The 72,089-nt window shown below is 43.6% G+C and overlaps 1 long non-coding RNA gene across 1 annotated transcript; it reads left to right on the forward strand.

Moving 5' to 3' along the window:
• The first annotated feature begins 15,945 nt into the window (after positions 1 to 15,945).
• LOC137320517 (uncharacterized) lies at positions 15,946 to 46,683 on the forward strand. Its single transcript, XR_010962566.1, has 3 exons — positions 15,946 to 16,081; positions 24,011 to 24,165; positions 44,697 to 46,683. It is a non-coding gene; the product is annotated as an uncharacterized lncRNA (long non-coding RNA).
• The last annotated feature ends 25,406 nt before the right edge of the window (positions 46,684 to 72,089 follow it).

The following is a 72,089-nucleotide window of genomic DNA, read 5'->3' on the forward strand; positions in this document are numbered from 1 at the left end:
CCAGATCATTACAACTCACTGCGTCAAAAATGTTTCCTCAAGTCACCTCTGGTTCTTTTGCCAATCACCTTAAATCTGTGTCCTCTGGTTACTGACCTTTCTGCCACTGGAAACAGTTTCTCTTTGTTTACTCTATTAAAACCGTTCATGATTTTGAACCTCTATCAAATCTCCTTTTAACCTTCTCTGCTCTAAGGAAACAACCCCAGCTTCTCCAGTCTCTTCACATAACTGAAGTTCCTCATCCCAGGTTCCATTCTAGTAAATTTCTTCTGCACCCCCTCTCAGGCCTTCAAATCCTTCCTAAAGTGTGGTGCCCAGAATTGGGCACAGTACTCCAGCTCAGGCCTACCCAATGTTTTATAAAGGTTTAGCATAACTTCTTTGCTTTTGTACTCTATGCCTCTATTAGTAAAGCCCAGGATCCCATATGCTTTTTTAACAGCCTTCTCAATTTGTCCTGCCACCTTCAAAGATTTGTGCATGTGCACCCCCAGGTCTCTCTGTTCCTGCACCCCCTTTAAAATTGTACCATTTAGTTTATATTGCCTCTCCTCATCCTACCAAAATGCATCATTTCATACATCTCTGCATTAAATTTCATCTGCCATGTGTTTATCCATTTCACCAGTCTATGTCCTCCTGAAGTCTGTTACTATCCTTCACATTGTTTACTACATTTCCAAGTTTTGTGTCACCGACAAACTTTGAAATTATACCATGTATACCCAAGTCCAGGTCATTAACATATATCAAAAAGAGCAGTGGTCCTAATACCTATAATAATACTTCCCTCCAGTCTGAAAAACAACCGTTCACCACTACTCTCTGCTTTCTGTACCTTAGCCAATTTTGTATCCATGCTGCCACTGTTCCTTTAATCCCATGGAATTTAAGTTTGTTAACAAGTCTATTGTGTGGTACTTTATCAAATTATTTTTGAAAGTCCATATACACGACATCAACCACACTATCCTTATCATTCCTCTCCGTTACTTCATTAAAGAACTCAATCAATTTAGTCAAACTCAATTTGCCTTTAACAAATCTGTGCTGGCTTTCATTTCTTAATCCATATTTTTCCAAGTGCCAATTAATTTTGTTCCGGATTATTGTCTCTAAATATTTTCCCACCACTGACGTAGGCTGACTGGCCTGTAGTTGCCAGATTTATCCCTCTCCCCTTTTTGTAACATTTGCAATCCTCCAGTCCTCTGACACCCCCATATCTAAGGACGATTGGAAGATAGTGGCCAGAGCCTATGCAATTTCCACCTTTACTTTCCTCAGCCACCTAGTATGCATTCCATCTGGACCGGGTGACTTTTCTACTTTGAGCACTGCCAACCTTTTAAGTACCCCTCTTATTCCCTTTTTTAGATCTCCTCTGTACTTTTAGTATTTAGCTTGGTTCTCTACTGTATTATGAACCTTACTTTTGACGTGAGCCTCCTTTTTTTGTTTCATTTTAATCTTTATATCTTTAGTCATCCAGGGAGCTCTAGTTTTGGATGCCTTTCCTTTCCCCCTTGTGGGAATGTGTCTATCTGAACCCAAACCAACTCCTCCTTGAAGGCCTCCCATAGTTCAATTAGTGTTTTGCCTACCAATTTTTGATTCCAATCCACCTGGGCAAAATCCCTTTTTAACTCACAGAAATTAGTCCTCCTCCAGTTAAGTATTTTCACATTTGATTGTTCCTTGTCCTTTTCCAGAATTATTCTAAACCTAATGATATTATGATCACTGTTCCTCAAATGCTCCCTCAGTGAAATATGCTCCTCTTGCCCCACTTCTTTGCCAGAATTAGATCCAGCACTGCTTCCTTCCTCATTGGGCTGGAAACACACTGTTCAAGAAGTTTCTCTTGTATATATTTCAGGAATTCCTGTCACTCTTTGCCCTTTACAATGTTACTATCCCAGTCTATATTGGGATAACTGAAGTCCCCCATTATCACTACTCTATAGTTCTTGCAACTTTCTGTAATTTGCCTGCAAATTTGCTCCTCTATCTTCTTCCCACTATTTGGGGCCTATAATATACACCCAGTAGTGTAATAGCTCTGCTGTTTTTCCTTAATTCTAACCAAATAGATTCTGTTTTTGACCCCTCAGCTACGTCATCCCTTTCCAGTGCTATAATAGTTCCTTGATCAATATTGCCACCTTCCCCCCACCTTTCTTTCCTGAATACCTTGCATCCAGGAACATTAAGTATCCCATCCTCCCCTTCTTTGAGCCAGGTCTCTGTTATTGCCACTATATCATAGTCCCATGTGAAACTTGTGCCTGCAGCTCACCAAGTAAGAAAGAATGTTTAAAAATTTAAAATTTGACTTTTTAAAAATCTCCCCCAAAAATTCAAGGACTGAAGGCATGAGGCTCCACACTTGTAATAGTTAATTTTCACTGCCAGAGAGGTTGATTGGCAGCAATTAACACTTAATCACATCGTTAAAAGGGTACTTATGCTTTTAATGACAAGACTTAACTTTCTGTGGCAAGTTTAATGGACAATTAATGGGCTAATACAGCAAGTTCCTAAAAAAAACAGGGAGGCCAAGGGCAAGATATAATTTTTGCGAAGCTAACTGCGGAGCGGTGCAACTCAGACAGCAACTTTTGGATATTCACATTTAACTGCGCAACTGCTCCTTGCCTAAAGTTGCTGTACCATTTACCCATGAATAACAGTGAGTGCCATTGGCCTTGCTGCTAGCTTGACAACAAATTCTGGCCCAATATAACAATGAAGTTGACTTCTGAAAGTTCCAGCTGGGTCAGCATTTCTCCAATCTGATGTTTGCAATTCCCACCACTCGCCCCCCACCAAGCTACGTCCACTCAAAACTGGCTCCAATAAGATTGCTATATTTTAGCTTCCTTTTCTCTTTCCCCATTTTTTCTTCCTTCTATCATTATCCCATTTTAGTACCATTAAATAGCTAACCAAGCTATAAAAATCGTACTGGTTTATGCCCCTTGATACGAGGCCTCAAATTCATAAATTTCAACAGGAGTTAAACTTTATTCTCAGGGTTCATTAGCTGGAAGCTGGCAGAAGCTAAGAGAAGTAATAGCAGGAATTTATTTAAAGCCTAATTTGAGCACTATTTCTTCAAAAGAGTGGTTATTGGAGGTATTGCTTCCAAACAATTGACTCTCAGACTCTCTCTCATTTCAACACTGAGGTAGTATTCAGTTGACCATATCCAATATTTACTAATTTAATTCTGTAAAGAAATCTACTTTTTCTGTGGCATAATATTTATTATGTGATTTAAATATTGTATTGTAATAATTCAACTATGTTAATTTAAACAAACAACAACTTATGGCATCAACAGCAACTTTAGTTGACAAGAATAAGGTACATCAAAATCACACAGTTTACTTTTACTTTAATACTCAAGTGAAGGGACCAACCAAAGTCCAAATGCAACATTTGAGAATTAAACCATGTGAAAAAAATCATAACAATAGCCAAACAGATTAACTTTCTAAGGTCTTCAGAGATGCATCGAAAATAGAAAACAAGAATCTCCCAAGGGTAGATTTATTGACAGCAATGCCAGTAGAAAATTCATTACTGCCTAAGATCCTTACTTTCACCTCATGAATCGAATATTCCCCTTTGCGCAGCAGGACAAATGTTGTTAGTTGCAGCACTAATGCATTTTCTAGTTTAATGTTAGACCAGCAGGTTTGTTGAAACATCAACACTAATTACAGTTTTGTTTCCATGTTTCTGGAGGGTCTTTACTCTGGTAAAATTGGGCCAATAATGTTTATGCTAAAGAGGGACAAAAGTAGGATGTGGCATCCTGGATAGGAAAGGGGAAAATCAGCCTTTATACACTGTGGCCTCCAATTTTGCACTCAGAAACTAAAGCAAATGACCTGCTGTCAATAACAATAACATCAAATGACTGCTAATATTAGCAGAACAATGAGGCTGAGAACAGTAATTTATGATTTAAAGAAAAGTAATGATTAAATGATTTCCTAGCCACAACAGATGGATAGTATTTTATTTTTAATGTTGGTTTTACTGACAGAAACACAATAGTAATGGACATCTGTGCACTTAGCTTTTGTTCCACGCTTGATGTACAATTTGCCCTGGTAGAACTCCAACACAGAAAAATGAAAGCTCTGTTTCCTTTGTGTTGAGGTGATAAGTACAAACATAATGCATGTCAATGTGCCAATACGAGACCAGAATTCTCTACCAAGTTTTTATATTTGAATGCCGACTATATGATACTGCACTGGCATTGCTCTTCCCTATTACCAGTGGCCTGTTGGTCTGCTTGTATGGTAAATACTCTGGATTTTGTTCAAAGCTACCGACAAATCCTGTATGCGATTTTTAGTCACAGGCTATCCGCTCACACTAAAAATAGTAATGTGGTAAAAAGCAGCAAACCGTGCCCATCATGTGGATCGCAGGGGATCATCAAATGGCATTATATATTATTTATATTCTTTCTCTTCTCTCTCTCTCTTTCTTCTTTCCAGTTTTTCTGTCTTGGGTCACTGATTTTGTGGATTCTGTAAACGCCTTCCCTTACTTTCTTTCACTGGGGAACAAAAGAAATCAAAGGAAGCAAGGGTACACTTGCCTCCATAGTTGTAATAACAACCCTTCATTTAAATAATATGACATTTGATTTTAATAAAGGAGTGTCACTGTTGCAATGAATGCTGGGATAGCCCCACCTCCATTACATTCTTCTTTTCTCCAGCAAACAAAAGGAAGAAAATTGCTGGGTATTACCCGTACAGTCCTTAAACGTGCAATACTGCAATCCTAAGGCAGGTGGGTAGGAGATTGCGATCTTATGCGTGACTCCCAATGAATGCATTAACTTTCATTAATGTTTGCACTAACATCACTTCTGCCAGCAGATGAAACTTACCCAGGATGTGGGTACACCTCCATGCATCTACTGAATTGCATTGAAGCTACAAAATAAAAATAAGTTGTAGAGAAAACAAAAGCACTGCCTGACTGCCCACCAGATGGTCTGCTTAAAGTTCATGTGATTTTAAGTTTTAAGTAGCTTAACAGTGCCTTGAGGAAAACTAAAGGTATTGGTTGAGGTTGTTATACAAGATAAGGGCTCATGGGGTTGGGGGTAATATATTAGCATGGATAGAGGATTGGTTAACGGAAAGAAAACAGAGAGTAGGAATAAAAAGTCATTTTCAGGTTGGCAAGCTGTAACTAGTGGGGTGCCCTAAGGATCAGTGCTTGGGCCTCAGCTATTTACAATCTATATTAATGACTTAGATGAAGGGACTGAGTGTAATGTATCCAGGTTTGCTGATGATATAAAGTTAGTTAGGAAAGTAAGCTGTGAGGAGGACACAAAGAGTCTGCAAAGAGATATAGACAGGTTAAGTGATTGCCTGAGAAGGTGGCAAATGGAGTATAATATGGGGAAATATGAGGTTATTCACTTTGGTAGGAAGAATAGAAAAACAGAATATTTTTTAAATGGTGAGAAACTATTAAATGTTGGTGTTCAGAGGGATTTGGGTATCCTTGTATATGAAACACAGAAAGTTAACATGCAGGTACAGCAAGCAATTAGGAAGGCAAATGGTATGTTGGCCTTTATTTCAAGGGGGTTGGAGTACAAGAGTAAGGAAGTCTTGCTGCAATCGTACAGGGCTTTGGTGAGACCACACCTCGAGTACTGTGTACAGTTTTGGCCTCCTTTTCTAAGGAAGGATATACTTGCTCTAGAGTCGGTGCAACAAAGGTTCAGTAGATTGATTCCAGGGATGCGAGGGTTGTCCTATGAGGAGAGATTGAGTAGAATGAGCCTATACTCTCTGAAGTTTAGAAGAATGAGAGGTGATCTCATTGAAACATGTAAGATAACACCACCTGTACGTTCCCCTCCAAGTCACACACCATCCCGACTTGGAAATATATCGCCGTTCCTTCATTGTCGCTGGGTCAAAATCCTGGAACTCCCTTCCTAACAGCATTGTGGGAGAACTTTCACCACAAGGACTGCAGCGATTCAAGAAGGCGGCTCACCACCATCTTCTCAAGGGCAATTAGGGATGGGCAATAAATGCTGGCCTCGCCAGCAACGCCCACATCCCATGAACGAATAAAAAATAAATTCTGAGAGGGCTTGACAGGGTAGACGCTGAAAGGCTGTTTCCCCTGGCTGGAAAGTCTAGAACTAGAGGGCATAATCTCAGAATAAGGGGTTAGCCATTTAGGACTGAGATGAGGAGAAATTTCTTCACTCAGAGGGTGGTGAATCTTTGGAATTCTCTACCCCAGAGGGCTGCGGATCCTCAGTCGTTGAGTATATTCAAGACTGAGATCGATAGATTTTTGGACTCTAAGGGAATCAAGGAATATGGGGATCCAGCGGGAAAGTGGAGTTGAGGTAGAAGATGAGCCATGATCTTATTGAATGAAGGAGCAGGCTTGAACGTCCTTATGGCCTACTGCGGCTCCTATTCTTATGTTCTTAATGTATTCCAATTTTATTTTTCTGGGTGTTATGAAATATCCAAATTTTCTGAAAGAAATATTTATAAATATTCCGAGAAGATTAAAGTATAATGAGATATAATGAAGAAAAGAGAGTATTTTCATTAATATTTTTACAACAAAAAGATTGCTCAATTTGTTGAAATTAATGTTCTTATTTAATAGTTATTAGAACATTGCCTGGTTTTTGGATGGTTTTCAGGCAAGCAGGAATGAAAAATGAGTGGATGTCCACAAAGCCGTATCTCTTCCTATTTAGCACTCCGAAGCATTTCCTGGTGGCCAAGACCAACACTGGAGGAAGTGCCCACCTCAAACAGGTAAGCAATTTATTTGAATATTAATTTGCGGACCCTTTGGTCCTGCACACAATTTCTAACCTGAGATGTCATTTATGCCATTTCTCCAGAGTTTCTGCCAATCATCCACCAAAGGTATAGCGGGGATCAGGAGAACCCCTGTCGAAACTCCAGGGGGGTAATTTTAGCCCCCAAGATCGGGTGGGTTGTGAGCGAGTGGGAAGGTAAAAGTTGTAAAAATGTAAAACCCGCGTTCAATCCGCTCTCTCAGGAGGCGGGTTGGTCAGTAAAATCTTTAAAGGAGCCCACATGCCTCCATTTTAATAGCTTTTTTATTTTTAAGTCCTGGGGGGCCGAGATTCTCGGGCCTTCTGATTCTCGCCATGTAAGATGAGGTGAGAAGAGCTGAATCAACAGGTTTATTGCACTGCTTGTTGGCCAGGAGGAGCAGGAGTGTTTCCTCCAGGCTCAACAAGCTTACCTGCCGCGACCCAACACACGTGATCAGCCAACCCCCCCACCATGTCCGGCCACCCCCCTCCACGATCTCCGACCCCCCCCACCATGATCTCCAACCCCCTCCCCATGATCTCCAAACCCCCCCACGATCTTCGACCCCCCTGCGATCTCCAACACCCATCACGATCTCCGACCCCTCCCACCCCGATGACCGATACCCCTCCCAACGGGCGGCCCCAACCCCCACCCCAATGTCCCACTTATCTGGCATCCGCTCACCGGCTGCTTTCCCGTCCAAACACCTGACGTCCTGATCCCAAAATTGTTAGGATGTCCGGAAAACACTTAGTTCCAGGTTTCCCATCTGGAAATCCTCCCATCTGGAAATCCTCCCACCTCCCCCCACCCCCCGCAACTCCGCTTTCTTTACAGCCCCGAGTAAATACTGGGGCCCAGACGTCTGACTTTAGCTAGGGCCATTTTGGTGCTGTGATGGGGAGATTGGACTGATTCAAGCAGGGAGTTTCAAGAGAGATGGACACAGAGCTGGGAGGTGACAACATAGTAAGTTTATAGACTTTAGATTAAAAGCCTCCTTTTAAATAACCTACAACAGTAATAGCACTAGAGAGGAATAATGCATATTGCAGAGCTAACCAGAGATCTATAATCAATCTTTTTGCACCATTTTAACACAGTCATTAGTCTGTTTACTTAGCTTCATGACTGCATTAAAAGTGCATAAAGGAATTTTATGTGAACACATTAACCTGTGTAGCAATCGAAGAAATTTAACCCCCCACCCCTGTGACTTAAATATTGATAGGACTACAACTGGTAGGAAACACTACAGGCTCGACTGACTAGTCTTTCTATTTATTTGTATAATTCCATTAGTACATTGGATTCCCATTAGCAGAACCATTTTCTAATTTCTCTGCAAACTAACATGCTTCAGCTGGAGAGTAAAAGAAGTATGAGGTGACATGACCTGAAAACACAAAGTCAGGTTTCACATGTATGCTGACGACACTCAACTCTACCTTACCACCACCTCTCTCGATCCCTTCACTGTTTTGACACACTTCTTGTCTGACATCCAGTACTGGATGAGCAAAGATTTCCTCCAACTAAATATTGGGAAGACCAAAGCCATTGGGCTCGATTTTACCGGCGGGTTTCCTGTGCGTTTCCAGCGGGGGGGGCCCCGAAAATCCCGATATCCAGGCACGTGACCGGATCGCGCCACGATCCCGCCCACTTCCGGGTTCCCCGATGACGTGCGGGGGTGCGTGCGTAGCCCCCGCTGGTGGGAATCCCGCAGGCAATTAAAGCCAGCGGGATGCCACTTGAGGTTATTTATTTGTGTGATTTTGGAGAAACATGGGACTGTTTCGCACACTGGGGGAAACAGTCCTAGTTGAACTGGACGTGTTGCAGCCGTCAGCCTGTGGCAGCTGCAAAGGTCCATTTGACAGGGGGGGGGGGGGGAGACCCTCACCCATTGCAGGAGGCCACTCTGTCACTCAGGACAAAGTTTGGCCTCCACCACCCCCCTCCTGACGGTCAAAGTCACCAACCTGCACACTCACCCCGGGGTCCGGAGACATGTGCCTACCTTGCAGACCCCCTCAGATGTACATATTGCGGATGGGGGCCGCCGTAGCTGCAGTCATGACCTCCCCGGAGGGCGCACAATATCGCCAGCCTCGCCAGCCTCGCCATCCACGCCGTCCACCTCTGACACGTGGAGCTCCACAACAGAGTGCTGTGACACATCCACCTGTACAGCAGGAGGGAGGGCTACCGCAGAGAGAGACGCGTCGCAGAGGGCACTACCCTCGCCACAGGGTCCACAGACCGAGGCGCAGCTCCCCGGACCTCTCCGAGCAGCAGTGCACACGGAGGCGCAGATTCACTCGACATGTAGTCATAGACATCTGCAGCCTCTTTCATGCCGAGCTGCTCCTGGCTGGCCCCAGCACCATCTGCTTACCTGTCTCTGCCAAAGTCACCACTGCCCTCCACAACTTCTCCACCGCATCCTTCCAGGGTGCAGCCGGGTACACCGCCGATGTCTCTCAGTCGTCTGCGCGGAAGAGCCCTGCAAATACACCTGCACCTACTCTGCAGTGACACAATGGGTGGCATCAGTGGTGGGTCCTTATAGTGATACCCAGGAGCGGGCATTATTGCACAAAACAGACAGGATTCGCGGAGACATGGCAGTGGTGGTGCCAATATAATGTGTGATGTGAGTTGTTCTGAAATTCAATATAGGTAATACCCATGACAAACCCTCAGACACCCTTGTGCATCCCCTTCATGCTCACGACACGTTTGCCTTACGCTGCCTACTGCACATATGTGATGCATGCCCTGTGGCTGCAGCACAGGTGGTGGCAGGTTGAGTGAGGCTGGCCGTGAGGGAGATGCACGAGAGGGTGAGTATGGGATAGAGCCATGAGATTAGATGAGGATTGGGTTGCGTGTTAGTGGCGGGGTGAGTACTCGCGAGGTGAGTAGGTGCAGGTAAGATGAGGATGGGGTTTGAGTGGGTATGAGGGGTGATGTGACAGAGTAGTGTTGGCAGTGCTGAAGGAGATGTGGGGTGGGGGCAGTGTTGTGGCAGACGGAGTGTAGGGGAAAGACTACGTGTTCTCACTGTGGCTGACCTACTGCGGTCATTGGAGCGCCTCCTGCACTGTTTGCAGGTGGACAATATGTTGGTGGTGCAGGTGACCTCCTCTGCCACCTTGAGCCAGGCCTTCTTGGTGGCAGAGGCAGGCCGCTTCCTCCCGCCCGCCAGGTGGAAGATCTCTGTCCTCCCCCTCCTCCTCACCCCATCTGATGATACCTGGGGTGAGGCATCATTAAACTGGGAGCAGCCTTCCCCCTGGGCTGCTCCATGCTGTAATTTGTTCTATTGGTTGCAGCATCTGTCAGTGGAGGACTGCCCCTTTAACTAGAGAGCCTCCAGCTGACAGATCGTACTGCGCATGCGCAGCCCGCCCGACGCACAGACCAGCAGCGCGGAGCCCAGAAGAGCAGGTAAGTGGCTCCAATTAGTGGATTGCCTGCTACGATCGCGCGGGCAACCCACTAATTTCACCGAGCGTGTTGACCACGCTCCCGAAACCCAACCCGCCGGAAACCCGCAGGCCTGGTAAAATCGAGCCCATTGTCTTCGGTCCATGCCACAAACTCTGTTCCATAGCCATCAACTTCACCCCTCTCCCTGGCCAATGTCTGAGGCTGAACCAGACCATTCACAACCTCGGCGTCCTATTTGACCCTGAGATGAGCTTCCGACCACATATCCGCTCTGTAACATGGCCCGTCTCCGCCCCTGCCTTAGCTCGTTTGCTGCTGAAACCCTCATCTGTGTCTTTGTTACCACTAGACTTGACTGTTCCAATGTTCTCCTGGTTGGCCTCCCATCTTCCACCCTCCATAAACTTTAACTCATCCAAAACTCTGCTGTCCGTATCCCAACTCGCACCAACTTCCATTCTCCCATCACCCCTATGCTCACTGACCTACATTGGCTCCCGGTCTGGGAACGCCTTGATTTTAAAATTCTCATCCTTGTTTTCAAATCCCTCCACGGCCCCTCCCTATCTCTGAAACCTCCTTCAGCCTTACAACCCTCTGCGCTCCTCCAATTCTTGACTCTTAAGCATCCCCGATTTTAATCGCTCCACCATTGGTGGCTGTGCCTTCACCTGCCTAGACCTTAAGCTCTGGAATTCCCTCCTTAAACCTCTCCATCTCTTTACTTCTCTCTTCTCCTTTAAGATACTTCTTAAAACCTACCTCTTTGTCCAAGCTTTTGGTAACTTGTCCTAATATCACCTTATGTGGCTCGGTGTCAAATTTTGTTTGATAATATTCCTGAGAAGCACCTAGGGACGTTTTACTATGTTAAAGGTGGTATATAAATGCAAGTTGTTGTTGTTATTGTTGTTGACCCAATCTACATTGATTTTCAGCTTCATGGGTTACGGTAAGGAGCAGGAAAGCACAAGAGCACAAGATATCTTTCCTCCTCTTTGTTTCTTTGATACTATCTGAACTCATCAACCAATACTGACAGAAAAATATTGTAAACAATTTTACAACACCAAGTCATAGATGAATCAAACTATAACTTGGTGTTGTAAAATTGTTTACAATTGTCAACCCCAGTCCATCACCGGCATCTCCACATCATGACAGAAAAATAAGTAGCCTTACCTCCATATACTAGTTCTCTCATTTTATGAAAGTGCAGTTGGAGAGAGCCTCCCACCTCATTTTCCATCAGGTATGCTAGGTGGGTGCCCGGGGAGGCTGGAAGCAATTGGCAGAATACTATGCACCTGGTCCTCCCTCAGAGCTGAAAGGGGAAGGTAGCAAGGTCAGAGAAGCCTAAAAAAGTTAAGCACAACCTTTTTATTTTACAGCCTCTCCAGAGATCTTTATGTCTGGCTATTTTTTTCTCAAGCCTGCAGCAGTGGCTGTATTTCTGCCCGTTACACGATGCATGGCCTTGCCAGGCGATTGGCCTGCAGAGGGGGCATGATGGTGACCTAACTTTCTGCTATGCGCTGCATCTAGATGATCTAATATGCCCAGGCAAAGGAACAGAAAAATCTGTCCCTTTGATTCATCTATGACTTGATGTCAGACAGATTTCACAACCAAAACTGGGCAGTGGGATGAGCTGTCCATTACTGGGACAAGTTGTCGATTATTGCGTTTGGCTCCACTCTGCCTGCTTGCACATTAGCTCCCTCAACGTCAACTCATCTTCTTCCTCCTCCTCTGCCTGGGGAGCTGCAAGTCCCTGACCCTCCTCAATCTGCTGCATGTTCTCTTCTCTTCTGATGGCAAAATTGTGAATCATTCAGCACACAGGAATGTCCTGGCCAACATATGTTCCTCAACCACACAACTAAAGTAAATTAACGGTTGCTTGTCTCATTGCTGTTTGTAGGACCTTGCTGTATGCAAACTGGCTGCCATGTTGCCAATGTCAGAACAATTAAAACAGCTGAAAAATAGTTAATTGTCTGTAAAGCACTTTGTGATGCTGTGAGAAAGTAAAAGGTGCTATATTCATTTTTTACTTCTATGTTCCCCATCCATCCATCTTGCTGTTGCCATCCCAAACTTACCAGCAGTAGGTACCACAGTGCACTTCAAAGCCCCTTCCTTCCCCTCCCATCATGGCCGACCATAGATGGAAGCAATGGATGACTCACGTGGTATGTACTTTCTCATTTTCTGCACTTGTGATCACCCCCATTAAGGAATGCTTTCTGACACCTTGGGTTGCATTCCATCTGATGTCAAGCAGAATGCCTTCAGACGATCTAATTTCTTATGAAAGGGGAAACGGATCACAAACAAAGAAAAGGAAATGCTGCCTCCATCGCCAAGACTCCTGCTGGAAAGCATCAGGCAGCCACCTCAGTACCTTCTGTCACTGAGGAGAAGTAGAAGATTAGGATTAAAAGGGCATACAATTACAGGCACCAAGGGGAGGCACGGTGGTTTTAAAAAAAAAGTAAGAAATCACATGGATTTGTTTTCCTTCAAATAGCACTGATGGGATATGGGTGGAATGATTTGAGGCAAGGTGAGGGAATACCTGTGAGAAAGAGCAGCAGAATGTTTACCAAATGGCAAGAGTGCAGCTTTGGAAAAGAGCTACATGTCAGCAAATGTACAAGCTGTGTAACTGCCAAAGGAGGACCATTGACAGCAGGACTGATTTTGCAGTTGACACGGATGTTACTTAGCTCACAGTGTCCCTTTTGATCTGTGCCTGCAAATATCTGGCAGCTGGCAACGAGTTCTTCCCAAAGTGGGCTGTCGGCTGCCTGCTCACCTTGCTGCCCTTCTTCACTTTCTTCTTCCTCCTTTTCATAACACAGGTACAGGGGACTGCCTTATGGACACACCCCAGTGTCCTGTGCTTTTTTTAAAATTCGTTCACGGGATGTGGGCGTCGCTGGCAAGGCCGGCATTTATTGCCCATCCCTAATTGCCCTCGAGAAGGTGGTGGTGAGCCGCCTTCTTGAACCGCTGCAGTCCGTGTGGTGACGGTTCTCCCACAGTGCTGTTAGGAAGGGAGTTCCAGGATTTTGACCCAGCGACAATGAAGGAACGGCGATATATTTCCAAGTCGGGATGGTGTGTGACTTGGAGGGGAACGTGCAGGTGGTGTTGTTCCCATGCGCCTGCTGCCCTTGTCCTTCATGGCTGAAGGTCCATAAAAATATCCCCAGCACCAACAGCAGCGCCGAAATTATTATCAAACTGGAGATAGAAAAATTTAAGTGAAGTACACCTTTAACTCAACTTCTAAAAGTTGGCAGCCACCCAACAGCACTGAATGCCTCTTGTGTACCGACGGGCCAGAGGTGCAAATATCTTGAAATCTGCCATTTGATGCCAAGACTACATTTAAATTTTCATTGTAATATGGGTGCCAGTGTTTGGGCAGGCACTTCCAGCTACTGACCTCACTTCCGAGGGAAAACCGCTTATCACATTGTTAGGGGTGGAGATCTGACGTAACACCCGACCATCCAGTTTTCCGATCTTGCCCCAAAACTTCAAGAAATCAGGGATAAATAAATTGGAAAATCTAGCCCAGGACATCACAACATCATTGTGCCTTAATTAAAATTTTTAAACTGGAAAGTGGGGGATGCTTCCTGCATCTGACATCACTTCTGGTGGAAAAGCAAACAACCACAAAAATGGAGGTGGACACTGCCGAATTGGCACCTGACTCATTTCCCACCCCAGTTGTGCCACTGATCTGCGGGCATAGAGAATGTATCCGCATTTACGCAGGGCTGTGTCCACACCACCATATTCCAGGCAGGTACACCACTGGCCTAACATAAAAATGCAACAAATAACTTAAACATTGTATGGAAAGACACTTACAAATGGTTTATGATTATAGTCACCCACATGCTCTGGTCTGAGACTCAGACCTCAGGTCTCAGATACTTAGCAGAAGTCTTGACCAAACACTTGAGTCAAGGAGAGAGCTTTAGAAAACATGCATACACATCCTTTTATTCTAGTTTGTTCGTCAGTAATTCGACATGAAGATAGCCTCTGTTTCAGATAGCAATTAAAATTGAATGAGACAATTTTCATACACAGCGTCACTTCCAGGAATAACCAACAACAAATTAGACCCGTGATCTTCACCTGTTCTTCTCCCTCCTTTTCCTGTTTTGGTCAGTCCTATAAAGGGGATATTTGCCTACTTTTTCCAATTCTGATGAGGGGACCCCACCTGTAGCATTGAGCTACCTTTTCTCTTTTGAGATGCTATGGAACCTGCAGTGTATTACCAATTTTTAAAATTAGATCCCTATGACTGCATAGCATTAACCATTTCTGATTGAGAAGCTTTTCCCCTTGATACAACGGAGGAGGCTAGTTCATAACCCTCAGTAGTAACTTCCACTGTTCACAATGTTGCATACATTTTAATCAAGCTCTAAGATTTCTCTTCTCTGAATCCTAAATCAAATATTTTATATAAATTTCACTTTTTTATCTAAACCATTCCACAAGCATTAACAGTGTTGGAAAGGCTCTTTATCTCCAACAAAACTTGCACTCTCAGTATTCCTCACTGCATCTGCCATACTCCACCTATAGGTAAGAGCTACCATTAATCTCTGACAACTGAGTAGCCTACTGTAGCCCATATTTATAAATCTTTTGTAAATCTGCAGAAAAAATTACAATTTTTTGCAATTTTTCCACATACAATGTAGTTTTTCTTTGTAGAAAAAGATTTCCTGAAATTTTGGAGTTACAGAATTGGTTCAGAATATGTTTTATTTTCACTGAATATCAGTTTTGACTTTCAAAGTGGTGTTCATTGTGTCAAATTAGTATTCAGTTGTTATTACCTAAAGTTTGCTGATTTACAAATTGCACCTTGTGTTGAATTGAATTACAGGAGCCTTCACATTCTGTTATGTAGCCACAAATTATATAAATGCCACAATTCCCTGCTACTGAGTTTGATTCTGAGAATGTGCTTCTTATTTATTTATTACAGATGACAGTGAGGTGGGAGATATTGTCAATCTCCATTCACTACCAGACAAAGAAACTCAGGTTCTTAGGAATCACAGTTTAAATAAGCATTAGCTTTGGACCATGTAGAACAAATTTCCCATCAAAACAATTGTTGCTATGGCAATTAACTTCTCGAAAGAGGAGTTGGATAAACTGCTGACTAGGAATGTAATTGAAGATATGAGGGCCAATTTTTCTTTCTCCAACCCCCCCCCCCCCCCCCCAAAGACATTAATCAGGTGCAGCATGGCCAAAGTGCACTGCGCCTGTGTAGGCCTAACTAACTGAGACTCCAGTCATAATGTTAGCCGCAAAACGCTACATACACTTCACAACCTGACCCAGGAGAATGATCAGTTTTCCTGGGCAGCACAAAAACACCTTGCCCCAAAACAACACCATTAGTGCATAAATTTTATTTAAATTCTTAAATTGTGTAAAATACTGAAAAAAATTACCTTCTGCCTCTTGTGCCACACAGTGGTTTTCATGGTGCACAGGAGTGAAAACTACAATTCCCATGATGCATTTCTTTTTCAAGCACAGAATTTGTCCACAGCAGCTGGAAATTTCCAGTGCTCAAGGCTAGGTAAACTTTCTAACTGAAACCCAGGCTACAGCCAGAAGAGTAGACCATTGTGAGAGAACTTCTTACAGGCATTTCTAACATCAAATACCAGATTTTCTTGGTAAGCTTATGGATTTTTTTCAGAATTGGGTAATTTTTTAAATGTGTTTATCATGTTGAAAATGTTGGGCCTAAAATTCCATATCCTTTCTTCCATTACAACTTCAGCAGGAGTGCAGTGGAAGGGCTAGGACCTGGGTCCCAGCCTTCGTTGCCATTACTCAAGGGGCCTTGTAAGGGGCACTCACATCAAAAGGGGCAGGGGAGGGAATTCACCATACTGAGAGTTCCCACATCCTCAGCTTCGTAGGGACCCAGTGTAAGTTTGGTCGCTAGTATGCAAAGTGAGAAGAAGCCTCTAGAAGGGCTCGAGCAGGTACCACTGGGGGGAGTTCAGGTTTGGGAAGTGGACCAATAACAACTTACAAGTTGTGAATTTTGTTGGTTTTCTTTTAATGCATCTCCCTTATAGTGTTTGCTGGGGCCCCCAACTACCCCCTTGAAACTAGCAGCAAGGTCACATTTCTTGGCTGCTTAGGGTGCCTATAATGCCATGGATGTCTGCTGGGGCCATACAATTAGATACTCTCCCCCTGACTCCACAATACTCTGTCTGGCGGGGTTAAAGCTGGGGAAAGGCTTGTGGGCACGATCCCGGCATAAGCCCTGGGATCACATCCCGTGGAATCTTGGGCCTGTTATTTCTACCTGTATACACTGACTTGAGGGAAGAAGGAAAATGCTGGCTGAAAACAGTGTGAAGAAATTATATGGCCAATTTCATTTGTGTATTTTATATTATTTTCTGGTTCATGAATGGTAGTTTCGAAAAAAATTGATGAATTTGATTGCTTGGTTTTCTGCTGATTCTTGTTCCACATTGGTACATTTTGTTACTTTTAATTTATTGACATTTTGTCAATTGGATGTTTGGTTATTTAAGCTAATAATGATTTTTCTTTTGCCTAGTGGATATGTGACTTCTTGCAGATGTAACGTTCTACGGTGTGATACTTTTGAAGTGTGAGGCATCACTAGGGGTCGTTGGACCCTGATCCGTATATTTAAAAAAGGACCCCACTGTTCTCCGGTGGGTGTCCTTCTTGCCTGCTCAGAGAACCAAATTAAAATGGAAGATTGTGGAAAGGGAGCAGGACGTTCGGGGGTAAATCATCTGGGTGATTTTAGCTGCCCTCCTGCCTGATTTCTGCCAAGCGACCAGGGTTAAAATCTTGTTCATTAGAATTAGAGGAGAGACAGCCTTAATATAAAATTCTGTGAGTTTTGTCCATAGGGTACTTGCACAGTGACACAGAGTGCACTCTGGTAGTTATAACCAGGTACCTCACCATTCGGCTGATACATTGATAGGTGTGTGAAGTCCTAGGCACCTGAAAGAGAAGCAGGTCTCACCTCTTTAGAATGATTTCAAACACAGTAAAGACAACTGGATGCAAATTGATTGCAGCAGACTAGCATAGCTGTTACAACATGGTGTGGCAGGTGGCCTCCAGCATTGCTGCAAAGTTTTTTAAAAATGTTGCCCCTTTTCCTCTTTAACCTATGCAATCCATTACACAGGCTAATTTGGCCCTTTTAAATTTAAAAGCGCTACCCTGGAGCCATTGCAATCCTGGATATCACGAATGTACAATGTTCCTAATGCCCAATGTTGCTAGCATACTAATAATGTGAACTATGTCAGAAGACTTATTCGATATAATTTTCCTGTCTTTAGAATACGTTGGCCATATTACGGCAAAAGTATTCTATGCCCTGCATGACTTGTGGCAAAAAAACAGAGAGGTAGCAGGATTGAACAGGTAGCCTGTCGAGTGGGGAGCTGGCAGAGCAGCTTTGGGGAATTTCCTACCTATGTCTGTGGGAGTTATTATGGGGAACTGGCACAACTCCAGCAGAAAATCATGTTGTCTTGCATACTGGCAGGACCTGATATTACAAGCAGTCCTTTCCTGTTCTTGCTGGCCTTTCTCTGCCAATGGCAGTGCTAGTTGAGCACTGAATCTGATCATTATATAGCATGCAAAAAAGTACAGGGTTTAGCTCAAGTAAATTGCTGACAATTTAGACAGTGGGTCTACTGTCCCAGGCACAGTTACCTGGGAATGATAGAAAAAATTGCAGCTCACCTGTCAGTAAACAGATTGCATCCTTTGCAGCAACATTCGTTTCCTATGAGGGTGATGTATTAGCCTTGGAATATGGTTGACTTCCCACTAAAGTATCTCTTTTGCTGGCAAGGGTAAGCTTATTGACCATAATGCACATCTTCAGTGCAATAGCGCAAAGAAGCCACTTCTTCTGAAGCAACTTGGAGGCATGCAAGAAATGGGCGGGAACTGAGCCGTACGCTGCCTTCCTGATATTACTGCTCTGTAACCCTCCCATAGCGTGGGAGCAGCAGTAATTTCTAGGTTATTATGACTCCTAAGGTATCATTACATCACCGCATGATGCATCCCTTAATCCCATAATAGAGGCAGAAAATGCACCAGATGATATAATGCAATATTTATTCTATTTCTGATATAATATTTAATGAGGAGGTAGGCCCAACATCATAATGTATCCATGACTTTTTAACTTGTATATTATTTCATCAAGGCCACTCGTTAGATAAATGTCATATTAAATGGGTTGGATATGCACTTTCAACTTATGCATAGTTAGGAACATTCCTGCCCTTTGCCTCACTGGTTCAGAAACACACGGTATTAATTAAACTATTAATAGCAGCAGTTTAGTGGAATGGGTGTGGATTAAACTGGCATGTATACTGTACATCATTTCTACTCGTTTTCCTTTGTGACAGTGTTAAATGAAGTTTAGGAGTCTGGAAATATTATTCCCTTTGTGGGAAGCCTTTGGCTAAGATTGATGTTCCCTAAGTCTCAGACCTTGTTATAAGTGGCCTCAGACACTATCAATGTAGTGCACTGATTGCAGGCCTGGAAGAGGGCATGCTTGCAGGCTCATTCAGTCTTATTACTGAGGGTCTAATTACATCCATTATTGATGCTGTTTGTCACTGTAGTGTTGGAAGGGGGGGGAGAACGGATTATAGGCAACGGCCTCAGCTGCTTTGAGCCTGACTGATGACCAAACCATGGCACTTAGTAAGATTAAATCTACACTGCTGAGCATGTCATTTTAACTAGACAAAATGGAGATGATCCCAATTTCCTATCATTTCAGAGGCAACAGGGAACCAATTACACTCAGACTGTGAGGCGTCAAAATTCTCACCAGGCCTCATCTCAGGCAGACAGCTGATAAAATGAAATAGAAAAGGCCAAGTGGAGAATTTTGTCTGTGCAAAACCTTAATTTATATTCCAGCCAGCAGAACAGGCTGTACTTTTTTGTATAAAGCAAAAGATTGGAGGCCTTTTTATCATTTGTGTGGGCTACATCAATCCTGTTATCTTTTTCTGATGATATGGCTCAGAAGAAGGGTGGAGAAACTCATTATTTTTAGATGACTTCACTTTTCCCACAGGGATCTTATAGATCCTACTTAGCACCCGCCTCATTCCAGCACTGATTAAGTGGGAAATACAGGGAATCTCAAAAGGTCAAACCTATAATCAGCTGCCCTGAGGGCTATGACATAGAAAACTTCTTAATCCAACTGAAGCTTATTTCACGCTTTATAACAAGATGCTGAAGAAGATATGACGCAGAGAGCAAAAAATTGTAAACAGACCCAGAGACCAGATACTTTTAGTGGTCTGCGATCATGTATCGTAGTAACACACTTTGCTTTTTATATCGTGTTTTCATTTAAAACTACAAAAACAATGCTGCCAATTTTCTTTGCATTTCAAATATAATGCAGAAACTGTGCACAAGAGCTGAAGAACTGTGTACTTCTGGGACCTGCACAGGTTGCACTATTAACCCCCTGAGTATAGAATTTTAATAACAGCTTTCAAAATATGCATTTGATCTTTCATAAAACCTGTGAGAAATATAAAATGTAACGATGCTAAGATAATACAGCAGGTTACATAATGATCCCTTTTCAGCCTACTTGTGGAAATGTCACACTCAATAATGAAAATGATAAAATTAATACTTGATGGTTATCACTGATGAAATTTTTAAATTCAAAATATTTGCAAACATTAATTTGATGTATATTATGTGAATATAATTATTCCAGCAAAGCCCTGATAAGGTTTCGAGGATGTTGGAATCAAAGCAGGATCAACTTAGGATAAGCATAATTCTGATGAAAGGTCATTAACCCGAAATATTAACTCTGTTCCTCTCTCCACAGATGCTGCCTGACCTGCTGAGTGTTTTCCAGCATTTTCTGTTTTTATTTCAGATTTCCAGCATCCGCAGTATTTTTTTGTAAATATAATTCTAGCTCAATGTTATTTAAAATCAGATTCCCCGCCCTCCTCCCCATGTTACAATAACGTCAATCAAACCACTGTGATTTATTACCGTGATTTAAGACTTAGCACGGGGCTTAATGTTTTTTTTAAATGTTGGCGCAATACTATTTTCTGCGACAATATTTTTCACACATGCTAACCATGTTCAATATCAGGTTTGCTTTGTGACTAGCAATATCTAATGGCAAAAGGTTCTGCACCAATTTTTGCTTTTTTTCAGGAAAAAGTGAGGAAGATCTATTGAGAACAATTTCTACTAGTCATTTACTCCTTTGCGGAATAAGAGGGCTTCATCGTATATGAACTTTTTATTATCAGATGGTTGCATTCTCTGGAGCCATGCAGTGCCAAGGGGGGAAGGCTTTGTGCGCTGTGCGTAGCGACATTGTAAGCTCTTGTATAAAGAACGCATTTACAATTTCACTACAAACAACAGATATGTTCCCCATTTGTTTTGACACAAATTCTGTGATGATACTAAAAGCTGCTGTCATCATTCAGCTCTGTTCATATTTGGGTAAAAAAGTGGGATAAAAGAATAAGAAATGATTTAAATAAGCACATGTACACTCATTCAATAAACAAGTAGGAATAGTACAAAAATCTTTAGAAATAACACCACTCCACTGCACCTGCAGCATTCATACATCAGCAGAATCGAGCTCTACCTATTACCATATAGATAGAATCACAGGGGGTGATATTCAACTTTGGCGGAGCATTAAAAGGCTGGTAACCGATGGGCTGCCCGTTATACACCTGGCTTGATTTCCCTTTCCTTTAATTTCAATGGGAAGGAAAACCGGGAGAGGTGTATAAAGGGGTGGCCATTCCATTATTGCCTGTTTCTTGCCCCCAACGAAGATTGAATTTCAACCCCACAGTGTTTATCTGAGCTTTTCCTCTAAGACACCATGATTTTCAGCTATTTTCCTTTAGGCCAATGTATCAGCAATCTGAGATGTGGAGCCCACTTGGGGATCTAGGCCTGGTTTCTGGGTTAGACCTCCCAAAAATGTGTATTATAGGAACAGGAGTAGGCCATTCAGCATCTCAAGCCTTTTCTGCCATTCAATTGGATCATGGCTGATCTGTACCTCAATTCCATTTCCTGCCTTAGCTCCATATCCGTTGATCCCCTTACCCAACAAAAATCTATCGATCTCAGTCTTGAAAATTTTTAATTGACCCAGCATCCACGGTCTTTTAGGGGAACAAGTTCTAGATTTCCACCGTCCTTCGTGTGAAAAAGTGCTTCCTGATTTCATTTTTAAATGGCTCAGCTCTAATTTTATGATTATGCCCTTTTGTTCTGGATTCCCCCTCCAGAGCAAACAGTTTTTCTGTATCTACCCTGTCAAATCTCTTTATCATTTTAAACATCTTGATTAGATCATCCCTTAATCTTCTAAACTTAAGGGAATACAAGCAAAGTTTATGAAACATGTCCTCATAATTTAACCATTTAAGGTGTAGTATCATTCTGGTGAATCTGCACTGTACCCCTTCTAAGGCCAATATATCTTTCCTGAGGTTCGGTGCCCAAAACTGAACCAAGTACTCCAGATGGGGTTTGACCAAGACACTGTACAACTGAAGCATCACTTACTCACTTTTGAATTCCATCCCCCTTGAGATAAAGGCCAACACTCTATTAGCTTTTTCCATCCTCTCCATTACATTAAATCGGCCCCCTTTACAAGGGAGATGATGATGCCCCAAAAAATTCCTTCCTATGCTGATGCTGTCATCATCTCTATTGGCAACTGTCCATCACTGCGTTTCCTGTCCCCCTCCTCTCTAAAGTCCTGAGGATGCACCACTAGTGATGCTTTGAAAGCACCCTTCTTTTAAAGGCAAGTCCCCTAAGGTCTGGATTTCTGTCCTCATCAGCTGAAGCTGGACATGAGCTAACCCTCTGAATAGCAGGTTGCTGCTCCTCCTATCCCATCACCAGCTCCTGCTCACATGATGCACTCTCCTCTCAAACTCATTATTAACATCCTCTGGAATGGATGTAGCTGTGATAAAGCAATTATGATAAAACCATTAAGATAAAATAATCCTTTATTTGGGAGTGGAGGAGCTGTGCAACTAATCATGAATGAACTGCTGGTGGGTAAACTAGTGAAGTGGTTATCTGAATTCTTTTTCCAGTATGTATCTAAGTCTCTGCTAGTCTAATGGGGGTTGTTTCCTTTGGTAAATGATGTAATTAAATTTAATCTTCCACTTAAGATTTGAGTGGGAGGAGTTCATACTTATGATCCTCCACATTATTAAACTCCTGACCTCAGCCATGCCACTGTGCTTAAAGGCTGAGTAGAGGTCACTGCATCCCTAAAAGGTGGAGGGGGAAATGGCTGTGACAGTCAACACCAGGCCATTCCTACAACATTCCTAACAGACAGCTCAGAGTGGGATTGGCAGGAGCCTTGAAGCAAGGAACATGACAATCCTTTGGGAGTTAATGCAATTACTGGGGTGACCATGCAGGAAAAAATGACACACTAGAATTTTAAAAAGGATCTGAATTCTGGATCTTCCAAATCTAAGCACTTCTATTAAAACATTATATAAATTGTTGCTGGTGATACCAAGCTATGAGACCAAATAACTACTATATTGAAAATTGATAATATATGAAGGGATGTGGACCAAATGGATGAGCTGAGGAATAGCAGATGGATTTTCCATGGATAAATAAAAGTTAGTGCACATTTGTGTGATCCTATTTACGTCATAGGATGTCGATTTCCATATTAAAAAGGACCTATTGCCTGAAACAGGTGGGCGATTTGAACACCAGGTGATAGGCCCCTTTCAAAATGGAGCCGGCCATATCTCTGGTATTAATGGGGCAGTGAAGCTGTCGACCCCATTTTGAAGCCGTTACCGCCCCGTTAACACCAGGTGAAGGCAAACAAAATCGACCTCGATGAATGGATGTTCATTGATAAAAATAACAAAAGAAAATAATTTGATTGTGATTACTAACTACTATCTAGTGAATGAGCGTTTTTAATCGACAAGACTAAATGAGGTCTGAGATAAACCTCAGTGATTCATAGTTGCAACGTCATCGGGCAGAATTGCGCTATGTTTTGACTGCAACTGCATTGGACAAGGTGGGGGTTTAAGTCTCGGGCAGCCGACTGGCAGAACGCACGAGAACGGCTGGCGGAACGTGCGAGAATGGTTGCGCAGCACGCAGCGAGGCCCGGTGGAGCGCGCTGGGGCATCTAGTAGAGCGCATTGGACGGCCGCCCAATAACCATGGTGGGAAGCCCCGGTCCATTTTGAGGGCTGGGCCTCATTAACATTCATCTGACCAGCTGCAGGTCCCAAATGAGCATCTCTCTGAGCTCACTGGCTCGAGACCAGTGCAATATCTAGCAGACCTGGCCAGCAGAAAGATCAATCTGGGGGCGGAGGTGGGGGGTGCAATCACAGACAGAGTGCCAAAGGTGGCAGTGGCCCACATTATTAACACTCTTATTCCTCTGGCCCCAAGTAAATAGTTTTAACACTTTCCCTTTCAAGCCTCTTCCTCTTGCACTCCAGGTTTTACTGAGCGGAGGATCCATGATGCACGCTCTGCCCAGTAGGCCGTCAAAATTGAATCGGGGTCCTGATTTGCATGGATTCACGAGGCTCCTGCCTGATTCAGGCGGGCACGACAGCCGCCCATGAAAACACCAGAGGTGATACGGCGGCAGGTAGGAAGTGAGTGGGAACAGGGCGTTAAGCAAAGCGCTGCAATTTTAACTCTGTCACTGTCTGATTTCCGCCAGGCGGATGGAGTTAAAATCGCCATTATGGTTTGGAATCTTTAAACAACTGTAAGGATAGATTTGGCTCATGTTGAAATAGATTGTGATCATCAGTAAGGAAAAGTTTGACAGAAATAAGGGACGTCATTCAGCCTGGTCTCAGACAGATGAATGACAGAATTCATCAGCTGAGAAACAACATAGTGCGTAGTTGGTAATATAATAGTCAGGATATTGTCCTTCAGGTCAGTGATTCAGTTATCTGTCTATGATGACACAAATGTGTCATTAGACACCTTCCCCTCTTGGAAAGCACTGAGCTCTTCACTACATCAACTCCAGCCATTCCCTGCAGAGATCTGTTAACAAGTGGACATTAGGGCCCAATTTCTGGAAACAACAGTGGCCGTGCTTCTATTAAGTAAAAAAATTAGTTGCTGCCAGCAGGAACATAATCCTGTTTCTGACCTCGACTTTGCTATAATATAACGCTCCTGTTAGCCACAAAAAACAACCTGTGACAAGTACTTTAATAGGCCTCATAATTAGAATTAAAGTACCTGTGGCTGAGCAGAGGGGTGAGAGTTAATGGCTACATGTTTGATACTAGAAGGAGAATAGCAAAGTGCATTTCATTTAAACTTGTCATCATGTACAGACATTCTTTTTATGTGCAATCAATAGTCTTGAAGCGAGAGGGAGAGGTAGAGAGAGTGATAGCAGTTGAGTTAGATGTAGAGAAAGCCTGAGGAATACCTGATAGGAGTGCATGCCACAAAAGGTAAACTTTTCACATCTAAAACCTTGATCTTTAACAATTTGTCGGGTTCCCCCTGAGCACACACAAGCACCTGTACTTTCTCTCATCACCATGTATTGTGCACTGCATATTTCAGGATTTTCTGTGCAACAACATCGAGTAAGCAGCAGTCAAAACAGCTTTAAAAGGTAAGATCCTGTCTGACCAAGCTCCTTGATTTCTTTGAGGAAGTGACATCCCAAGTCGACTGCAGTAAATCTTACGACATTGTGTACTTAGGCTTTCAAAAGGCATTTGATAAAGTTCCACATGAAAGGTTACTAATTAAGGGACTCAGGACAAAACTTAGGTATGGATAAGAAATTGGCTAAGGGTAGAAAACAATGGATACTGGTTAGTGGGGTAATGTCAGAGTGGGGAGAAGTACTGAGTGGGTTACCCCAGGGCTTGTGTTGGTGCTACTGCTGTTTCTGATTTACATCATAGAAACATAGAAAATAGGAGCAAGAGTAGGCCATTCAGCCCTTCGGGGCTGCACCGCCATTCAAAATGATCATGGCTGATCGTCCAACTCAGTACTCCGTTCCTGCTTTTTCCCCATATCCCAAAATCCCTTTAGCATTAAGAAATATATCTATCTCCTTCTTGAATACATCTAATGACTTGGCCTCCACTGCCTTCTGTGGTAGAGAATTCCACAGGTTTACCACCCTCTGAGTGAAGAAATTTCTCCTCATCTCGGTTCTAAATGGCATACCCCGTATCCTGAGACTGTGACCCCTGGTTCTGGACTCCCCCAGCCATCGGGAACGTCATCCCTGCATCTAGTCTGTCTAGTCCTGTTAGAATTTTATATGTTTCGATGAGATCACCGCTCATTCTTCTGAACTCTAGTGAATATAGGCCTAGTCGACCCAATCTCTCCTCACACTTCAGTCCTGCCATCCCAGGAATCAGTCTGGTAAATCTTCGTTGCACTCCCTCCGTGGCAAGGACATCCTTCCTCAGATAAGGAGACCAAAACTGCACACAATACTACAGATATGGTCTTACCAAGGCACTGTATAACTGCAGTAAGACATCCCTGCTCCTGTGCTCAAATCCTCTTGCAATGAAGGCCAACATACCATTCGCCTTCCTAACTGCTTGCTGCACCTGAATGCTCGCTTCCAGCGACTGGTGTACAAGGACACCCAGGTCTCATTGCGCCTCCCCTTTTCTCAATCTATCACCATTCAGATAATAATCTGCCTTTCTGTTTTACAACCAAAGTGGATAACCTCACATTTATCCACGTTATACTGCATCTGCCATGTTCTTGCCCACTCACCCAACTTATCTAAATCACTTTGGAGCCTCTTCGCATCCTTCTCACAGCTCACGTTCCAACCCAGCTTTGTGTCATCTGCAAACTTAGAAATGTTACATTTAGTTCCCTCATCCAAATCATTGATATATATTGTGAATAGCTGGGGCCCAAGCACTGATCCCTGCGGTACCCCACTAGTCACTGCCTGTCACCCGGAAAAAGACCCGTTTATTTCCTGTCTGTCAACCAGTTCTCAATCCCAGCCAGTATATTCTCCCCATCCCATGTGCTTTAATTTTGCACACTAACCTCTTGTGTGGGACCTTATCAAAAGCCTTTTGAAAATCCAAGTACACCACATCCACTGGTTCTCCTCTATCTATTCTATTTGTTACATCTTCAAAAAACTCCAGTAGATTTGTTGAGCATGATTTCCCTTTCATAAACCCATGCTGACTTTGTCCAATCCCATTAATGCCTTCCAAGTGTTGTGTTATCACATCTTTTATAATAGACTCTAGCATTTTTCCCACTACTGATGTTAGGCTAGCTGGTCTGTAATTCCCTGTTTTTTTCTCTCCCTCCTTTTTTAAATAGTGGGGTTACATTTGCCACCCTCCAATCTGTAGGAACTGTTCGAGTCTGTAGAATTTTGGAAGATGATCACCAATGCATCCACTATTTCCAGGGCCACTTCCTTTAGTACTCTGGGATGTAGATTATCAGGCCCTGGGGATTTGTCAGCCTTTAGCCCCATTAATTTCTCTAGCACTATTTTTTTTTTACTAATACTGATTTCCTTCAGTTCCTCTCTCTCACTTGGCCCTTGGTTCCCTAACATTGTTGGCAGGTTATTTGTGTCCTCCTTTGTGAAGACAGAACCAAAGTATGTGTTTAATTGTTCTGCCATTTCTTTGTTCCCCATTATAATTTCCCCCATTTTTGACTGTAAGGGAAATACATTTGTCTTCACTAATCTTTTTCTCTTGACATATTTATAGAAGCTTTTACAGTCAGTTTTTATGCTCCCTGCTAGTTTACTCTCATACTCTATTTTTCCCCTCTTAATCAATCTCTTTGTCCTCCTTTGCTGAATTCTAAACTGCTCCCAATCCTCAGGCTTGCCTCTTTTACTGGCAATTTTATATGTCTCCTCTTTGGATCTAATACTATCCCTAATTTCTTTTGTAAGCCATGGTTGAGCCACCTTTCCTGTTTTATTTTTACGCCAGACAGGAATGAACAATTGTTGTAATTCCTGCACACGTTCTTTAAATATTAGCCATTGCCTATCCACCGTCGTCCCTTTTAGTAAAGTTCCCCAATCTATCATAGCCAACTCACACCTCATACTTTCGTAATTTCCTTTATTAAGATTCCGGACCCTAGTTTCGGATTCCACTACTTCACTCTCCATCTTAATGAAGAATTCTATCATGTTATGGTCGGTCTTCCCTAAGGGACCCCGCACAACAAGATTGTTAATTAATCCTTTCTCATTGCACAATACCCAGTCTAGGATCGCCTGTTCTCTTGTTGGTTCCTCAATGTATTGGTTTAGAAAACCATCCTCAGTACACACTCCAGGAATTCCTCCCCCACAGTATTATTGCTAATTTGGTTTGACCAATCTATATGTAGATTAAAGTCACCCATGCTTATAGTTGTACCCTTCTTGCATGCATCTCTAATTTCCTGTTTAATGCCCTCCCCTACATCTCCATTACTGTTTGGGGGCCTATAGACAACCCCCACCAACGTTTTCTGCCCCTTGGTGTTTCTTAGCTCCACCCATACAGATTCCACATCATGATTTTCCGAGCCAATATCCTTCCTCACTATTGCATTGATTTCCTCTTTTACTAACAATACTACCCCACCTCCTTTCCCTTTTTGCCTGTTCTTCCTAAATATTGAATACCCCTGGATGTTCAGTTCCCATCCTTGGTCACCCTGCAGCCATGTCTCCGTCATCGCAACTATATCATAACCGTTAATATCTATCTGCACTGTTAATTCATCTACCTTATTGCGAATGCTTGGATTCAGAAATTGGATTCAGAAATTCAATGCAAATAGGTCAAATTTGCAGATGATACCAAACTCACAAGGGCAGTGTAATTAAAGGAGGCAGCTTAGAAATTACAGAATGAGTTAAACATATTGGGCCATAATTTGCTGTAGCAGATCATCTAACAGCATCTGCCATTAGTTATACTTGCCCTTGCATGTTTAGGTTTTTAAATGTTTTGTGTGGCAAGTTGCTGAAAGTGCGAGCTGATAACATCTTAGCGAGGGAAATGGGGCATCTGGGACCTGAGTAAACAGGGCAAGCAATTTTGTGTCTCCTTAACCAATTAGATTGAAGGATTATGAAATGAACAGTTCAAGGACTGAGAAGGAAGTGTAAGTTACAGTGGGTGAATTCAATATTGAATCAGGTACAGAAAGAGAAATAAATAGAGAGAGAGAAAGACTGTTTTAAGAGGGAGAGAAAAAAGAGCCAGAATAGAAAAGTAAAAAAAAAATTAAATTTAAAATTTTACATTTTTAAAATCTCCAACAACAATTAAAACCCAAATGAATGAGGCTCCACGCTTGTAAGTGTTAATTTTCAGTGCCAGTGCCAGTGTCGATTGGCAGTAATTAACACAACTATGTTGTTAAAAGGTACTTGGACTGGAATTGACACGTCTTAACTTTCTGTGATGAATTTAGTTTGTATCTACCGCTCAAATACGGCAACTTCATGCCGTCCGATGAATTTCAGTGGTGAGGCAGAGAGCATGAAGTTAACGGTGGAGTTGCGCATCTCGGACAGCAACTTTTGGATATTTGAGTTTAACCGTGCGTTTGCCCCTCGCCTGAAGTTGCTTTAGCATTTGGCAAGCGCCATTAGCTTCACCGGTATTTTGACAGCAAATTCTGGCCCAATGTGTGAGTGGGCCAAACAATGGCAGATGAAATTTAATGCAGAACAATGTAAAGTACTGGACATAGGAAAGGAAACTGGGAACATGCATACTCCACGAATGGTGTTGAAATAGCTAAGGATCAATTTGAAAGAGCCCAAGGAGTCTTAGTAGACTCAATGTTCAACATGTCCAACCAGAGCAGCAATGAACAAAGTAAATAGAATATTGAACTACATAGAGAAAATGGTAGAATCTAAGTCAAAGGAAGCCGTGATCAGACTACACTCTGAGTACTATGTCCAGTGCTGGTCACTGAGAAACAAGGGAGACAGTCAATTGCTAGTGGCAGTGCAAAAAAAGAGTCACGAGGCTGATCTCTAGTGTCGGGGGTTTGAATTATGAGGAAAGATTGGAGAGACTTGGGCTTTACAGCCTGGAAAGGAGGCATCTGAGAGGTGAGGTTATAGAGGTATAGAAGATAATCTAGAATATTACTCTAAAATAAACAGTGTGAATAGGGCAAGGGTCACAACAATAGCAACAAAAATAACAAGTTGCACTTATATAGTGCTTTTATTGTAGAAAAATATCCTAAGATGCTCCACAGAGGCGTAATCAGACAAAAACAATCTGGCTCAACCTGAGACAGTGTTCAGGGAAGGGGATGGAATCGGTGGCAAGAGTATGGCGTTTTTGATAGGGACCAAAGATGATGGCTTCTGTCTTCCCAATGTTTAACTGGAGGAAATTGCAGCTCATCCAAGATAAGATGATGGACAAGCAGTCTGACAACATGGAGAGAATAGAGGGGTCTAGAGAGGTGGTGGAGATATAGAGCTGGGCGTTGCCAGTGTACATGTGGAAGCTAACCCCATGTCCATGGTAATCTGAAGTATAACTTCACATGCAACCTGGGCACAGCTGAAAATGTTAAAGTATATGAAACAATAATTGTCTATGTAAAGCTTAATCTCCTGCCAACCTATCAATGGTCCTAATTTTCATCTCCGTTATGCTTTATAACTGGTTGGTAGGCCAATTATCACTGGGCCTAATTTTCATCTCCATTACACCCCATCAACGAACACATACAGGATGTAATATAGCAAAAAATTGGGCATTGGTCAGTGATGGTGGATATCCAACTATTTGTGCCTGACATGTATTTCCACAGAGCAATTAAAGGGGCGTAGGCAGCTCCTTTGAGAAAGAGGTAGAAGTTTCACTTCAGTGTGTTAATAGAGTGTCAGATGACTTAATTTATACGTTCCTCTGATTTTGGGCTGTTTATGCTGTTTCTATATTGATTCCTAATGACACCTGTCCACAATGCTTAGGTTGCTCAGCCATTGCTCACTGGTAGCACTCTGAGTCAGAAGGTTGTGGGTTCAAGTCCCACTCCAAAGTCTTGAGCACAGACCTAGGCTGACACTCCAGTGCAGTACTGAGGGAATACTACACAGTCAGAGACGCCGACTTTTAGCTGTCACATTAAAATGAGGCCCCATCTGCCCTCTTAGGTGGACGTAAAAGATCCCATGGCACTATTTCGAAGAAGAGCAGGGGAGTTCCCCCGCTGTCCTGATCAATATTTATCCCTCAACCAATATCCCAAGGATGGGTGAAACTAGAACTAGGGGGCATAATCTTAGAATAAGGGGCTGCTCTTTCAAAACTGAGATGAGGAGAAACTTCTTCACTCAGAGGGTAGTAGGTCTGTGGAATTTGCTGCCCCAGGAAGCTGTGGAAGCTACATCATTAAATAAATTTAAAACAGAAATCGACAGTTTCCTAGAAGTAACGGGAATTAGGGGTTACGGGGAGCGGGCAGGAAATTGGACATGAATTTAGATTTGAGGTTAGGATCAGATCAGCCATGATCTTATTGAATGGCGGAGCAGGCTCGAGGGGCCGATTGGCCTACTCCTGCTCCTATTTCTTATGTTCTTATGTTCTTATCACTAGAACAGAATTTCTGGCCATTATTGCACTGCTGTTTGTGGGACCTTGCTGTGCGCAAATTGGCTGCTGTGTTTCCTACATTACAACAGTGACTACATCTCAAAAGTACTTCATTGGCTGTAAAGTGCTTTGGAATGTCCTGAGGTCGTGAAAGGCATCATATAAATGCAAGTTCTTTCTCTGCTCTCTGTGTGTGTCAATGAGTGGTAAGCAGCTGCTGAATGGGGTTGTTATAATATCTAGGTAAAGTATCATTATGAACGGAGAACCCTTTTTTACATTACTTCAGCTGCAGATCCTATCTTGTGACTTTCCAGGAACCTCCTTATTTTCAAAAATGGGAAAATAACACTATACTAGACCACAATAGCTGCCAAACAAATTTATTAAACAATAATAGAACAAGTGAATGGTAGCAATATCATCATCATCATCCTTCTGCCTGTGCTGTTGAAGCACATTAGGCAGTAATCAATTGATGCGATCCAATTCTGCCTTGGGCTTTTACGTTGCTGCCGTTGTGCAAGTGCAGCATCCACTGTTATTGCACAACGTTCCTCTTGGTCGGCCTTTAGCTTTTTTCCCTTGTGGCTTCCAATTCCATGTCTGCTTAGGGATCCTTCTGTCAGGCATTCTCAGAACGTGCTCAATATAGCTCTATCTTCTCTCCTGGACTGTTATAGTCAGTGGTGGCATCTGTGCTCTCTGAAGTATGCTTTGACTCATCACTTTGATAAGCCATCTAATGTTAAAGAGCCATCGAAGGCATCTACACTGTAAGCTATGGAGCTTCTTTTGGATGGCTTTGATGGACGACAACTTTTCTGAAACCATGTAGGAGCACAGCCAACATGTTGCCATGAAAAATTCTCAACTTTTTTTATCCTCCAATCAAATTTGATTTCCAGATTGAGTGAAACATTCAAAAAGATCCACTAACTTTTCTGATTCGAGCTTGGACATCTGAAATGCAGTCTGTATTGTCTTGCACCACATTTCCTAAGAAGGTGAAAGAAGGCACAGATTGCAGTCTTTCACCTTCCAGGTGCATTTCTTCATCAGAGTCAACATTAGCTTTCATGCTCTGGGTTTTTGCACTGTTAATATATAACCTAACTTGTCTAGCTGAATCTGTGAGATTGCCTTTCTTTGCACGTATTCCAAATTTTTATTAATGAGGCAGATGTCATCTGCAAAGTCTAATTAGCTCTTAAAAAAACAATAATTTTACATTAGTTATTAATCTTGGCTAGCTCCTTTTATAGTACAAAATAAAGAATAGTTCACAATTCTGTTCAAACTATAATTAATTTTCTTATGTAATGTATCTTTTTCCCGTTTTTCATCATTTATGGGAGCTATTTACCATTAATGCTCTTCAGAAACTGCATACGGTGCAGTTTCTTCATCTATGTCAACTGGGTAGGTGGGGATAGATAATTGGGCAGAGCTGTTGCACCAGCTCCCTGCCATCTGACACCATTTCCAGGATGTTCTGCTGGATGTGACACTGGGTGTACAATGTGTTCACCAAAATATAACTGTAAACAATTTTACAACACCAAGTTATAGTCCAACAATTTTATTTGAAATTCACAAGCTTTCGGAGGCTTCCTCCTTCCTCAGGTGAATGTTGTGGAAATGAAATCCTCGAACCCTTCGCATTTATAAATCACAGAACAATACCTGGTGATTACAGATAGTCTTTCCAACTGCCCGTTGCCAAGGCAATCACAGTGTGCAGACAGAGAGGTGTTACCTACAAGGCCACCGAATATACAAACCACCAAAAAAAAAGAGAGAGAGAGAGGCAGAACATAGAAAAGACAGCAAATGACCCGTTATATTAAAAACAGATAACATTTGTTCGCTGGTGGGGTTACGTGTAGCGTGACATGAACCCAAGATCCCGGTTGAGGCCGTCCTCATGGGTGTGGAACTTGGCTATCAATTTCTGCTCGACGATTTTACGTTGTCGTGTGTCTCGAAGGCCGCCTTGGAGTATGCTTACCCGAAGGTCGGTGGCTGAATGTCCTTGACTGCTGAAGTGTTCCCTGACTGGGAGGGAACCCTCTTGTCTGGCGATTGTTGCGCGGTGTCCGTTCATCCGTTGTCGCAGCGTCTGCATGGTCTCACCAATTTACAATGGGCATCCTTTCCTGCAACGTATGAGGTAGACAACATTGGCCAAGTCACAGGAGTATGAACCATGTACCTGGTGGGTGGTGTCCTCTCGTGTGATGGTGGTATCTGTGTCGATGATCTGGCATGTCTTGCAGAGGTTACCGTAGCAGGGTTGTGTGGTGTCATGGACGCTGTTCTCCTGAAAGCTGGGTAATTTGCTGCGAACGATGGTCTGTTTGAGGTTGGGTGTCTGTTTAAAGGCGAGTAGTGGAGGTGTGGGGATGGCCATAGCGAGGTGCTCGTCGTCATTGATGACATGTTGAAGGCTGCGGAGAACATGGCGTAGTTTCTCCGCTCTGGGGAAGTACTGGACGATGAAGGGTACTCTGTTGGTTGCGTCCCGTGTTAGTCTTCTGAGGAGGTCTATGCGATTTTTCGCTGTGGCCCGTCGGAACTGTCGATCGATGAGTCGAGCGTCATATCCCGTTCTTACTAGGGCATCTTTCAGCGTCTGTAGGTGTCCATCGCGTTCCTCCTCGTCTGAGCAGACCCTGTGTATTCACAGGGCCTGTCCATAGGGGATGGCCTCTTTGACGTGGTTAGGGTGGAAGCTGGAAAAGTGGAGCATCGTGAGGTTGTCCGTGGGCTTGCGGTAGAGTGAGGTGCTAAGCTGCCCGTCTTTGATGGAGATTCGTGTGTCCAAGAAAGAAACTGATTCTGAGGAGTAGTCCATGGTGAGCTTGATGGTGGGATGGAACTTGTTGATGTTATCGTGTAGTCTCTTTAGTGATTCCTCGCCGTGGGTCCATAGAAAGAAAATGTCGTCGATGTATCTGGTGTATAGCGTTGGTTGGAGGTCTTGTGCAGTTCACCTTCGATAACCAGTTCTTTACCCAAACACACGGAACAGCCATGGGGACCAAATTTGCACCCCAATACGCCAACATTTTCATGCACAAGTTCGAGCAGGACTTCTTCACTGCACAGGACCTCCAACCAACACTATACACTAGATACATCGACGACATTTTCTTTCTATGGACCCACGGCGAGGAATCACTAAAGAGACTACACGATAACATCAACAAGTTCCATCCCACCATCAAGCTCACCATGGACTACTCCTCAGAATCAGTTTCTTTCTTGGACACACGAATCTCCATCAAAGACGGGCACCTCAGCACCTCACTCTACCGCAAGCCCACGGACAACCTCACGTTGCTCCACTTTTCCAGCTTCCACCCTAACCACGTCAAAGAGGCCATCCCCTATGGACAGGCCCTGCGAATACACAGGGTCTGCTCAGACGAGGAGGAACGAGATGGACACCTACAGACGCTGAAAGATGCCCTAGTAAGAACGGGATATGACGCTCGACTCATCGATCGACAGTTCCGACGGGCCACAGCGAAAAATCGCATAGACCTCCTCAGAAGTCTAACACGGGACGCAACCAACAGAGTACCCTTCGTCATCCAGTACTTCCCCGGAGCGGAGAAACTACGTCATGTTCTCCGCAGCCTTCAACATGTCATCAATGACGACGAACACCTCGCTATGGCCATCCCCACACCTCCACTACTCGCCTTTAAACAGCCACCCAACCTCAAACAGACTATCGTTCGCAGCAAATTACCCAGCTTTCAGGAGAACAGCGTCCACGACACCACACAACCCTGCTACGGTAACCTCTGCAAGACATGCCAGATCATCGACACAGATATCACCATCACACGAGAGGACACCACCCACCAGGTGCATGGTTCATACTCCTGTGACTCGGCCAATGTTGTCTACCTCATACGTTGCAGGAAAGGATGCCCCAGAGCATGGTACATTGGTGAGACCATGCAGACGCTGCGACAACGGATGAACGGACACCGCGCAACAATCGCCAGACAAGAGGGTTCCCTCCCAGTCGGGGAACACTTCAGCAGTCAAGGACATTCAGCCACCGACCTTTGGGTAAGCATACTCCAAGGCGGCCTTCGAGACACACGACAACATAAAATCGTCGAGCAGAAATTGATAGCCAAGTTCCGCACCCATGAGGACGGCCTCAACCGGGATCTTGGGTTCATGTCACGCTACATGTAACGCCACCAGCGAACAAATGTTATCTGTTTTTAATATAACGGGTCATTTGCTGTCTTTTCTATGTTCTGCCTCTCTCTCTTTTTTTTTTGGTGGTTTGTATATTCGGTGGTCCTGTAGGTAACACCTCTCTGTCTGCACACTGTGATTGCCTTGGCAACGGGCAGTTGGAAAGACTATCTGTAATCACCAGGTATTGTTCTGTGATTTATAAATGCGAAGGGTTCGAGGATTTCATTTCCACAACATTCACCTGAGGAAGGAGGAAGCCTCCGAAAGCTTGTGAATTTCAAATAAAATTGTTGGACTATAACTTGGTGTTGTAAAGTTGTTTACAATTGTCAACCCCAGTCCATCACCGGCATCTCCACATCATGGCCACCAAAATATAGGCAGCTGTATTGTAATTTGACACACATGATAGGAACATGAACATGCAATGCCAGTTGCAAGGAATTCCTGGGATCCAGGATTTCTATGGGCAGCGGCAGAGTGGGACTTGAATAATAAGAGACCATTTAGCCTAGTCCAATCAATCGCAGAGTAATCAATTACACTATGTTGGGTGGGAGTTCAGCGGAGGACCTGCAAAAGTCTGAGACCTGGATATGTCGAGTCCCAGCCTGTCCTCCTAATTTCTGCAGGGTCTTGTCTGGGGTTGAAACTCCATCGTGCCGCAAACATTGCCTCCTGTGTCAGAGGAGGCTTGGTTGGGGAAGAAAACTTCTAGGCTGGGGCTTTCCTCAGCTCTGACCTGGGAATCCATCAGCATACCAATACTCCAGGTGAGAAAATCAACAAATTCAGATTATATTAGCATTTTCACTACCAACCTCCCATCAGGATCTGCACAAGCTATTGAGTAAATGAAGCCTTTCTCGTCAATTACCAAACAAGTCAGGCAACAAAGTCATGAACTAATAATTATTTATTAACCTTAGAATCATGGTTGGCTGCACTTAAAAATTGAGTAAGCAATTAATTGACAAAATAAATAACAGAGGTTACAAAGTTCAGTTTTGTTACAGTAATTCAGCACTAACTGCCTATTATAAATTTACAGTTGAGGTAAGTGTCTGAGTTTGATCTAAATTGGTGAGATTAATTTTGGATTTCTTAGATAGCTGACGAGTTAATAACATTAGATAGCCAGTCTACTGAATAGATTAAAGTATATATGTTTATAGTCACCAATGTTTCTAGAACTTATGCGACCTTGTCCTCATGAGCTGGCATGAATGAACTGGTTGCTTCTCCTTCCTTTGGGAAGACAGTATTAGCCTTCTGAGATGTCAGAGTAATGAACCTCAATCTGTAGAGGTGCTATCCATTCCTCCTGGATCCTCTGCTCCAGGCTAAATCCATCTTCCATGCTGATGGCTGTATCTTGAATAGTTGCCTAATCTCGCCTCCCTTGATCTTATGGAGACTTATACATCTACGAATATGAATTACGAGCAGGAGTAGGCCATTCGGCTCCTCGAGCCTGCTCTGCCATTTGATAAGATCATGGCTGATCTGATTGTGACCTCAATCTTACTTTCCCATCTACCTACTATAACCTTTGACTCCCTTGTTAATCAGGAATCTATCTAATTCAGCCTTAAAAATATTCAATGACCCATAGACTCACAACCCTCTGAGAGAAAAAAATTCTCCTCATCTCCATCTTAAATGGGAGATCCCTTATTTTTAAACTGTGGCCCCTAGTTCTAGTCTCTCCCACAAGGGGAAACATCCCCTTAGCATCTTGGTGACACACTTATACCTGGCTGGTATAGCTGTACAATGTTAACTTCTGTCACCTGTCTCTCTGTTGGAGATGGACTTTCCAATTTTACAGAGCCACCCTTCTACTTACATTAGACACAGAACTTCTACTACAAAGGCTACTGAAAGAACTACTCATAGAACTGGAACTAAACTAAGAACTGAAGACTGAGACTTTAGCATCAAAAACACCATCTGTTATAACCTCAATTTCCAAAGAAATCTCAATTTCTTTGACTAATTAGAGTGACACTTATGTTAGAAGAGTTCAGCCCTTCAAGTGTCAATCACCTCACACAACCCTGTTGGTACCCTTGATGAACTCCAAATCAAGGAAGCACTGTCACCCAGACATGTCAGGTCACTCACTTCCTAATCCTTTGCTAACAAGTCCAGATAAGGCAGGATACCCTTGTGTCCCAGTTAACGAGCTGTCTCCAGGCCTATGATCTTGATGGCTTGTTTTCTATCCCTGGTAAGGAATGTTTTGTTTATATAAGCCTTCATAGTTTAATTAGCATTAACCCTTTCCTTTCCTAGCATGCAGTCTGACTACTGACTCCAATCTGAAGACATATTTAAGGCAAATCTTAGGGCATTGACAAACATACGAAGTTGATAGACAGGAAAAGACCAGCTAGTCCATCGAACCATGATGGCTGGGGCATTAAGACTAAAAAACTTCTTTACACCCCCCCCCACACACCCACCCCTGCCCCATAGCTATGTAATCTCCTGGGAAAGGTCAGAAAACAGAAAAAAACCAGGGCCAATAAGGGAAAAAATACTCTGGAAAATTCTTCTCCGACCCCCTCAGGCGATCAAAACCAGTCCAGGAGATCATATGGACCAAGTGTTGTCTTTAAAGACACTTACTTTCTATATTTCTCCTACAACAGCAGATGAATGCGAATAGATAACACTTATGTGACTTACTCTTTGAATAAATTTGAGCATTCAGCTTACTGGAGAGGAGGCAAGAGAAAATGCAGCAAATGGCACCAGCTGAGAAAGGTATACAGAACTGAATCTCACTAAAACTCCAAAACTTTAAGATTTCACAACAATTGTGCAGGTTTGCCAATTTTCAGATGAACACCAGTAAATTAATTAATGCTCAGGTCAACCTCTTTAAAAGTAATAGTTTTGTTTCTCCTGCCCTTTTATCCATTCCAGGATTTCCCAGTGGTTATCCTGAGTGGAAAAAAAATTGAGAAGTGTTCACATTGTTTTTAAAACTGTCATCTATTAAAATACTTCCTTCATACTGTAATGGGATTGAGTTAGGTAGCACTCCTCAGAGGTTTTGTAGAATGTAGGTTTGATGGTTTCGAAATTGGTCAACAAAATGGGTCACTACAGCTTTAAATTATTGTACCGTCTAGTGCAATTCACTTGATAGTATTTATCCACTGCTCACGGACACTGAGAGATGAACTGTAAACTACACTTTGCTGTAAATGCCCTCACAAGCTTGTGATCCTTAATATGTTCTATCGATCTCTGGAACTGATTTCTTGAGCCATTGATTTTTCTTACTCTCAGTCTGTGGCCTTACCATCTCAGTGTTTATTCAGACTAGTCTCTCTAAATTGCTTCTAGTGCAGTGGGTGACAAAGGCCAATAGAGGCCAAGGTGCATGTGTACCTATCTATAAATCTGTGGTAGAGGTTTTGGTTTCCAAATATTGTTTGTGAATGCTGTTTGTCTTGGGCTGAAAAGGATGCCTATTAGTGAACTGATATCAGGGCACAGAAGTAACCTTTCCGTATGCAATTTCACCCTGTAGCAACCACAGACACTATTCTTTCTTTGTATACTGACGATCTGTATGCAAGAGAAAGAAAAAAAATCGAGGCTGCACAATGTAAGCACTTGTTTCTCAGGCGCTGGTGCCTTACTAAAACATCTGTGGTGATGGCCTTCGCATCAGAAACAAATGAAACCTATACAACCTCTTTTCAACACACTGCAGCCTTGTACGCTGTTCCACGTAACTTTGTTAATCTGGAGCGAATGGGTGGCGCTTTTGTTTTATTTTGTTAGAACACTATTCCTTTCACCCCAGAGACCTGGGTTTGAATTCACCCCAGACAGATGGGATAAAGAATTCCTCTGACACGTCTGACAATACGTTATGGGTCACAAGTGAAATGAGTTCTGGCAGCCTCAATCCAGTTCCCAGCAGACACAAGTCAGTACAAAACTGCCCCAAATTCAGCACTAATTGGCACTAGCTTGGCAAGCCTTCCATATAATGTGGAAAGGTTAGAAAGTGTGAGGGCAGGAACATCGTAGTGATGCAGAACGAGGTGTCAGCCTTTGCTCAGCGGTCGCACTCTTGTCTGTAAGACAAAACATTGTGGGTTCAAACCCCACTCCACAAACTTGAGCACATAGTCTAGACTGACACTTCAATACAGTACTGAGGGAGTGCTACACTATCAGAGGTGTTGCCTTTCAAATGAGACATTAAACCAAGGCCTTATCTGCCCTCCCAGGTAGACATAAAAGATCCCACGGCACTATTTGAAGAAGAACTGGGGAGTTCTCCTGGTAACCTGGCCAATATTTATCCCTCAACCAAAACCTCAAACAGATGATCTGGTTATTTATTTCATTGCTGTTTGTGGGACCTTGCTGTGCACAAATTGGCTGTTACATTTCCTATATTTGAAGTGTAGTCACTGCTATAAAGTACATATTTGGCTATAAAGCGCTTTGGAACATCTTGAAGTCATGAAGTGCTTTTTAAATTCAAATTCTTTCTTTCTTTGCAAGGAACGTTTAAGATGCATTGTTGGAAAAGTATTGTGGGAGATGTGTATAACTGTACATAGCTATGTAATACCTGCATTGGTAATCAGTGCCGTTACTTGACACACATGGGAAATGTTTCATTTCCAGTACTGTAGAGCAGTTATATCTAAAAATAAATAAATGTGAAAAAATCTTATAATTTAATCAAATAAAATAACAAACTACAACCACTGGCCTCCATTTGTATTCACTGTTAGGTAAGAAATACTGTTAAACTAATCGGAGATGTTCCTGCTCCATTGCCTTAACCTGACCAGGTTAGGCAATGTAGCAGAAACCCTGTTTATGTGCACTGTTTATGTGTTTCAGACGCATTTCTGGTGAAGCTACAGCGGCAGAGTGGAAGCAGATCCAAAGAAATTCCCAGCCTAAATCTTCATGTGTGTTATTTATTGTTGACAAAATAACAGATTTGTTGAATGATTCCATTTCTATATATTGTTGTCGTTGGGCTTTGAGATGAGGGTATGCTGGTTGACAAATGGTCAAGTGCTACTAATCTGCTGAATGACTCTCCTCTTTTAATTGTGCATTCCTACTGGTGAATGTCTGAACAGTTGAAGCTAATATTTTCCTCATCACCTACTCTAAACTCTCTTCCTCAAGTCTCTTGACACATTATTACAGGCTAACCTACAGCTGAGTAATGCAGAACATGTCTTTTTGATTGGAGGTGTAGGGAGTGGGATAAGAACTCATCTGTTCCCCTGCAGAGGCTATGGAGACAACGTCCTTTGGCTGAGGAGGCAGTGGTTTTAGATCCCATGTGTCCTGCTGTGAAAAGAAGTATATTCAATGAACATCATACCTAAATGCAGGCACTGAGGATGCTTTCCCAGGATGTGCAGCAGATGACAGGGGTTATGGTGGAATCCACTTCCCTCATATGCGGAAACATCAGGGAAGCTATTTCCATGCTGCAGACATCAATGATGTGTGTGACAGCTGTGTTGGAGTCTGAAACAGGACAAGTCAGTGTCTCCTCTTTATCAGAAGCACAGACTACAGCCCTGGGGGAACCTGAACCCAGCACCAATGGCATGGCTGGAGTCAACTGATGTAGGGCTGTAGTTTCTCAGAATACCAGGCCTACAGCTACTCTGAGGCCTGTTGAAAGAGCACCTAGGCTGCAGAGCCAGTCTGCCCTACTGCTGTTGACACCATCACCCATGCTTTTGTCACCTCCAGATTTGACTATTCCAATGCTCTCCTGCCCGGCCTCCAACCCTATAATATTCAGCTCATCCAAAACTCTGCTGCCTATGTGCTCTGCTCCTGTATCTGGTGCTTTACCGAATCCCATTCACTTTTCATTCCTGTCCTTGCTGACCTACATTGGCTCCTGGTCTGCCAACCCCTCCAATTTAAAATTCTTATCCTCGTGTTTAAATATCTTCGTGGCCTCATTCGTCCTGATCTCTGTAACTTTCTCCAACCCAATAATCTCCCCTCACTCTTACCATTCCTCTGACTTTGGCATTTTGTGCATCCCTCCCTCCCTTTGCCCCACCATTGGCAGCTATGCCTTCAACCTCGTGCTCTGGAATTCCCTCCCTTATCCCTCTGCCTCCCCATCTCCATTCTCCTTTAAGGCCTTCCTTAAAATCTACCCCTTTGACCAAACTTTTGGCCACCCCTCCTAGTAATCTTTGGCTCAGTCTATTTTTTTTCTCTAAATACATCTCTGTGAAGGCACTGACACAATCAGATTTTTATTTCTTCCTATCTTTGTTAAAAATTGGGACAATTATCCACGTTAAAGGTGCTATATAAGTACAAGTTGTTGTTTGTTGTTGCCCAGGCAGTTGTACAGGAGATGCAGCCCACAGCAGATCCATCCTGGGACTTATAGAAGTTGAGAGTTTAATACCCCTAGTGCAGATGTTTGTGAAGGCTCCTAGTCCCCTTTGTAGTCGCTGCCCATGCTGGAGAACACTGGCCCCCTTGGGCATGTCGTAGGCCTCAGACCTCTGCACCCAATTTTCCAGGGAGCAGGCGCCTGAATTTCCATCCTTCCTGCTCCTTGCCCTAGCCTGTGATATTCACATGTAAGCCTAGTCACTGAGGGGCTGATACTATGATGATGGGTGCCCGATGCCAGGCACCCATCATCATAGTATCAGCCCCTCAGTGACTAGGCTTACATGTGAATATCACAGGCTAGGGCAAGGAGCAGGAAGGATGGAAATTATGTCCTTTGAACTATTAGGGGACTACAAATAGGAAATGCAGGAAATACACAGTAGACCCATCCGTATTTATGAAGAGAAAAGATAGCTTAATGTTTCGAGTATAGACTGGATCTGTTCTAATAATATTTTGTCAAGAGAAATCTTGGATTTTGTTTTTCAGCTTTAAATGTTGATAAAATAACATTTACCAGGCCTATTGAGCTGTGTAACCTGAATATATTACACCACAATGGCACTTTTCTTGTTAAAATAAGTAATGTTATCAGAGTGCACACAAACCCTATGCTAATCATCTGCACTCTTCAGGCACAATGAGATAATATGCTTGTTGTTTAGATACTGAAATTGTTCATTACAAAATGACATAGTGTTTGCCAATTCTGTCTTCATTATAAATGTAAATATTAACTGGCGATATGCAAAAGAGTACAAAACGTCAACAGCAATTAATTGGCTTCTACAGTAATTAGCAACCGTAAGGCAAACATTTATGAGCTGTAGTAATTGTCTGCATTAGGAGTACACCTCCTATACAGATCTAATTAGCAATTTAAATAGTTCAGAAATTATATGCCTCTTGCCTTTACACTCCCTGAAGTACTGTTCATTAATGAAAAAAATCTCCAGTAAATGTCATTTGCATTGTCTTGTTTTAAGAGCTCTACATCAAAGCCCATGTGTTCTGTCTATTACTGAATACAGAACTACAGGTTGTGGAGCAATACAGCTGTAATTTTGCAGCAATCCCTTTGTAAACAGCAGACTTGCTGACTGACAGTAGCTCATTTTGTTTCAAAACACCCCTTCTACTATCTGATTAGCGAGAGTTTGTGCGACACACTTGTAACAAGGAGATGGTTTCAGCAGCCACTCTTATCACACTGCCTTTCAGATTTCAAAAACGATATTAATGCAGGGAAAAGAAACTATGTTTCTGGTATTTTTTCACTGGAAATATAAACCTATTTTGATCGAAATCTTTGAAAAAAAAGCTCTTTGTGAAGTGTAGCCCTTCTAAAGGTCAATTTATTGGTTTACTTTCGCAAAAACAATGTAAAATTCAGACAATTCTGTCTGTCATACTATTGCTTTGATTAGTACATTTCTGTCAAATAATGCAGAATACATATCCATTATTAAAGATCTGATATGGGGTATTAGTCTTGACAAAGCATTACCTCCTTCAATCTTTCTCTCAGCTCCCACCACAGCTCTTGACTGTACATCAAGTTACATCGAGTCTACAGCATATGAAAAGTCCTTTCGGCCAAACTGGTCTGTGCCGATGTTTATGCTCCACATGAGCCTCTTCCCTCCCTACTTCACCTCACCCTATCAACATATCCTTCTATTCCTTTCTCCCTCATGTGCTTATCTAGCTTCCCCTTAAATGCATCTCTGCTATTTACCTCATCTACTCCTTGTGGTAGCGCATTCCACATTCTTACCACTCTTTGGGTAAAGAAGTTTCTCCTGAATTCCCTATTGGATTTATTAGTGACTATCTTATATTGGTGACCTCTAGTTTTGGATTCCCCCACAAGTGGAAACATCTTCTCTACATCTACCCTATCAAACCCTATCATTATCTTAAAAACTTCCATCAGGTCACCTCTCAGCCTTCTCTTTTCTAGAGAAAAAAGCCCCAGCCTATTCAATCTTTCCTGATAAGTATATCCTCTCAGTTCTGGTATCATCCTTGCGAATCTTTTTTGCACCCTCTCCAATGCCTCAATATCCTTTCTATAATATGGAGACTAGGGGCTCAATTTTAAAACCGAGCTGGAAAGGGGACGGGAGGGTCAAATTGAGGTTGGGAAATCCACCAGTACGGGTTTCCCGGACGTCCTTACGATTTGCAGGTAGGCTTGTTGGGCCTGGGGGAAGCACTCCTGCTCCTCCGGACCCACAAGCTGTGCCTTTCTAGGCACCTACCTGTTAGTCTCAGGCCTTCTCGCCTCCTTTCACGAAGCATAAAACAGAAGGCCTGGGAATCCCAGACCCCCGGGGTTGAAATCGGGAAGTCCAGAAAAATGGAGGTCTGAAGCCTCCTTGAAAGGTTTTAAGGCCCGACCCACCTCCTGGGAGCGGGTTGGTCGCCCGCCCCGGTGAAAACCAGAAATGGGCGGGTTGAAGGTGGGTTGGGGGCGGGTTTGAAATGGTGGCATTTTTCAATCCCCCCCCCGGCCCCAAACCCATCTGTTTTTCAATGTTAAAATTAAGCCCAAGAACCCTGCCAAGTACTCCAAGTGTGGTCTAACCAAGGTTCTTTACAAGTTCAATATAACTTCTCTGCTTTTCAATTCTACCCCTGTAAAAATGAACCCCAATGCTTGGTTTGCCTTTTTTATAGCCTTATTAACTTGCGTCACTACTTTTGTAGATGTGATTCACCATTTTCTCTCTCATTGCTATCACTATTTAAAAACGTGTTTACTTAGATGTAAAAGTAGTCTAAAAGAAACAAATGAGTCAGACTTCCCATGAAAATTACTATAGTCACAGGATACCTTAATCTTTTGTTTTAACAGGGAGATCTTCATCAGCCTACCCCTCCCCCCCGCCAACCTTCCACCCAATCACATTGAAAAATGGGCAGTAGGCAGACGAAAATGTAAACTATTTCCCATTGGCTGCTCAAGGCCTGCCCGACTGGATTTTCAATCAGACAATTCTCAAACAAAAACGTTGGCGTACCCTAAATTGAGCGAAGGCTGGGATGGCAAGGACTGGTGGACAATATGACCAAATGGTTGCTGACAAAACGACCCCAGATGCGAATATGGAAAGCCTATGGCAAATGGATTTCAATGTAGGCAAGTGTGAGGTCATCCACTTTGGACCTGAAAAGGATAGATGTACTTTCTAAATGGTGAAAAGCTCGAAACAGTGGAGGTCGAAAGAGACTTAAGGGTTCATGTACATAGATCATTAAAATGTCATGGACAGGTACTGAAAATAATCAAAAAGGCTAATGGAACCCCGGCCTTTATATCCAGAGGACTAGAATACAAGGGGGTGGAAATTATGCTACAGCTATACAAAGCCCTGGTTAGACCACACCTGGAGTACTGTGTTCAGTTCTGGGCACTGCACATTAGGAAGGATATATTGCAGCGTAGATTTACTAGAATGATACCTGGACTCCAAGTGTTAAATTACGAGGAGAGATTACACAAACTAGGGTTGTGTTCCCTGGAATTTAGAAGATTAAGGGGTAATTTGATTGAAATTTTCAAGATATTAAGGGCAAGGGGACATAGCCTAAAAGTTAGAGCCAGGACTTTCAGGAGTGAAGTTAGGAAACACTTCTACACTCAAAGGATGGTTGAAGTTTGGAACTCTCTTCCACAAACAGCCTTTGATACTAGCTGATGATCTCAACCCTGAACTTTATTTTAAATTTTTTTTATCGTGCTTTGCATTCTGAGAGACTTTTTAAAGTTGCACATGATCAAGCATTAACATCAACGTGCCTGTTCAGTAGAAAGGAAAGCAGATCATTTTTGTCATACTACTTAATACTCAATTGTTAATTTTAAATCTGAGATTGATAGATTTTTGTTCACCAAAGGTATTAAGGGATATGGGGCTAAAGTGGGTATATGGAGTTAGGTCACAGATCAGCCATGATCTCATTGAATGGTGGAACTGGCTCGAGGGGTTAAATGGCCTACCCCGTTCCTATTTTCCTACGTTCCTAGGCAAACACTTGATGCAGTGCCCCCTGTCAATATCCTGTACTCCCGAGAAACTATTCGGGATAAGTGACGACACCAGATTCTGGTGCGGTTTTGGAGTGACTAGTTATGATGGTGGTGACCTGATGATTGAGCAAGATAGTACATACAGGAGGATCTGGGAATGAGTATCAAACCTTTCCAAAATGGATTTTCTGTACGATGATTATGAATGGGGACAATCTAGCCCTCAGTTCAGTTAAACAGAGCCAGAAACAGTCCATTTCACGATTCGCTCATTTAGGAAAAAAATAAATAACACAAATACAGGCTGTGGCGTAGAGCTAGATGTTAGCCTGTTTAAGTTAACTGTTGTAGTTCAAGGCCTGCTTTGCTGAATTCCCAATGTGAGCCTTTTGGGTGAAGAGACACCAAATGGAGGCTGCAAAGTCTCTCAGTGCAGGAGAAATATGCCTGAGCAGTCCCCGGCACCTACCAGCGACCTGGTATGTGCCTAAATGGTGGCAGCCTGACAACAGGATGTGTGTCCATCCTCTCAGCTACAAAGTGAAAGGCTAGCGTAGAGTAAAGAAAAAATACTTTAACAAAGGGTAAAGCTTAAATTTAAAATTCAGCTACATACAGAAATTCACAAATTTGGGCTGTGATTTCTTTTTGGGCAGGTTGTACCTTGGTGGTGGAGATATTTTTCCTTGATCTGTATTCAGCCCTATTCTCCTGCACTGCCAGGGACAAACTTAACTTTGTTATCAATGAAATCCATAATCCTGAAGTGTATCCACTCCGAGTATACTCTCATATATTCTTCAATAAAGAAACCTCTCAACTTTTCCAATGAAACTGATTTCTGTTCCTAGGGAATTTGTCTCTTGTGATCGCCATCTCAATGTGTTTCTAACCATTATCTATCTCCTGGCTAATGTGGCATATATGAAAAATCAGAAATGCCAATAAATCACAGCCAGGGATGTCCAGTTATGATCTGTGTTGTATGAATTTAGATAAATTCAACACTTCTCAAGATCACAGGTATGCATGCGCCAGTCAAGGATACACTTTTTTGGCACTTTTACTTTATTTTAAATCAGCTGACTTGGTTCAGTTTTAGAAAACCTAAGCCTTGAAATTACAGTTGAAAATATTAGCATAAACCACCTAACCTATATGTATGAAATTCCTTTTCAACAGAGATGTTAACCCATTAAAAATGTCAAGCATTGAGGACAAGAGATGGCCATCAGGCCCATATCTGCTCACCCCATCCTTGGCTGATTTCATCCCCATATACCAACCATCCTTGCCCCCACCTCCTGGGAGAGACAACAAAAGAGACTTGCAGAATCTCTTGCAGAGCAAAGTTCTTTATCAAAGATTCCTCTCTAGCCCCTTATGACGTTTAGACAAACCCCAGGATGTATAGCTCTGACAAAATGGTGGACAAAGGAATCTTTGCACAGTATAATTTCAAGGCCCCATAAGTTTAAATTTTCAGATTAAACTAAATACTACTATCCCAGAAAGTGCATCGATTAAATAAAACATATCATAATGAAACATAACAATCATGATCATGTACAACTAAATGGGCAAGTTATCTACAGAGGCAGTGAAAATGCTTGTTAAGCCGGTCTGAATATTTCTTTTTCTTTTTAGTTGGAAGCTAAAATATTCTACAATTGAATGTAAAAGTATATCTATTATTTAATTTTGGCTTGTGGATCTTATCTGGAGTACTGGAATGTATTCCCTGGCTGCTTCCTGCCCTATAGATTTGCTTCCATGCTTTGCAAGGGGCCTACTGCTACAGACATGTGTCTAGAAATTACATCACATCTAAAAATGCCTATTCACGCGAGTGCAGGGATCACGCGAACCTCATTATCATGTGTCAGGCGTGCAGCCGGCACTACCTGTGCTGCTATTCACTATGCACCTTTTGGAGGGGCTGGGAAATCGGACGTCTCTGATGCCACTTAAAGGCAGCCAGTGCCTCTTAAAGTCTGGCTTCAGACAGCAGGAAAGGTTCAGAAAGCTGCTAAATGGATGCAAGAGATCCAGAGAGTGCAGCATTGGAGACTCTGGTCCAGGCAGTGGACAGGAGGAGGGAGATCCTGTTCCCCTTGGTGGACAGAAAGTCCTCCTGGCAACACCTTTGACGCCAGTGGGAAGAGGGTACCGAAGAGGTCAATGCAAGAAGCTTAACTCCCAGGGTATAGTTACAATGTCATAAAAAGTTTAATGACCTCAGCACAGTTGTCAAGGTAAGAATCCTACAGCTCGCCTCAATTATTCTGAGGGGTTGGCACATGGTGAATCACCAGGCACAAATGTGCAGGAACTAGGGCAGGGGAATTGAATGCCACAGGTGTCTGCTTGCCGGAAGGCGAGATCGCATACTAGCTTGCTGCAGAGGGCTCAGAAGCTGACTTCGAGGGCCTAGACTACCTAAGAAATCTGATGGGCATACACTAGGAAATGTTAGGTGCTCTGTGTAGCCTGCCGGCAAGCTTCCGCATGATGGTTCAGAGCATGGAGGAGTCCAGCTCCAACTTGTATTGTGGCTTGGTGTAGAGCAGAGTCCTTGCTGATTGTTAGGGTCACGATTTTCTGGGAGAGTTTATCACGTGATTAGTCAGGCACTGGGTCAGACCAATCTCACGAAAGGGTCCTGAAACAAGATAGTATGATTATTTTAACATTATAATGAGGCTTTTGAATACTTCCTGGATTACACCCTGGAGGCTCACAGAGCAACCTGATCCAATATAGCAGGCGCCACAATTATAATGCGGTATGGGCACATGCGTGTCACTCCCCATATTGGCCCCTTAGTGTGATCGAATTTCTAGGCCATGGCTGGACAGGGTTGGTAAATTCTATCATTGCCATGTTGTCGCTTCTCCAATTAGTTGTGCTTAAGTTGCTAGAACCTCTACCACTTGATAGGATGAGCAGTATACATCACCAGTAGTCAGCATGTCCCTGTGCATTTGTCTAAGTTTGTCACTGTGACATTTAGATCATTCTTTTTTATTCCTATGGCCCGAGGCTGTTCTCTAGGCCCCAGGCACATCACTATTTTTTTAAGGCAATTTCTCTCCAAGCATTGTTCCTCTCTGTTGGATTGCAAATACTGGCAGGATTTTCAAGAACTGCTTTTGTAATTCTGGATGACTTTGTGAACCTCACCTTCGGCAAAATGTTCATTTTAAAGCCTCTTCCCTGCTCTTCACCTTGGTGCCTGTCTTTACATCATATTTTGGAGGGACAGGCAGTTGCTCTGCATATTTGCAGTATCCCTTGCATCATTAACAGATATTTTAGTACAATTTATTCACTTGAATCGATTGGCCGAATGGCCTCCTTCCATGCTGTAACCTTTCTATGTTGCACCCATTTCTTTTACATCCAACGCAATTTTGGCTCAGACAATATTCAAGCATCCCTGGTGGCTGCCTTAAACAGGTGTTAGGCCCCTTGCATAAGCCAATGAGGGGTTAATGCAAGGGGCCTAACACCTGTTGAACACCTTGCCTCTTGGAAATTGGTCACTGCTCCTCCTAGCTTCACAGCACTGCTGAGGGCCGCTGCTGGCCTGCACTCATCCCCCTTCTGTTTTCTTCCCTTCCTGCCTAGGACCTACCTGTGGGACACTGCCAGCATCATAGTCAGCCCAAATTGGTGGGGAGACAGCCAGCGAGCTGCTTCTGGAAGCCTGATTAGCACCCACACCTTGCCAGAAGTATGCTGATGAGACCCGAGGACCAATTTCGGACAAGCCTTGGGCCTCTAGCTTCTGGTGCACGCTCCAAGCGCGACACCAATTTCAGGCCTGTAAATGGGCCTAAACCAATTCTAGTCCATTTTTTTTTCAAAGGAAAATGGATATTTCTCAGAAAGCTTCTCTGTCTTCTGGGAAATTTTAACCAAGAGCAGGAGGGTTGGGGGTGGGTGGACAGAGAAAATTGTTGGTTTTGGGAGCGGTTCCGGGTTTGACCCAGACGCATCTGGGTGTACATACACTTCTGAAACCCAGAAATCCCACCGGCACTTAAAGCCGGCGGGCCGATATTTAAAGGTCCAATTGATGCCTTTGAAGCAGTTAATGGGATTAAATTTTTGTGTATTCAGCCAGACTGACGATTTTAACTTTCCCTTAACGTGTCTCCCGTGGTCTCTGAAAGACGTCATGCAAGCAGAGGCGAGTTGTAGCCGGCATACAATCTGATAGCACAGATGTGCTTATGGAGTTAAGAAAAGTGATGGAGATATAAAGCTGGGTGTCATCAGCAAACATATGGGCCATAATTTTAGCTTGGAGCTGGGAACCCAGCGCGTCCGCTGATATTCGCGTGGGGGACCAGAAGGCCAAATGAGTGTGTCGCAATCTGCGATCGCAACTCAGTTGAAGCTGGCTGCCTGTTGGAAGTGAAAGGAGCCACAAATCAGAGAGGGGGGGCGGGAGGGAGAGAGAGAAATCATGGGCCGTGGATGAAATCGGAGCTGTGAGGGGAGGTGGAGGGACATGGATGACATTGGGTGGGCCTTGGAGAAGATCGGGGGAGGTCCAGCATCTGGGGGGTCTGATCATGTAACGTGAACTTGTTGGGCCTGGCCGAAGCACTCCTGCTCCTCAGCGCCCATAAGTAGTGCAATAAAGGCACTCACCTCATGAATCCGGCCCTTCCCGCCTACTTTCACCTGATGTGAATCAGAAGCGATGGGAAACCTGAACGGGTAAGATTAAATTTATTTGACATTTCTAATACACAAAAAATTAAGTGCCTCAACTATTGCAATGAGGTACATTGCCCCTTTAAGTATCGACCTGCTGGCTTTTAAGTGGGGACGGGACTTCTGGATTTCTGTTGCGCGCACATCCAAATGCGCCTGTGTTAAACCCGGAAGTGGGCTGGGATGTGGTCCCACTCCAAAAACCAACTATTTTTACTGCCCACACGCCACCAATTCACCCATTCTTGAGTTAAAATTAGCCCCATGGAAGCTGACCCATGATTATGGGTGATGTCACTGAGAGGTAGCAAGTAGATGAGGAAAAACAAGATGCCAAAAAAGGATCCTTAGGGAACACCAGAGGTGATTATGTTTTGGACAGGAGGAGAAGCCATTATTGGACGTGCATTGGCTGTGTTGAAGTCAGGCAGGGGAAGTTCCATAGAGCTACACTGTTGAGGAGAGAGGATGGAGGGGCATGGTATGGTCAACCCTGTCAAACACCAAGGAGAGGCTGAAGATAGCAAGAAGAAATAATGCATCATTATCACTATCACATCAGATATTATTGGTGACTACGACCAAGGTATTTTGTAATTAGATAACAAGTACCCTCGTCAGCCCTTAAACGGATACAGAGGGGTCAAACTTCCTTGGCCATTTTGTGAAATAATGCCTTACTTGGGGGGGAGGGGGGGGTGTAAATTGGAGTGGAAGCCAATTACATGTATAATACACTCACCTAGACATGGACACATGCCTGTGAGTCCCTGGCAACCAGCATTACTCGGGTGGCAGAGGCATTTAATTTATAAAAGGATGGTTGCCCCTTATGCAATTAATTGCAGAGTGATTGACTGCAGTACGGTAACTGGCCTCACCAAAAAAACAGGCCACTTTGAAGCTGCAGCCCGGCCTTGCAGAAGCAGGCACCTGACTCTTGCTGTTAATGGCTTGGGTCCGGATTTGATCCATGCAAGTACTCCTGACGCTAAAAAGGGATGGGGTTATGGGGACAACTAATGCTTTGGAGGATGTTCTGCTCTGCCCCAGATCTGCCACTAAAAGGCCTCCTGACGAAATTTAGTGCTAGATTCTCCTTTATTGATTGAATGAGCTAGTTTTGATTAAATGTCAAAAACATTGTGGTAGATTTTTATCTTAATTGCCGGGATGTCAAGCACCACCTCAACAGAGCGTAGGTAGGAAAATCTGGCAGAGAGATTTGCACACCTTTAACAGAACCTATTGGACTTTCCTTCCATTAAAGTCAACCAGTAAAGATAAAAGTCTATCCCCATATTATCAGAATAAATATTTTATCATGATTCTGCTAAACTAAGAAGTAGCAGATGCAATATCATTTATTAAAAAGAAAGAACTTGCATTTATATAGTGCCTTTCACAACCTCAGGATGTCCCAAAGCAATTCACAGTCAATGAATTACTTTGGAAGTGTTGTAACGTAGGGAAACAAGGGGCTCTATTTTCGCACCCGCGATCGGGTGCGTTGGTGGCGGGGGGGCTGCGAAAATCCGGGATTCCTGGGGCGGGTCTGGAGCCCGGCTCCAACCTGCCCCATTTCCGGGTTCCCCAGTGACGCGCTCACATGCGCGCGCAGCCCCCACATGTGGGACTCCCCGGCGGGGTGCCATTTAAAGTACTTGAACAGGTACTTCAGGTTGTTTACAGACCTGATTGACCTAATATTTTAGGAGGGATCGGATTTTGCAATTAACTGAGACTGTTTCCCGTACTGGGGGAAACACTCCCAGTTCAAATGGACGTGTTGCAGCCACCAGCCCGTGGCAGCTGCAAAGGTCCATTTGACAGGTGCGGGGGGGAGACCCTCACTCATTGCGGGAGGCCACTCTGTCACTTTGGACAAAGTTTGGCCTCCACCACCCTCCTCCTAACAATCAAATGCATAAACTTGCACACTTACCCCGGTGTCCAGACACATTTACCTACCTTGTGGACCCCCTCAAACTTCCGGATAGGGGCCGTCGTAGCTGCAGTCATGACCTCCTCGGAGGGCGAACAGCATCACCAGCCTCGCCGGCCACACCGTCCACCTCTGACACGTGGAGTCCCACAACACAGTGCTGTGACACATCCACCTGCACAGCAGGAGGGAGGGCAATGGCAGAGAGCGATGCGTCGCAGAGGGCACTACCCTCGCCACAGGGTCTACAGACTGAGGCTCAGCTTCCTGGACCTCTCTGAGCAGCAGTGCACATAGAGGCTCAGAGTCACTCGACATGTAGTCGTGGACATCTGCAGCCTCCTTGATGCCGAGCTGCTCCCGGCTGGCCCGAGCACCATCTTCTTACCTGTCACTGTCAAAGTCACCACTGCCCTCAACAACTTCTCCTCCGCATCCTTCCAGGGTGCCACCGGGGACATTGCCGACACCTCTCAGTCGGCTGCACAAAAGAGCCCTGCAAATACACCCACACCCACTCTGCAGTGACACAATGGGTGGCATGAGTTGTGGGTCTTCATAGTGATCCTCAGGAAAGGGCATTATTGCACAAACCAGACAAGATTCGCAAAGACGTGGCAGTAGTGGTGCCAATATAATATGTAATGTGAGTTGGTCAGAAATTAAATATAGGTAAACACCATGATAAACCCTCAAACACCCTTCATGCTCACGACACGTTTGCCTTACACTTCCTACTGCACATATGTGATGCATGCCCTGTGGCTGCAGCACAGGTAGTGGCAGGTTGAGTGAGGCTGACCATGAAAGAGATGCATCAGACTGTGAGTATGAGATAGAGCCATGAGATTGTATGAGGATTGGGTTGAGTGGTAGTGGCGGGATGAGTACTGGCGAGGTGAGTAGGTGCAGGTAAGATGAGGATGAGCTTTGATTGGGTGTGAGGGGTGATGTGATAGAATAGTGTTGGCAGTGCAGCAGGAGATGTGGTGTGGGGTCGGTGATGTGGCAGACGGAGTGTAGGGGAATGAGTAAGTGTACTCACTTCGGCTGACCTACTTAGGTCACTGAAGCACCTTCTGCACTGTATGCAGGTGCGCGATATGTTGGTGGTGCTGGTGACCTCCTCTGCCACCTCGAGCCAGGCCTTCTTGGTGGCAGAGGCAGGCATCATTAAACCTGGGAGCAGCCTTCCCCCTGGGCTGCTCCATGCTGCAATTTTTCCTATTTTCTGCAGCATCAATCAGTGGAGGACTGCCCCTTTAAATAGGGCTCCTCCAGCTGACAGACCTTGCTGCGCATGCGCAGTCCGCCCGCCGCGCAGCTTAGCAGTGGGAAACCCGGAAGCCAAGGTAAGTGGCTCCAATTATCCTGTAATTGCGTGCGGAGCACACTGATTTCACTGGGTGCCTTACCCACGCGTCCAGTCGACCCCCCGCTGCGAACCCGCTGCCATGGTAATATCGGGCCCAAGGTCTCACAAACAGCAATGAGCTAAATGACCAATTAAACCGTTTTAGTGGTGTTGATTAAAGGATAAATGTTGGCTAGGACACCAGGAAAATGCCCCATCTCTTCTTTGAATAATGCCATGGGATCTTTACGCCCACCTGAGAGGACAGACAGAACCTCAGTTTAATGTCATCCGAAAGATTGCTCCTCCGACAGTGATGTACTAGCTGGAGTGTCAGCTGGGATTATGGGGTCGATTTTAGGATGCCCGAGAGGGTGCGTTGGGGGCGGGGGGGGCTCGTAAAATCGGGGAATCCCGGAGCGGGTCCGGAGCCCGGCTCCAACCCGCCCACTTTCAGGTTCCCCAGTGACGTGTTCGGGTGCGGGCGCAGCTCCCGCATGTGGGACTCCCATCGGCAATTAAAGCTGACTTGATGACAATTCACATACTTATTTAGATGTGATGTGGAGATGCCGGTGATGGACTGGGGTTGACAATTGTAAACAATTTTACAACACCAAGTTATAGTCCAGCAATTTTATTTTAAATTCACAAGCTTTCGGAGATTTTCTCCTTCCTCAGGCAAATGTTTCAAGAGCTCCTTGAAGCCTACGCATTTATACATATTGAACAATACATGGTGTTTACAGACTGCCCCTGCAACTGCCCGTTGCCAAGGCAATCACCGTGTCTATCTTATTTAGATAGTTGAGGTACTTGACAGACCTCATTGACAGGAGATTTTGGCAGGGGTGGAATTTTCAAGTATTCTCAGCGTGTTTCCCGTGCTGTGGGAAACATTCCCTGTTGGAGCAGACATGTTTCAGCCAGCAGCCAGTGGGAGATGCAAAGGTTTATTTGACAGGTTGGGGGAAAACCTCATTTATTGCAGCAGGACACTCTGTCACTTCAGACAAATTTTTGCCTGCAACACCTTTGTCTTTCCACTCAAAATTATTAATTGATACCCTAAACTCTGCTGTGCAAACACATTTACTTACTTTGCGGACCCCCTCAAACTCACACCGTCAGGATGTGGGGGAGGCGCCATAGATGCATTCATCACTTCATCCGAGGACGAGCAACATCATTAGCCTCGCCAGGCACGGCATCCACCTTCGCCACGGGGAGCTCCACAACAGCACGGAGGGCAACAACAGAGAGAGCGGCGTCGCAGGAGACACTACCCTCGTGACAGGATCTACAGACCGAGGCTCAGCTTCCTGGGCCTCTCTGAGAAGCAGTGCATACGGAGGCTCAGAGTCAGTCACCAGGTCGTCACAGACATCTGCAGCTTCCTTCATGCCGAGCTGCTCCGGGCTAGGCCTGGCGGCATCTCATTACCTGTCGCTGTCAAAGTCACCACTGCCCTCAACTTCTTTGCCTCCGGATTGTTCCAGGTTGCCACCGGGGACATCACCGGGGTCTCTCAATCGTCTGCACACAAGTGCATAAGGCAGGTCACTGACGGCTTGTTCTGCAGGGCCTTGCACTATATCAACTTCCCCATGGATGACCTCAGCCAGACGGAGAGGGCAGTAGGATTCCACGCTGTGGCTGGCTTCCCATGGGTGCAGGGTGTAATCGATTGCAGCCATATAGCAATACGAGCACCTCCACACGAGCCAGGACTGTTCATCAACAGGAAGGGCTATCACTCGGTCAACACTCAGATCATCTGTGACCACCGCAAGAGATTCCTTCACGTGTGCGCCAGATACTCCGGCAGCTGCCATGATTCCTTCATCCTCCGTGAGTCCAACATCCCGCCCCTCTTCCGTGCACCGGGCACCCGCAAGGGCTGGGTCCTCGGGGACAAGGGATACCCCCTGCACACGTGGCTCATGACCCCTCTGAAGAACCGCACCACCGAGCAACAGCATCGATATAATGACAGCCACATCACTACCAGGTCTAAAATTGAGCATGCTATAGGGCTGCTCAAGATGCGCTTCAGGTGTCTTGATTGTTCTGAGGGACCGCTTCAATACGTGCCAGACAGAGTGGGACGCATTATAGTCGTCTGTTGAGCCCTGCACAACATGGTACAACAGAGAGGGATGCCGCTGGAGAAGGCCCCATCCACATCCGCCACCCATATTGAGGAGGAGGAGGAGGCCGAGGAGGAGGAGGCTGAGGAGGAGGAGCAACTCATGGGCAGAACAGTGGCTCACCTGGCTGCTCGTGAGGCCAGAGAGTCACTGATATGTGAAAGGTTCTCCGTTCCCATATCAGTGACTCCCTGGCCTCACAAAGAGTCCAGTCCTCACCACCTAGACAGAGGAGCGGCCGCACCAGCCCCCTCCTCCGCCCCCTGCACAAAATAATTGTGCAACTACACCTACACCCACTGTAGACTGACATGGGTGGCATCAAGTGTGGGTGTTCATGGTGAACCTCACGAAAGGGAGTTATTGCACAAGTCAGTCAAGAATGGGCGAAACGTGGCAGTAGTGGTGATAATAATAAGATTTATTATGAGTGGAAAACAAAACAAATATAAATAAAAAACATGACAAAGTGTCAAACACCCTTGTGCATCCCCTATGTGCTCACAAAACCTTTGGCTTATGCTTCCTACTACTCCTACGTGGTGCTTCCCCTGTGGCTGCAGTAGAGGTAGTGGCAGGTTGCTCTTGGTCATGCCCTGACCGATTAGATGCTTTCGGCTGATGCCCTCTGGGTTTCAGTGTCCGTGAGGGCCCCTCCAAAGACTGCTCCACCTACACCTGTGCAGGGGCAGACTCGGCCACCTGGAGAGGAGGCAGCATTGCGGGTACTGGTTGAGAAGGGGGCAACGGGTGAGACGTGGAAGCGCTTTGAGTGGCGTCCCCACTTCCATGTCCCCTTTCGCCATCATCCCTTTCCTGGGCCAGGCCCACATCACTCCTTCCACCCTGGTGGACGATAGTTTGGAGGACATGTGTGAAGCCTTGTAAGGCGGCAGAATGTTGCTCACACTGAGTCCGAACGGCCGTTGTCAGGGCCTCAATGGCCTCATTGTTGAACCGTGCTTGAAGCTCGATGGAGGCTAGCCTTCCCTCCATCGCAGACATTCCCGCAGTTACCCGCGACACTATCTCAGAGATGCCTTTACGTCCCTGTGACAGTATTTCAATCATGCAGGAGTTGGACTCCTCCATCCTCTGCGCGATTGTGGAGAGTGCGCGTGGCACCTGTTCCAGCATCTAGCAAATGTGTTGCTGCCTCTCGATCATTCTCCTTTTCATGGATGGCCCCCAGGGTTCAGCATCTGTGTCCAGCTGAACAGAGCCTGGAGAAGAGTAATCCCCACCGACGCGGACTCTCCACAGCTGCCCCTGCCACCAGTGTCTGCTCGTGCTCACATGTGTGTGGTGACTCACCATGTGCAACCCCAACTATGTGAGGACGGGGACTCACCGAGGTGTGTGTATCTGCGCTGGTGGATGGCTCGCTCAGATGTGACGGTGCTCCCTCAGAGGCTGGCAGGTCCTCTGACGAATCGCCCTCTGCCGTCACGGCGGTCGCTGAAGGCCCTGTAAGAGAACAGAAGGCAATATTAAGCATGATGACGGATGTTGAGGTGCTGAAGATGGCAAGGCATATTAACATTATTTGCTATTGTGAGTGCTGAATGTTAAAGTTCTGTCACCAGCCGTTTGTCGGGTGCCAGTCTCGGCATCCCCCACGGACAGGCACTCGAGGGTGCAGCTCAATTCGAGAGCCTTCTGCTCTGCGTCCATGAGGACCACCAGATGTTGCGACCCCCCTCCAGTCTTTGCCCTCTCCCGTGCATTCTGGGCTCTCTTCTCCTATAAGGGGAGAAAGTAGAGACGTATGAGTGAGTGATGGTGACATGGCCAACCGCTGAATGCATTGGTTTGGGTGAGAGTGACCGTGAAAGAGATGCATCAGAGGGTGAGTATGAGACAGAGCCATGAGATTGTATGAGGATTGGGTTGAGTGGTAGTGGTGGGATGAGTACTGGGGAGGTGAGGAAGTGCAGGTAAGTTGAGGATGAGGTTTGAGTGGGTGTGAGGAGTGATGTGATAGAGTCTTGTTGGCAGTGCCGAAGGAGATGTGGGGTGTGGGCGGTGATGTGGAAGACGGAGTGTAGGAGAATGAGTAAGTGTACTCACTTTGGCTGACCTAGTTAGGTCAATGAAGCGCTTCCTGTGCTGGATCCAGGTGTGGGAGATGTTGCTGCTGCTGCTGACCCCCTCTGCCACCTCGAGCCAGGCCTTCTTGGTGGCAGAGGGAGGCCGCTTCCTCCCGTCGGCCAGGTAGAATATGTCCCTCCTCCTCCTCATCCCATCCAATAATACCTGGGGTGAGGCATCATTAAACCTGGGAGCAGCCTTTCCCTTGGTGCTGCTGTTTTGGTTGTTTGCTGCAGGAGCAGTATTGGAGGACTCCCCCTTTAAATAGGGCTCCTCCACCTGACAGCCTGTGATGCGGGTGAGCAGTCCGCTCGCTGCGCAGGTTTCCAACGGGAAACCCAGAAGCCAAGGTAAATGGCTTCAATTTACTCGCGATCGCGTGGGGAACCCACCGATTTTACTGGGCAGGTTACCCACGCACCCAGTCAACCCCCCGCTGCCAACCCACCTCCCTGGTAGTATCGGGGCCAATGTGCTCAAGTCCTGGAGTGGGGCTTGAACCCACAACCTTCTAACTCAGTGGTGAGAGTGCTACCATTGAATCAAGGCTCAGCCAACAAGAATGATCAAATTAGGAGTCATTACTGTAATGAAAATGCATTAAGTATGGTAGAGTTTTTTATAAGGCAACATGGGAACCCATGTGCCATTCCTGATTGATTTATAATGGTTGTTTGTGCTTTACACCAGAGAACCCAATAAACCAGAGACTCTTGTAAAGGGCTTTACTATTTATTATTATATTATCAAATTCCCCCATGGTATTGTGCATGGTGAATTTTATAAGATCGGGGTTGTTATACTAAGTAGTGTTATCAGGGACACCGGTTAATCAGTACAGTGGACAGACTGGGGATCTAAGAACACTGGGAAGCGGGCCTGGAATCTGGCAGTAATAGTAAGGGGGCTCAGACTCTAGCAGATCTTTCAGGGCATTGGAGCACTGATAGGGAAAGTCTGTGATTCCAGGAACACTGTTGAGGAGGCTTCTGGGAACACTAGGTCAGATCCTGGGATCCAGGATCATTGGAGAAAGAGGTCCCAGGGTTTGGGAGCACTGAGACAGTCCTGGATCCAGGGAGCACTGGGAATGCAGTCTAGACATTTATAAGCACAAAAAAAGGAGGCTCCAGAATCTGGGATTCATGGGAAAGCCCTAGGGAAGGGAGTCATGTAGTCCAGCTTGACTGGGGAGGGGGCTAGGGAACTTTGGTGGTGCAGAATCTGGAAAGAATTGGAGATCTAGAAGTTTTGGAGGAGTCAAAGTCTGGAAGAATTAGGGGATTGCAGGGATCTGGCACTGCTGAGCGGAAGGAGCCCAGGAGAATTGGACCTTGGTCTTTTGGATCATCAGATCTCAACCCTCCACCATATTCCTGTGTATGAGCCTCCTCCCTGACCCATCCACAGCCTATTCTGTGCCATCACCCTGTGATTGGACAATCTGGCCACCAGGTTCCCACAAATCGCTCAAAATGCTTCCAGAATTTTTTTTTCATTCACCAGTAACTGAAATTTCTAACATCCAAAGTAAGGGTTTAGACAAAATTTTTAAAAATAAGGAAAATACATATTTTACAACATCATGATTAAATTTATACAGTGAATTTTGTGTCCTTTAATACCTTCATTAAAGTTTTTATGGAAGGCCTCAGCTTCTCACAAAAGCCTTGGCTTGGAGTTAATGAGGTCGACATTAACCTCCCCCCACGATGGGAGGGATAGGGTCAAGGGGTTATAAGTTTAAAATCACAAAACACGACCCCAACCCATCGTGTACACGCCTGCTGCCATTTTTACGGTGGTGGGTTGCGAGGCGTCTCTGTGTCCCAACTTGGAGAGGCGGGACACTTCATTATAATATTTAAATCAGGCTCCCACATTCCTGTTGGGAGCCTCATTTAAATTTAATGCTGGCTGGCCGGGTTTCCCAGGGCCCGGGAAACCCGTCAGCAAAATGGAGACGGGAGCTGCCAGATCAAGCAGCGAAGTGCTTTTGATAGCACTGCTTGTGAACCAGGAGGAGCAGGAGTGCTCTACCAGGCCCCTCTAGCAAACCTTTTGCCAATCGTAGCCTCTCTCTGACGTAATCAACTCACCCCGTCCCTCCTCCAACCCCCAATCTTTGTCTCTCTCCTGATTGCTGGGCTCCGACCACCCCCCTCCCCCAACTCCTGATCTTTCCCTCCCTCTCTCCCGATTGCTAGTCGCCGACACCCTCCCCAACTTCTTATCTTTGCATCCATCCCTCCCGATTGCCGTGCTCCAACTCCCCCACTTTGCCCTGATCTTCCCGATTGCTGGGAACCGTCCCCAATGGTCCCTGGCTGCAGCCTTCTACCACTGGCTTTCTCACCTGGTAGCCAGCCAGCCTGTCAATCTGACCGGCTGCCAAGCAGGGAAACGGACTAAAAAAATGATAATGAGTTCCTGCCATTAAATCTGACTGGACCTCTGCATTCCTGGGATTTCTGGGTTTCCCCCAGCAACCGTGCTCCCCCCTCCTCCCTGTAAATAGCGTGACCAATATTTTTGCTCAGCTATGATTCTGTGAGCTGAATTTGAATTGTGCAGTTTGAGCATGTGCAGTATACTTAATCTCCCAGGATGCATCTGTGCCGTTCTGTCAGCTGGACTGATTCCTCTTTCCGTTCTAGCACTTAATACTCAATAACTTTTCTTCAAATAACTTTGAAAAACAAAAGGACATATTTGAAAAGCTTTATTGAAATAACATTTATATTTAATGGTGTTTCAAAAAAATGTGTGTGTTTATGGGAGAGTGTGGAAAAATGACAGTGTTCGAATTATATACAGACCAGAATCCCGTCCTCCATGTCGGGAGTGGAGTCACAAGATTCTGGGGCTTGTGGGTTCTCCTTAAGGCAGTAAGAAACAGAGAAAGAGGAAAGAGATGAAATGCAAAACATTACTTCTCATCTTGCAAGAAATACATATTCAAATTAATGCAAGAGTTTTTAAGCATTAAACTTTGGAAAGTCCCCATACTGTGCCATTATTATTATTCTGCAATGGCCAGGTTTAATAATGACTGCTGTGGTTAGGAATGGTATTTTGTACTGGGAAATCACTAAGTTAACTAGACATTTTTATCATAGAAAGTTATCATGACGACCTGTAAATTTTGGCACATACAACGTGTTTTCATTGGGTTGAATCACAGTATAAAAGTAGCAGATTGTGGGATCAAAGGGCACATCCCACTTCCTTGAAAAATAATATTGTCACAACTTTCACATGAAAAATGTATTACTAATGTTAGTGAAATAAAACATTACTATATGTGAAATATCTTTGTGTTTCAGTGGTGACCCATTTCTTGCAAGATGGATGATGTAAAATTATTTGCCTGTATCTTTGTTTCCTCTTTGGCTTATTTTGGAGAGAGGGTGATAGCCAAAATTTGACAGCATGCTATAGTAATGGAAATCCGAGGCTATAAACCATTAAGAATAAAAAGAATGAAATAATCCAGCATGAATAAATCCTCCATTAATCATTGCTCTTTGAAACATTTTTATAGTTAATATTATTCATTTTGTGCTTTTCCTTTATGGTATATGAACATTACCACAGAAACAGATAAAAAAAACATCAGCATCCATATAATCAGATCCAATACTTGAAATTGGAGGGTGAGTCAACCTGGACTTCTCTTGTGTTCCTCCCAGAGAATGTTCATAAAGCAACATTGACAAAAGCTCGCAAGCTTGTCCGCCCTGGATGGGAAAATCTGTGTGGCAAGAGGAACGCAATAAAAATGGAAGAAAATAAATTTGAAATATTGGAGGGAAAACTCAGAAATAAAAACGACTAAATAAAATGGCTGTATTATATATTTATAATAAGACAGGGTATGCTATTTTCCTGTCTCATGTAGCGAAACAAAACACCTATCACTGCTGTTCAGATCAGGGACCGGGGGAAAATTCTCTATAACCAACAGCAAACATTTCAATAAATCATTCAGTCATTTATGATTGAACATGTCAAATTTGGACCGATAAATCAGGTGACATCCTGCGGGGCCCGTTGGTTGTGAAAAACTTCTGGCGAAAGCTTCTGGTCATGTTCCATGATCACGTAGGCAGGCATTGAAGACGTAAACATGGGTAGAAGTTAAAGAGATGCTGATCCATCATGATCCTTTACACTGATCATGCCAAGGACTTTTTTATTGAGAATTTCACCAGGCCCAGTACCTGATTCATTATGATGTTCTCTGACCACCTCATCCTGTACATTGGGTGACCAAAGATAAGCAGGGTTGATGAAAAATTAAGCTACAAATTTGAGGAGCAGACCCTTCAGATAATAGAACAGGATCTGCAATCTCTGAAACTGTAAGTAATTGTGAAACATTGGCTGCAGAAGAAACATGCAGCAGTAACATTGGTAAAGTGGCTTTAGTAATGATTGCTTGCCACTGTGCCATGCAACACTGAATCAGGCGGAAAACTCTCCAGTGGCTGGAGTCATACCTAGCACAAAGGAAGATGGTAGTGGTTGTTGGAGGCCAATCTTCTCAGCCCCAGGACATTGCTGCAGGAATTCCTCAGGGCAGTGTCCTAGGCCCAACCATCTTCAGCTGCTTCATCAATGACCTTCCCTCCATCATAAGGTCAGAAATGGGGATGTTCGCTGGTGATTGCACAGTGTTCAGTTCCATTTGCAACCCCTCAAATAATGAAGCAGTCCGTGCCCGCATGCAGCAAGACCTGGACAACATCCAGGCTTGGGCTAATAAGTGGCAAGTAACATTTGCGCCAGACAAGTGCCAAGCAATGACCATTTCCAACAAGAGAGAGTCCAACCATCTCCCCTTGACATTCAACGGCATTACCATTGCCGAATTCCCCACCATCAACATCCTGGGGGTCACCATTGACCAGAAACTTAACTCGACCAGCCACATAAATACTGTGGCTACAAGAGCAGGTCAGAGGTTGGGTATTCTGCAGCGAGTGACTCACCTCCTGGCTCCTCAAAGCCTTTCCACCATCTACAAGGCACAAGTCAGGAGTGTGATGGAATACTCTCCACTTGCCTGAACGAGTACAGCTCCAACAACACTCAAGAAGCTCGATACCATCCAGGACAAAGCAACCCACTTGATTGGCACCCCATCCACCATCTTAACATTCACTCCCTTCACCGCCGGCGCACTGTGGCTGCAGTGTGTACCATCCACAGGATGCACTGCAGCAACTCGCCAAGGCTTCTTCGACAGCACCTCCCAAATCCACGACCTCTACCACCTAGAAGGATAAGGGCAGCAGGCACATGGGTACAACACCACCTGCACGTTCCCCTCCAAGTCACACATCATCCTGACTTGGAAATATATCGCCGTTCCTTCATTGTCGCTGGGTCAAAGTCCTGGAACTCCCTTCCTAACAGCACTGTGGGAGAACCTTCACCACACGGACTGCAGCAGTTCAAGAAGGCGGCTCACCACTACCTTCTCAAGGGCAATTAGGGATGGGCAATAAATGCCGGCCTCGCCAGCGACGCCCACATCCCATGAACAAATAAAAAAATACTCTCCACCCCAGATCCTCTCTGATGCTGGAAAGGATGGAACTGAAGACCCTTCCACTCTGGATCCTTGCCTGTGCCAGGTGGTAAAACGTCCTGCCAGGGATTATAATGACTGAAAGAAAGAAAGAGCTTGCACTTCTTTGAATAATTCCACAAGATCTTTTACGCCCAGCTGAAGAAGGCATTAGTTCAATGCCTCCTCCAAAAGACAGCACCTTTGACAATGCAACTCACCCTCAATACTGCACTGAAGTTTCACCCTTGATGATGGAAGATGAAGGCAAGGAAAGGGAAAGACTTCATTAAGTGTTCATGTTTCATATGAGTTTGATGATATGTTAGAGACACTCCCTTAGCAATAAATATTTGACATTGTATCAGTTAGCTAACCAGTTTGATGCAGACGGCTCCAGTGAGCACTGAAGATGGCGTTTTGTAAGCAGTGGCTGAACAACTGAATCTTGCTTGCTATGTTTTAAACCATAAAAAAATTATTCCTTTTCATCCAATCTTGGATTACAAAAGCCCTAAAACATGTTCAAGAACTTTATTACCATCTTATATAAGTGCTACTTATTGTCATGTTACAGAACATACCGCATCTTCATTTAATGATTACATGTTTGAAGTGTCCGCCTTGGTTCAGTGATAGCACCCTCGCTTCTAAGTGAGAAGGTTGTGGTTTCAAGCTTCACTCTAGTGACGTAAACACATAATTTAGCTTGATACATCAGTGCAGTACTGATGGAGTACTCAAGAGGTGACCTCTTTCAGATCAGCCATTAAAATGAGGCCCCATATCCCCTCTCAGGTGCACGTAGAAGGGTCCATGGCACTATTGAAGGAAGAGCAAGGGAGTTTTATTGGGGGTTATTGGAGTTTACACAGGGCTCTGAACCTTCAGAACAGTTCTTTTATGCCCCCATAATCTAGTTGCACATCATTCAACAAGTGATGCTCAGAGTTGTTTGCAACGCAATGAAGGATTAATATCCAGTGGAGCTTGTGTTATTACAGACATAACTGTGATATGTCGAATAACATATATGTTCTTTTACTCTTTTGTTATTAATGAAATAAGTCATTTCTCTTATAATTAAGTTACTACAGAAAAAAAAAATTGGCATTGAGAAATAAAATTCAACAGGCAGCCTATAGACGACTGGCACAAGGCCATGTACTTTCACTGTGTGACTGTTGACCTCTGCAGGATATGGGTCTTTATCTGGCACATTGTGAATCTACTAGCTAGTTGGTATGTATATCTTTCATGGATATTGAATAAGAATGTTTTATTTTTAAGTTTTAATGAATAATAAGTATAGGTCTAAATATGTTAAATGAAAAGTCACATTTAAATGAAAAGTCACAGAAAGAGAGAGGATAAACTTTAATATATTAAATTGCAATTCAGATATATTTATAACCAATGGTATAATGGAGTTTAGGATATTGCTGAGAAACAGTACCTATTTTGCTTTTGTTTATTTGTTTGATTAAAGTAAAAGTAAAAAATAGAACTATTTTTGTGATTCCACTAGAGAGCAGTGTTCTTTTGTATATGGTAGACTGGTTTCTTGCTATCTTGAAGTTGGAAGTAACTGTTTTAGTAGGGTTTATTTCTGTAATGTGACAAACTTCCCACATCTTGCTCCTATTAACAATTACACCAGCATGTGTGTGAACTATAAAATGATAACACATGCCACCACATACTTCAAGAGAATACTGCTAGGTATTTTTTATGTCAACTGTTGTAAATTAGAACGGCCACAGGCTGAATTGCTTTGCAAGGATTACAGATCACTGTACAATTACATTGGTAAATTATCTCAGTTTATTTTTCTATCCAAAACTCAGTAATTATTTCATTAAATAGAGGATCCTCAATGGATACTTGTGTGCTGTGTTATTTATACAAGAGGTGACTCCAACTTCATATCATATAAGTGACAAAGTATGCTAGATGGCTGGTTGGCTCCATGCACTTTATAAATATTGTATCATGTCAAGATTGACAGATCACCATCAATACAGTAAAAATGCTGGCAAGTACCAACTTTTTATTATATAAAGAATATTCTCTTCCTCTCTCTAATGTACAGTCAGTGTGGGTTTGTCATCAAAGCTCAGTGATACTGAGTAAAACTGGTTGATAAATAAGTAACACTTTTGCTTTAGGTGACTAAAGTAAACTTTTTCCTCGATCAATATGTTTTAAAATCAAGTATTTAATGTGGATACTTGTGTGTGCAGACACAGTGTACCAGCCAATATAACACAGTAATGTATTCCAACAGAACAACAGTCGCTACATATTGGAGTAATTCATTCTATAATGCGAGATCTTTCAACATAAGGTTTTGATATAAATGCAAGCATTTTCCTTTATTTTACTATGCTCAGTTGTAATAGTGTGTTGTTGAGATTCTTTTGCTTTGAAATTAGACTGTTCAAGTATTAGCCTACCAGAATTTGTTTGAGATTATGTGAAATTGCTACCTCAATGGAGTTATTACTCGTTTGAAACAACTGGAACTCTGGAAGGGCATTGGTGAATTGCAGCACTTCAAGGTGTCAGCTAATATTTTCTGAATGAGATCAGCTGGAAATCGATTGATATTACACTGGACTCTTGCAGCTGCTTCACAGTCAACACGTTTAGTTAGGTCAGGGGAATGGGCATGCCAGCCAGAGCAAGAGCAGCTACTTTGGCGAGAGAGAATTTGGTACTTCATCTCAAGCGCAGATAAGAGCTGTGGCCACAGGAGAGAGCGAGCAACTGTACTGTGAGAACTGATAGTGGCCGCAATGGCAGGAGAAAGTGTGGCTGCAACTGCGACAGCCATCACCATAATGGGAAGAGTGATAGTGAAGAGTGATAGTGAAGAGGGATAGTGAAGAGGGATAGTGCATGTGTGGAGGCCTGAGGTGTGTGGGAGGAGGCGGGGTGGGGGTGGTGGGGTTGGTACCATGACATTCAGGGCTGCTGAAAAATATTAAGACTTGAGGCCCAGCTGAAGGATTCAAGCTCTGGAAAGAAAGCTGAATGCCAGCTCATGGCACATGGGAAGAAGGCCTTTGCAGACGTATTAGAAGGTGGGATGGACATGTTTATTGGTAGGTTTTATCATTTCTTTTTGTGAACTGTTGATTTTTTTTTTAGATATGCTCAACTCAGGATGTTGACAGACAGATCGTCTTAAAGTTCTCTGACACCTACCTAGCAGGACATTTGGGGAAAACTGCTGGATGCTTTTCTTATGCTCATTCTTTTGGGGGTCCACAGTTAAAATAACCATCATTACCTTGGATGCTGTGAAACTTGAAGAGAATCTGCATACAGCTTTAATAAAATGCAGCCATTCAATTGTAAAGTCACTAGAAGTCCACATCATTGCATGTTTGGGATCAAGTGCAAAATGTGATTGGTTGGAACGTTCATACCACAGTACTTTCAAAACATTTTTACCTGTGTTTTTTTTCGCTATTACTTGATGACTGACAGTAAAGCTGATCAATAAGAATTTTAGACATTCCAGTGTTTGATCTGGCGTATGCAGCAGTTCTATCAAGACTTATTTTCATCCAATTACCTGTCAAAACTGTTGTCGGTTCCTATGTTCCTATGTCCCTTATGGTTAGTAATGGCACAATGTTATGTTACTCATTTAAACCCAGATAAACAGATACCTGATACAAGCACACAATTCTAATGTAGAAGTCCACTTCCCATTCAATCTCATTGTATAGAGTTTGTGACACAAACAGAACACTTGCATACTTAATGCTGATCCAAGCAGAGTTTTTAGGCTCAGCACATTAAATTTGGGCAATTCATTGTCAAATTTTATCTAAATACAGCAGTAGAAGTCTATGTACTTCAGAGTAAAATATATGCTTTGATTAAATGCTTTTGTTGGTTTCTGAATGTTAAAATTGCTAAATGAATCACTGAAAGGGCTGTGATACACAAATTGGCTACATTTAACGGGTGTTGGAAAATACTGATCCAAACATAATACTAAACCAAGTGTAAAACATCTTGGCAAATGAATTATGCAGTTATTAGAATTTAACTGTACCTGTATATTGATGATATCACATCATTTGATTCTGCCTATTATGATCATTTTCATTCATAGTGATCACCATAATAACAACAGGTTAATAAGACAATACATACAATCCTAAAGAAGGTGATATTTCCATCAAAAATTAGAAATTGAACCTTTTTTAACAGCATCCAAATAATCAGATGTCAGACTTGGCTTAATGGTAGCACACTTGCCTTTGAGCCAGTAGGTCATGGGGTTCAACCCCCACATTAGAGAGATTTGAACACATAATTTAGGCTGACACTTCAGTGCAGTACTGAGGGATTGTTGCACTTTTGGATGAGACGTTAAACTGAACAGGTTCGGACTGACCATATGGGAAATCGGGAGAATTTATAAGTGGTTCAGTGAATGGTTCCATAGCACTGCATTAGGGTTAGGGTTAAGGTACCTCTTTTTATCCGTGAGAATCCTGTGCCCTTTTGGGGAGCCGATCCACACCTGAAATTGAGGCCCTCTCGGTTGGACATAAAAGATCCGGTGACACTATTTGAAGAAGAACAGGGGATTTCTCCTGGGGTCCTGCCAATATTTAACCCTCAACTAACATCACTAAAACAGATTATCTGATCATTAATCTCATTGTTGTTTTTGGGACATTATTGTAGGCAAATTGGCTGTCATGTTTTGCTACATTACAACAGTGACTACACTTCAAAAAAATACTCAATTGCCTCTGAAGTCAATGGCTTGACATTGTGAATGCAAGTTTGTTCTTTCTTTTTTGACTGAAATATTGTGATGCTTTAGGAAATAATTATTGTGCCATTGAAAAATTGGCTGTAAAATAGAACATACAGCAATGGTATTAATACAAGGACTGTATACTACAAAATACTATTCCATCTTAGTGCAGTCACTTTTCATGCATATACATAAGAGAGTAAAATAATTAGCAGTAAGTTCCTTCCACAAACGAAGACCAATTACTATTCTTACTGAGTTTTTTTTGTTTTTGTTTTTAGTAATGTAAACCAGTTATTTTTAGAGGATATCATAAACATGTGAAAGACAGATATGGAATCATAACCATTTAAAACATAAAAATAGATGTCTAATAAATTTAAAAGCAAGATTAAAACAATGGCACAGTCAAAATAACTTACAGTTCTAAGGAGAAGTAGATTCCACTATGATAAGTTAATAATAGTTATTATGATGAGATGAAAGCATGATAGCAGCAGACATTAGCAGCAGACATTCACCGATATTCAGCTTTGCAATGCTAATCATCTGTCTCAGTTTAGATTAACATACCTGATCCATAGAAATAGACTGACCTATTATGAAAGATTCAATGTGTCCTATTTGATTAAAATTTCAATTTGCTAGATTTAAAATGTTATGTTGTTGTGAAACCACAAAATCCATTTTCCCCATTTACTTAATACCATTGTTACACATGAGGGACTTGAGTAGGCTTTTTAGTTTTATTCTTTTTAATAGAATTGAAACTAGTTGTCAATTTGCTACAAATACTTCAGTCTGAAAACCCTTTTATCTTCTATTTTACTGAGCCAATAATATTTCCTACTAATGCATGCCTTTAATATTTTGGAGTATAGAGATGATAGAAAAACAATTCTGTTTAGATTTTTTTTAATACGCCTGCAAAACATTTTGAAAATATATGGGAATCTATTCAACTGCACTTGGCTAATGTGTGTTTAATCATTAGGGGAAAAGAAATGATGCTGGAATAGAGAGAAAACAAGAAACACAAGTGTCTGTCGGAAGAAAGGGGCTGCAGAGTAGTACATTTGATACTTCAGATACATAATGCTACATGAGAGGCTCTGGTAGTGCTTTTAAATTTGTCCTTGAGAAGACGCTCATCTGGAACAATGATTGCAGAGACAAAATCAGATGAATGCTGCTTTCAGGGCTAAATTACTGTTCAATATGAATGTGACTGAAAGAAATACATTTAGAGAGGCTGGAGTGTAATTCAGCAGAGAAAAGTAAATTGGGACCATGGTCCAAATGGCGTTTGCAAAATGCTACAAAAATAGTTCTGCAAAATGCAATTTACTTCCAGGTTTATTAGATTTAATGAAGGGCCTTCAGATTGCTGAAAGAGAAGCTTCAGTGATGTCTGCTAAAGCATTTGTCACTCAATATGAATGCTGCAGGTTTGCAGAATAATTTTGGTAATCAAGTGGTTCTGTGCGTAATTCAATGTTACGAATTATTACTGCAAGTTGATAATAAATTGGTAATGTAAAGGCTGTCCATCAAACAGCCATTTTTCCCAATAAGTGGCTGCTGTTTTATATCAAAAATGCCTAGAAATAATTTTAATAAGAGCGTTACAATTATTCACAAAATCAAGAATAATTGTCTCTAACAATTCCCACTCTGTTATAAACAAATTGGTAATGAAAAGGGCTGTAAGTTCTTCACATTTTGTACCACATATATGACAGATTGCTTTTAGAGGGTAAGAGTAACCACTCTGCCAGCTTGTGCAATATATGCTCTGTATAGTCTCTGTGGCAGCTGTGCACAGATAGGATAATATGTTGAACTGAGCACAAATCTGGTCTAAAATCTGGGTTTATTTAGCTTGGGTAGTTCAGCTTTGCTAAATGAGTTAAAAGCTATGCAATTTTTTAAGCCATGAAATAGAAAATTCACATTAACAATAAATAATCAACTATCTTTTAAATCCATTGGATTGGGCGGTTCTGAAGTATTCATTTTTTAGAAATTCTAAATTTGGATCAATTTAAATAACTTGCTTTTTCCTTTGTGAAAATTATAGTGATAAATAGTAGTGGGTAATTTTTACATGTTTTGTCCATTCTACAGAGACACAATAACCCCAATTTTAACCCCCCGCAACTGGCAAGAACTGGGCATGAGGGGGGTTAAAATATAGGCAACGTGACACTCACCAGATCCATCTGCACATACGCATTTTAACATGAGCATTTCGGGCAGCCTGTGAGGCCCTCGTCCCAGGCAGGCAAGAGCTTCATTGAGATTCAAAAGTTGGCGTCTGATGATGTCACTCAGACCCCGATGACATTTTAACCTGCAGTAGCGAGGCTGGCGTCTGGCTGGCCTCACGAGGAAACCTGGCATCGAGGAGCTGCAGGCCCAGAGGAGTGCCGAAAAGGTAAGTTAATTTAATGTTTTAAAGGTTTCTTTGTGGGCCAGGAGGAACAGGAGTGAATGCAAACATCAGATGGGGTCTGACCAAGGTTCTGTACAACTGAAGCATCACTTCATCTCCTTTGATTTCCAACTCCCTTGAGATGAAGGCTAACATTCCATTTGCCTTTTTGATTACTTTTTGTATCTGTGCACTAACTTTTAGCGATTTGTGTACATGGACACCAAAATAGCAACATGCGTCCCTTTACTCCTGCACAGCTCCCTATCTCTCGCCATTAAGGAAATATTCCGATTTGTCTTTCTCGGATCCAAAGTGGATGATCTCGCATTTCCCCATATTGAACTCCATCCGCCACAGTTTTGCCCATTCAATTAATCTGTTAATGTCCCTTTGTAACTTCCTGCTCCCATCCACCCAACTTACTGTCCTAACTTAGTGTCAGCTGCAAACTTGGAAAAATAACTCTATTCCTTCATCCAAGTCATTAATATATATGGTGAAATGCTGAGACCCTAGTACAGATCCCTGGAGATCTTCATATCTTCAGATTTTTCAGAATTTAACCCCGCTCCCGCCCCCTCCCGCCTGCCTTGGTGGGTTAAAACTCCTCCCTCTGTCTCTGATGACAGTAGTGAGTTAAATACTTTTATGCCTTGTGATTCACAGATTTGTTAGTGGTGATTGGCAGGTGGGTTTAAAAAATAATTTTGCATTTCATTTTCAATACTGTCCAATTTTGTGGTGCTCCAATGACTATACATCTATGAAGCCATCCCTGACAGCTCATGATCAATCTATTGTGTCAATTTCTATGCTGTTCTAATTATTCTATCCACCCTCGGCTTTCAATTTTCTGCTGGGTTAGAGAATGTCTCTAGCTGTCTGTCGACTCTCATTGTACTGTATCTTTTCCCATTGGCCTTTGCCTCTGCAAACCTGTATAAATGTGCAGTGATTGCTGAAGTTACCTCCAGGCAGGGCCCAATGGGTAATCTAGGGGGTAAATTTTCACCTTCATCACAATGGAATGAAAATCAGATGGGTTTTACAATGGGCGGACGATCCGCTCCACCAGAATACTGTCCATGCAGTGAAGAGGAAAATTTACCGCATAATCTCAGATTCCCATTCCAGTTTGAGATCACACT

The sequence above is a fragment of the Heptranchias perlo genome, chromosome 4 (assembly GCF_035084215.1).
Source record: "Heptranchias perlo isolate sHepPer1 chromosome 4, sHepPer1.hap1, whole genome shotgun sequence".
Lineage (NCBI taxonomy): Eukaryota > Metazoa > Chordata > Chondrichthyes > Hexanchiformes > Hexanchidae > Heptranchias > Heptranchias perlo.